Source organism: Argentina silus (assembly GCF_951799395.1).
Source record: "Argentina silus genome assembly, chromosome: 1".
NCBI classification, from domain to species: domain Eukaryota; kingdom Metazoa; phylum Chordata; class Actinopteri; order Argentiniformes; family Argentinidae; genus Argentina; species Argentina silus.
Genome location: NC_139655.1, coordinates 16,595,065 through 16,656,012, shown reverse-complemented (window position 1 = coordinate 16,656,012; position 60,948 = coordinate 16,595,065). Strand labels below are relative to the sequence as shown.

The following is a 60,948-nucleotide window of genomic DNA, read 5'->3' as shown; positions in this document are numbered from 1 at the left end:
CCTTTCCTGTCTTTAGGTGTGTTTTCCATCTAAATGTATCTGGCAGGCTTGTATTGTAAAAATGTGAGTGTTTGACTTGGTTTAATCTGCCAGGGAGTGGACCAAATTCAATTGAAATAGTTGATAATCCACAGCACGAAGGTGGTTTCATATGAATTAACAGTAAAGCAAATGAAACGATGAATCAATAAAGGTGAGAATTGTTGTGTAAACGTCACCGACACTCCTTTGAATGTGCACTATGCATTTGTTGTGCGGCGCAAGATGTTACGTCATTATTTCGAGTGGGAGTTGAGGCGCTCCAACCGTGGGTTCTCTGTTCTGTCTTAATTTGCTTGGTTTATTGGATTTTTGTTTGGATTTTAATGTGGCAGAATTATTAACAAATTGTTGACAGCTACTGAACCTAAAAATAGCATTCTGCGTTATCACTGTTGTGGAGAACATGAGTGTTGAGGCGTACGGGCCGAGCTCACAGACTCTCACGTTCCTGGACACCGAGGAAGCGGAGTTGCTTGGTGGAGCAGATACCCAGGGTTCGGAGTATGAGTTCACCGATTTTACCCTGCCGAGCCAGACTCAAACACAAGGCCAAACGCAGAGTCAGCTGGACAACCAGGTTCGTGTAATGACTCTTGGCTGGTTCGCTGGAGAACAACTATTAGCAGCTTGACAAAATATTAGCAAGCTAGCTAGCTGGGTTGGAGTATCTATCTAGCTAGTTGGTGGCTAAGGGTATCTGTCAAAAAGCCACGCATCTAGCTAGTTAGCTTAGCTAACATGTCTACAAATGAATACATAGCATCCTAGCACAAGCTCATCTGCATGCATATGCGTTCATAGAAGGTCACCAGGATTATTTGACATGTCTGGTTGGCTACTAATCATGAAGGTTAGCCGCACATGATAAGGTACATTCTAGACGTTCATTTTAAGCAAGAAAGTCACAACAGGTCGTGCTCGTAAACGTTTGCTTGCTATGTTACTATGTATGCCAACAGGCATGCTAGTTACCAGGTTATCTACTGACAGCTAACTAGTCCTATTATTTCCTGTAGAGCTATTGCTTGTGTCCATTCCGAGGATGCATATTATTTAGCTACTTGTCTCGTAACTCTTGTCTTTCTTAATTCAATTACGTTATTCACATAGTCAGCAACAACAACATGACAGCATGCCACAAATATATCACAAAATACATTTAAGCAAACAGCAATATCCTACTATAGCAACAGCATAAGTCAATGAGCATAAAAAAGTGCAGTGTGCGTGCCACATTGACTATCCATAGGGCTGCCCGCAACCCATCATCAGTGCCACTGCCAATGCAGCAGTGTGTGTTTTCCTTTTAGTCTGACACCTGGGGCAGCAGAAACGCTGTCCCAGAGGCAACAGTTCAAAAGAGGGGTGAAGTATGTGGGAGTGGTCCTTGATTATGGCGGTTTGCTGTTTGTGGAATGCTGTTAGGGATCATAGGGGAGACCAGTGATTTTGGAGCAGGTGGATTCTATGTCTTTCAGTCATTTACACATTAAGCATTTACATATTTTCTTTAGGTTAACGGGCCCAACGGAGTTTTGCAGAATGGGGATGATTCTGTCGTGAAAGCAAGTCAACTTCTTGCAGAGTTAAATTTTGAAGAAGATGAAGAGGACACCTATTATACCAAAGACCTCCCAGTCCATGCATGCAGGTAATGTAGGGTTTGCCAGATGTTACTGGCCCTGCGTTTACTTAAGGCAAATCACTGCAATTTCTGGGTGTACTGTACATCTATGAATATAATGTACGGTATATGTACATGGTTATAGTTATAGTAATGTTTCATGTCAAGTATGTTACAATGTAGTTTTGATGAGGAGGGACAGTCCTGCTCAGGAGGGTGTTCTGCTCAGTTATACTTTTGGAATGCCTCCAGCTTTAGCTTGTAAGTCATATTTTTGGCAGCAGGCACAGTTACACATTTCCTGCCCTGAGCAATGATACTTACATTCATGAATCTCATTCATTCTCTAGCTACTGTGGCATTCATGATCCGGCTTGTGTGGTGTATTGCAACACCAGTAAGAAGTGGTTTTGCAATGGACGTGGAAATACATCTGGCAGGTAAGCTTCTAAGACTAACCAACCCGCTGTTTGTGACCTTCCATCTACAGCGTTCTAAGCCATGTAGTCTGCCTCCAGGCAGGGGTTTATATGACGGGGAATTAATTAACATTTCTACTCCCTATTCACACACTTCCTTATCGTTTTCAATAATTAACATTTCACCTACTGTGATGCAAAGAATCTAAGACTATATCTTTTTTTATATCTATTTTTATATTATATCTATTTTTTGTCTTCTCTTTCAGCCACATTGTGAACCACCTGGTCAGAGCTAAGTCCAAGGAGGTGACCCTGCACAAGGATGGCCCACTGGGAGAGACGGTGCTGGAGTGTTACAACTGTGGCTGTCGCAATGTCTTCCTCCTGGGCTTCATCCCTGCTAAGGCTGATTCTGTGGTGGTGCTGCTCTGCAGGTAAGCTATTGGAGTAGAGAGAGCTTGTTGAGATATTTCATACAAATCTCGAAAAGGCTATTCAGGTGTGTTTGTGTAATTGTGATCAGGGATGGCATCTCTTAAAATATTCACAGAGCCAAACTCATTGTCAAACCCAGAGAACCTTGTAGCTCCATATTGTATAATAAGCACCAAACACATGTGGCAACATGGTACATTAATCATGTTTGGGTTTTTGCTTTTGGTAATACAGGCAGCCATGTGCCAGCCAGAGCAGCCTGAAGGACATCAACTGGGACAGCTCCCAGTGGCAGCCTCTGATCCAGGACCGCTGCTTCCTGTCCTGGCTGGTGAAGATCCCTTCTGAACAGGAGCAGCTGAGGGCCCGCCAGATAACCGCCCAGCAGATCAACAAGCTGGAGGAGCTCTGGAAGGTTCATAAATGCCACCTTTTTGTTTAATTAGAGTTACAGTCATTCTGCTCGATTTAGGTCTCTGACAGCCATAGAATTAGACAGGAGTCTAATTCTAGTTCGCAATATGATATAAAAGGGAATGGTCATTTGATTCGCCAGCAATGTACAGCTCACTTGCAGGAGCCTCTGAAGACAAACTAAACAGAAATTAAACGGTTTTTTTTTATGATTGATATTTTGCAATATCAAAAGTCTTTGGGTTCATACAGTGTTACAGCACATGAGCTTTTACAGCATATTGATTTAAAACTCTTGCCTGGCATTCTAAACCTCTAACAAAGCTTGTATACTCTTATTATTATTATTATTAATAATAATAATAATAATTTATATTTATAAATCACTTTTCATTATACAAGAATAATCTCAAAGTGCATAAAATAAAATAAAAAAAACAGAAAAATTGCTTAAAAAGAAACAACTACCAAAAGCAAAACAAATATTTATATAAATAATAATAATAACTATATATATAGCAGCAATCAATGTCTGGGAGGAAGAGTAGGCCAGCCGTTAAAGATCCATCTTAAAAGCCCCAACAGTCTGAACAGCCCTCAAAATGTCAGGAAGAGAGTTCCAAAGGCATGGTGTGTGGGAGGAAAAGGCAGGGTCACCCATTGTATGGAGCCTGGTTCTGCGTACATGAAGCAGTTTGACATGGCTTGACCGTAGGGTGCGCGGAGATTCATAGGAGGAGAGTAGATCCGACAGGTAGGCAGGTCCGATGCCATTTAGGGATTTGTAAACCCGGAGGATTTTAAAGTAAATTTGTTGAGGGACAAGTAGCCAATGGATATAACCCTGTATATCCATAGCCCTGTTTTGAGTGTATATGTCTGGGTCTCCTCAGGAAAACCCCACAGCCACCCTGGAGGACCTGGAGAAGCCTGGTGTGGACGAGGAGCCTCAGCACGTGCTGCTGCGCTACGAGGACGCCTACCAGTATCAGAACATCTTTGGTCCTCTGGTCAAACTGGAAGCCGACTATGATAAGAAGCTCAAAGAGTCCCAGGTACTGTAGGCCCCACCTGCTGAGCAGTTTCTTTTGGACCAGCTGCTCTCTGCTGTATTTGTGAGGCCAAGCCAGCTGTTTTCGGCTGTAGTTGTCAAGCTGGCCAGTTGTTGCTGTAGTTTTATGGCCAACTTGACTGGATGTAAAGGTTCCGCAAGTACATTTCTAAGTACTCTCTTTTTCTTTGTTCTCTGCAGACCCAAGACAATATAACAGTCAGGTGGGACTTGGGGCTGAATAAAAAGCGGATTGCTTATTTCAGCCTTCCCAAGACGGATTCAGGTGGTAATTCCTCTTTTTGTTCATCTTCACCATCATCGTGATCTGTCTTCGAGTGGTCCATGTCCATTCCATTCCAGCCACCACCTCCCTCGCATTCTCACAAAAGATTATGCTGGCCTTTCTTATGTCATAAGACATGATATTTGTTTGTGTGCGTGTGTGTTCATGCTCACATGCTCATGTGAGTGTGCACATTGTTTGTTATGTGTTTCTTTTGCAATCATTTGTATTGTCAAATCTATCTATGCTTACTGTGATTTGCATAAACTATGAAAGAGTCTTTTGTCTTGCATTCCTGTATTCCTGTAGACATGCGCCTGATGCAGGGGGACGAGATCTGCCTGAGGTACAAAGGAGACTTAGCCCCACTCTGGAAGGGCATTGGACATGTCATCAAAGTCCCAGATAGTATCCTTCTCATCGTTAAAGAACATCACTTTTTACTGTTCATTATCTTCTAGTTTAGAAGTATACAGTAGGCCTCTGAAATGAAGTTAGACATATTTTATGTGGTATACTCCTTAACTTTCTGCCTAATAGACTATGGCGATGAGATAGCCATAGAGCTGAGGAGCAGTGCTGGGGCTCCTGTGGAGGTACCACATAACTTCCAGGTTGACTTTGTGTGGAAGTCTACCTCTTTTGACAGGTATGAACGGTCTTATCCCAAACCAAAATCAGTAAAAGTTTTTTTTGTCAACTCAGCTTAGTTGACAGTTGCTTTGAATTTACTATGGAATTATGATATTCACTCAATGGTTTTGTTCCCTCCCCCAGGATGCAGAGTGCCCTGAAGACATTTGCAGTGGATGAGACCTCAGTGTCTGGGTACATATATCACAAGCTGCTGGGTCACGAGGTGGAGGATGTGGTCATCAAGTGTCAGCTTCCCAAACGCTTTACTGCCCAGGGCCTGCCTGACCTCAACCACTCACAGGTGGGTTATATTAGACACACTTATATGGCGTCATATCAGTGCCAAAAGTTGCGCACGATAAGATTTGATGTATTATACAGTACTATGTATGTTACTGTCCAGGTGTATGCTGTGAAGACTGTGCTGCAGCGCCCTCTCAGTCTCATCCAGGGACCCCCTGGCACAGGGAAGACTGTCACCTCTGCCACAATAGTCTACCACTTGGCCAGACAGGGCAACGGGTGAGATATGCTCTCACAGCTCACCAATTTAAGGGTATAAATAGGTCTGAAAAATAGTCACTTTTAACACTTAATAGGTGACATTGTGTAAAGCTCTTCTTAGTAGTTAACTTTCACTTGAAGATTATCCTTAGCATTTGGGGGCAATTGTGTATGAATTTACCAGCATTGAGCAATAACGCTACAAAGTTAATATATATAGTCTTTGCCTTTTTGCCAGGTTATCATTGCAAATGAGCTTTGTCTTTTGCTAAAAAATAGTCGGAAGAAATGGTAAATCACTGAGCCCAACCTTGTGTGCGTGTGCGTGTACATGTGCGTCCTTAGGCCTGTGCTGGTGTGTGCTCCCAGCAACATCGCGGTGGATCAGCTGACTGAGAAGATCCACCAGACAGGGCTGAAGGTAGTAAGACTCTGTGCCAAGAGCAGAGAGGCCATTGACTCGCCAGTGTCCTTCCTGGCCCTGCACAACCAGATCCGCAACATGGACAGGTAACATAGGACTGCTAATGGAGTACAATGAGGGTGCTTTCACACCTATCATTTGTTTGCTTACGTCAGAAATAGATCATTACTTTGTTGCATTTTTCATTTGGTTAGGTTTCACATTTCTAAATCTCTAGCGAACCACAACTTGTAAACAAAAGCCATGTGGTCGTGTAGCAAAACATTTGGTAAGTCCACACCAAACGAGGTAGGTGTGAAAGCACACAGAGTTGCTGTCCAAAGAAAGTTGACACGAAATTATCTCTAAAAATGTACCAAAGACAATGAGATTTGCCTTATTTTGAAACTTCACTGGTGCATTTTTTTTCTGCTCCAAAGCCCTCAATAGAGCAGTGTTTTCACTTTTTGTTTTTCACATTTCTACATGACAGACAAAGTACTGGTCACTCACTCTGTGGTTTTGTTGGTTCTATTCTATGTGCAGTATGCCAGAGCTTCAGAAGCTGCAGCAACTCAAGGATGAAACTGGGGAGCTGTCCTCCTCAGATGAAAAGCGCTACAGGGCCCTGAAACGCACTGCCGAGAGGGAGCTACTCATGGTAACGTGTAGACTACCAACTTAGGGATCTACTACAGTTTTGCAATGCGGCAAACCCAATTAGCAGCAGGAAAAGGCGCTATACTATACTGGCGCAAAAGTATTTTATGTGCATGATGACAGAAAAACCTGGACTGCAGATTTTTTTGGCGTCTATTACATATGCATTTGTGGGAGTTTCAATGTGTTCAATGCATTTTCAATGCATTTGTGGGAGCCCTACATTTGTGGAGGAGACTATGCTAATAGTTGCAAAAACACACAATACCCCATAATGACAAAGCGAAAATAAATGTTTTTAGAAATGTTTGCAAATGTATTCGAATTGAAATACAGAAATACCTAATGTACATAAGTATTCAGACCCTTTGCTCAAACAAATCACTTTAAGTTGAATTGAGTCCATCTTAATGCAAGGATAATAGTTCATAAAATGTTTTGCTGAGTTGGTAGTGACATCTGAGTAATCTATACAGTGTTATTGATTCCTATGCAAACCAGAGACTATAAAAACAAAGGATATTCATTCCGAAATCACATGAACTATTATCCTTGCACTCAGATGGACTCAATTTAACTTGAGTGACTTGTTGAAGACATTTTTGAATTTGAGCTAATTTTGAAAGTGTCATAGCAACAGGTCTGAATACTTAGGTATTTATGTATTTACATTTTAATAAATTTGCATACATTTCTAAAAACGTGTTTTCGCTTTGTCATTATGGAGTATTGTGTGTAGATTGAATTTAATAAATGTTTAATTGAGTCTATAACATAACAAAATGTGGAAAAAGTGAAGTGGTCTAAATACTTTCCGAAGGCACTGTACATCGCCAAGATACAGTTGCTATTAGAGATGTATCTTTCAAATGTCAAAAGAAAACATCATAGAAACATAGGGAAGGCTGAGTCATGTCTTTCCAGATAGATTACATTAAATAAAGGATGAGGGAATTACGCACTGATCGCATGGATAGGCTATAAAAAACAAAAACACAAAACATCCAGTCGTTTTTATAAAATTCTGCATTTCATGACCTTGTGGTGCATTCTTATACTAACCTATACGCCTACGGCATTAACGTTTTCCTTCTCTTTTTAAAACACTCTGTTGGATCTAGGTCTGTATTCTTGATTGTGTTTAAAACCATGAAAACAAAAAAAAATCTATATATTTTGGTGATCAACAGAAATGTGCCAATTTTCATTTTCTCTTAGTAGATCACCTGCTAAATTGGGAAATTGCATGTTTGCAAACGTATTCAACATGCATGTTAAATTGCGCCTTTCTTAGTAGATCAGGCCCGTAGTCTCCAAAGTTGCCCATGTTGACACATGTATAGAGATGTGCAAAGCAATGTTTACATGTGAGAGTTGTGATGGGGGGGGGGGGGGGGTGGGTAGGCGGGACACAGTCCCTTTGAGATTGAGCTCATGGATGGGTTTAAAGGCTTTACAAGGGATTAATTCCCAACACCCTCTAGGCATGCACGTCTGATTCCTCCAAGTTAATTGTCACCAGTGTCTGACTTCATGTCCCCTCTCTTTGCCTCAGAATGCCGATGTGATCTGCTGTACCTGTGTGGGGGCAGGAGACCCCCGCCTGGCCAAGATGCAGTTCCGCTCCATCCTCATCGACGAGAGCACCCAGGCTACTGAGCCAGAGTGCATGGTGCCTGTCGTACTGGGGGCCAAGCAGGTATTTCTTATTGCATGAAACATCTTAATGATTGAATTTGAAGGAGATACACACTTTTTTCTTCTTTTTTTTTTTTTTTTTTACTGTACTACAGCAAAGAAAAATCTACATTTAAATTTGTGTTTAAAAGTAATAGCTCCCCACCAATGTTTCGATTGGTTATGGTATTATCTTATTGATATCTCCTTGCTGGTGCGGCCACTCAAATCGTAGCTCAGGCAAATTAAAACTATCCGTAGTGTCTAAAGCAAACATTTATCATTACCTGTTCACTTGACATGTCAGGGTCTTATCTCACTGGGCCGGATAGCCAATTTTGCCATGGAAGCTGGCTAGTACCAATGGCTAGTGTAAACAAACAGCTCATTGTAATTGCAATTTTAACTCTTGGTCACAGGGGAGCCAAATTTCATGTGTAGCTCCTTTAAGGGTGAAGTAACTTTGAGGTGATTTAGGCACAGAAACAGGGCTATACCTAATAAACAGCAAAGTACTGGACATGGCATGGTACTTCACCCAAATCCCACACACCACAGAGCATTGATATGAATTGGACTGCCTATTCTACGCATATACTAATTATGATTTTCTTTTGTCTAGCTTATCCTAGTGGGAGACCACTGCCAGCTGGGCCCAGTGGTGATGTGTAAGAAGGCAGCTAAGGCAGGCCTGTCCCAGTCTCTGTTTGAGCGTCTGGTGGTACTGGGCATCAGACCCATCCGCCTGCAGGTGCAGTACCGTATGCACCCAGCCCTTAGCGCCTTCCCCTCCAACATCTTCTACGAGGGGTCCCTTCAGAATGGAGTCACTGCCGGTGAGTTTGTGAGAGTTTGTGTACTGTACTGTGAACAACATTAAAACAAAGTTAAACTCTGATTATCTTCATGACACAGGAGAAAATGTTTTGAAAAGGGGACGACACTACCTGTTTGTCCAAGAATAGGAAACCAGATTTTTGTTTTCTGTTGCAAAATGACCTGTAACTGAGTGCTCACTGAGCAAGACCCATAAAACTGCAGTATACTGTATTTACCATTAATGATTTAAAGGAGCTACACATGAAATCTGGCTCCCCTGTGACCAACTCGAAATTGCTATTATAATGAGCTGTTTGTTACACTAGCCATTAGTACTAGCTACCTTCCTTCATAAAATCAGCTATCAAGACCATTGAGGTAAGATCCCAACATGTCAAGTGAATAGGTAATAACAAATATTTATTTTGGACACTACGGATAGGTTTGATTTGCCTACTTTCTGTACCAAGCTACGATTTTACAACAGAGTGGCCATACAGGTCAGGAGAAATCAACAATAGCCATTGGTGGGGAGCTATTACTTTAAACACTATCGTTCCACAAGATTTTTCAATGCCCTTATATGCTGTAGTACAGTGAAAATGTGTCGTGTAACTCCTTTACTTCATCTACTTTCATGTCTCATAACCTTTGTGTTACCTTAAAAACACTCAGGGTTCCCATGCATCTTGGAAAACCTGGAAAATTAAAGACTAGTATTCCGGGGGTGTTCAGTGGCGTAGCACACTAAGGCGCATACCATATCATCGCAAGGTCCCTGGTTCGATTCTGGCCATCGACATATCCTGCATGTCATCCCTCCTCTCTCTCCCATCCTTCCTGTGAGGAATGAGGAAAACAAAAAAATAACAGTTGAGGACAGAAACTGTGATGTCGTGAGAAGTTAGGCAATATTGCTGTTTGAAAATGGGTTAATTGATTATGTTTACAGACAGGTTTAAAGGGAGGTTTATAGGGACATGGAAGGAGCCATGTAGGCAAGCGCCAGGGATTTCAATATGATGCAACTGTTTACTGAAGGCCAATGGAGAGTGCAGAGGAGAGGTGTGACATGACATGTTGTACACATGAGATACACTTATCTGAGGCTGTGTGGCAGCCTATCATTGATAGCAATTACTAACCCTAACACTTCCTTGCTCCTTTTCTCTCTTCTTTTATACAGCTGACCGCATCAAGAAAGGCTTTGACTTCCAGTGGCCCCAACCAGACAAGCCCATGTTCTTCTATGTGACTCAAGGCCAGGAGGAAATTGCTAGCTCAGGAACTTCCTATCTCAACAGGTAGCCTATTTAATTACGTTTTTTTGTATTTCCTCATGCCTTACGTGTTAAAATAACAGTTGAAGACGTCTTGAATTCATGTTTTTCCATTTTACAGAATTGAACGACCATTATCCCTGTACAACGTAGAGTGCTTTTGAGACCTAATCAAAAGTACTTACTCAGAAGTACTTACTTACTCAAATCAGTTTTTAAATATATTTCTCATCAGCCCACCATTGACGCGATGATCCGAAATATAATTATTTTGCACAACAGAGTTTCATGGATATCCTTAGATTTACTTCCTGGAATAGTCTCAGGTGATCTGTTTTGACTCATAACACTAAGTACCATGGTATCACTATTGGTATATTATTGGTATGCTCTCTCCTTGTGTACAGAACGGAGGCTGCCAATGTGGAGAAGATCACCACCAGGTTGCTGAAGGCTGGGGCCAAGCCTGACCAGATCGGCATCATCACCCCCTATGAGGGCCAGAGGTCCTACCTGGTGCAGTACATGCAGTTCAGTGGCTCCCTTCACACTAAGCTTTACCAGGTACAACAGAACGCTCACAGGGTCCAATGTTTTTCAATTGGTGTACCAGGATCCACTGTCCTTTTAGATCACAGTTGAAAACGGGGCCCTTTTGGAGAGAATCATGATGGTTTTGTGAACTTTGTTTGTCCAACACAATTTCTAAATGCTTGTATGGGTGAATGGCAAATCAATTGGGATCTATTATGTTGGAGGAATACGTTTTTTTAGATGATGCATGATTAACTAAACAGTAGAGCCTCTCGCCGTATTGATGACAAAGTTGTGGAAGTGTCTAATGTCTGACACTCACAAAGAAGCTAGCTTTTACCAAAATGACCACCGTGTCTTATATTTTCCTCTCTGTCTACTCAAAACTAGGAAGTAGAGATAGCCAGTGTAGATGCCTTCCAGGGTCGAGAGAAGGACTTCATCATCCTGTCCTGTGTCAGAGCCAACGAGCACCAGGGCATTGGTTTCCTCAACGACCCACGCCGTCTCAACGTGGCTCTCACCAGGGCCAGGTAAACAATCCCTGTACCATATAAACTGAACAGAAAAATCTGAAAGATTTTCATTATTCTCAGTGACATTTCTAATCCAGCATGACTATCTTTTAAATGCATCAATACAGTACAGAAAGAGGGAAGATGTTGTCTTCTTTTAGCTCTATACTCCAACAGTTTGAAATCAAACAATTTGAGGTTAAAGTATAGACATAGCCAAAGCCTTAGACTTACCAAAATCAACAGTTTGCAACATCATTAAAAAAGAAAGAAAGCACTTGTGAGCTCGTCAGTCGCAAACGGGCAGATAGACCAAGGAAGACTTCTACAGCGGATGACCGAATAATGCTCACCATAATTAAGAAAAAACACAAAATACTGTGTCCCACAGATTAGGAACACTCTTCAGTAGGTAAGCGTGAATGTGTCAGAGACTAGTATCCGCAGAATATGCCACCAGCCGAACTACAGAGGCTATACTGCAAGGTGCAAACCACTAGTGGACAGATAAGAAATATGATCATGTTCCAGAGTGATTGCAAGGAGAAAGTTTGGAGGAAATAGGATCTGCCCAAGATTTACAGCATACCACCTCATCTGTGAAACATGGTGGAGAGGGTGCTACGGTTTGGGCATGTATAGCTGCCACAAGGACTGACTAAACTGTCTTAATTGATGATGTTACTGCTGACAGCAGCAGCAGCAGAATGTATTCTGAAGTGTACAGAAACATCTTGTCTGCTCGAGTACAAGCAAATGCCTCAGTTCATTGGATGGTGCTTCATCATACAGTTAGACAATATCCAAAAACATACTGCTATAGCAACTAGGGAGTTCTTCATGGCCAAAAAGCGGAAAGTTACTGGCCAAGTCAATTTTCAGATTTAAATCCAATTAAACGTGCATTTCATTTCCTGATGATAAGATTTTAGTCGAAAAGACAAAATCAAAACAAAACAAACAACTGAAGATGGCTGCAGTACAGGCCTGGCAGAGCATCACCAAAGAATATACCCAGTGTTTGGTGGGGCCAATGGGTCACAGACTTCAGGCAGTTATTGCATGCAACGGATTGTCGACCAAATACTAAACATGGGTACTTTATTTGGTCCATAATGTAATTTTTTCCCCAATATTTTTGGAGCCCTAAAATAGGTGGAGGATATTTTAAAAATGTTGTACATTCTAAATGGTGAACCCAATAAAAAATAATAAAAAAATAATAATAATAATACTGAGTATAGAGCTAAATGAAGACAAATGCGTCCTCTTTCCAATACTTAAGGAGGGCACTGTATACCAACTTTTTGCTGTGAGGATTTAGTTTGATATTGATGTTCAATAGTGTGTTATCTAGCAAAGTCTGTCAAATAGTACCAAGAGAAATGGTCTGAGAAAAGTGTCTATATGTAGGTATGGTGTGATCATTGTGGGCAACCCCAAGGCCCTGTCCAAGCAGCCCCTGTGGAACCACCTGCTCAACTACTACAAGGAGCAGAAGGTACTGGTGGAGGGCCCCCTCAACAACCTGAGAGAGAGCCTCATGCAGTTCAGCAAGCCGCGCAAGCTGGTCAACACCATCAATCCTGTGAGTCTCGCCCTCTTACACACATCATAAGGACTGTGTTTGGTGTTTGTTTATGTGCATATGTTTGTGTATGTGTGTGAGAGCTAGTGTGTGTGTGAGCGTGCAAACTTGCAAATGAGTGTTTACTACTGTACCTAAAGGAACATAGTAAAAGTTTTGGGAGATATTGGATTAAGTTTGGCCATAGACACTCTAAAAACTAAAAGGATCAGTAGTTAGTATTCTGTGTGTCACAGCTTATTGGCCTTTACTTGAACTGACTCTTGAAAATGTGCACATACAATCATATTCATTTACCACAGAGTTGAATTGTGTGTGTGCGCTTGCAGGGCGGTCGTTTCATGAGCACGGCCATGTATGATGCCAGAGAGGCTCTTATTCCTGGATCTGTATATGACCGCAGCAGCTCTGGTAAGAGAGGCTTCAGATCTTCCTTTTCACTCATCTACATTTTTATCATCCAGAGAAACGTATCATCAGTCCCATAAACTACTGCAGTTTCAGATTGTTCTCTATATAGATATCAGTGTGTCAGTTAATTTTTTTCTCCCTCCAGGACGCACATCCAACATGTACTTCCAAACCCATGACCAGATTGGCATGATTGGCACGGGCCCGGGACCAATGGCCTCCATGAACATCCCCATCCCCTTCAACCTGGTCATGCCCCCCATGCCCCCGCCAGGGTACTTAGGCCAAGTCAACGGCCCTGCAGCAGGTGAGACAGATTCACCCCTCATGTACCTAACGTCTTATCAGGTGGGCTATTTATTTCACAGGACTGGCCAATGTTCATGTATCGAAATGTTATGTCTCTTCTTTTTCCTGACAGGCCGTAGTGGAGGTCTGAAGGGCAAGGCAGGCAGTAGTGGCGGTGGCATGGCACGAGGTGGGCGTCAGAGGAGCCGTGGTATGGGGAACCACGGCGGGGGCAACGGGCAGCAGCATGGTCACATGAGCGGCAGCCAGGCCAGCCAGGACCTAGGCTCCCAGACCTTCTCCCAGGGCCCCCTCACCCAGGGCTACATTACCATGAGCCAGCCCTCCCAGATGAGCCAGCCGGGCCTCTCCCAACCTGAGCTCTCCCAGGTCAGCTAAGACTGTTTCAGAGTATACTAGACAAGGCAGTAGAAATGTGTCAAGAGCCTATACGGTCAAAGGTGTTCCTAGTAACCACAAGTCAGCGATATTTGAGAGAATTCCTTATCAAGAGACAATTTAGGGTATATTCCATAGTTGGACGTTTCTCTCACATTTGTGTGGTTTCTGTTATTTACCCCATACAGGACAGCTATCTTGGCGATGAGTTCAAGTCCCAGATTGACGTGGCTCTCTCCCAAGACTCCACCTACCAGGGAGAAAGAGCCTATCAACACGGTGGTGTAACTGGACTGTCCCAGTACTAGAGTGTAAGAGACTCTATGGAGGCCTAATACCATTCTCTAATCCATGTTAATTTCACCTTTTTATTATGCTATTTTAGCCTGGTGGTATTATGTCAGTTAGTGGGTGGGATGCCAAAACGCAATTTAGATATTGTTGATTTTCTATATTCTGTAACCAAGGTTGTAATGGCTTCCTTTATCAGTTTATTAAAAGTAACAAATGTTTTGTTTTGACTCCTAGGTTGTGAGAAACGGAGCTAGGCCTGTGCTGAGCTTAGTTCGTCAGCATTTTAATCTGGGTAATAACATAAAAAGAACAAACATGGATACCCGTTTTCCACTGCTACAACTGAAGCACCACTGTGTGAAAGCTACAGGAGAGAGACCGAGAGAAACCAACCAATCACAAGAGTGAGAGCAAAATGGGGGTAGAGCTGGACAGGAAGAAAGATGGAGAGAGAGAGAAAGAGGGAGGAAGAGAGAGAAGGTACTGCTCGCACACGGAGACTTGGCTAAAGGAGAAAAGAGACGCAGCAATCGTCAGGGTAGCGCTGTCGGAGAGTCAAGACCTTCGATGGACGGAGGGGTGAAAGGTCACGGTCCTCCTTGGGGACTCAGGAGTCACACCCCTGCCACCTCTTCCTCCCCCCCTCATCGGGGACCACCAGGTAGTTTGGCTGAGGACCTTGCTCTTGGAGCAGAGAAAGACGGAGAAGAGGTTGTTCTCACATAACCCTCCAAGCTCACTCCACAAAAAAAAAGTTTCCCGGTAGTAAGAGAGAAACAAAAAGGGGACGAAACTCTTGAAGCAGTCAGGCGATTTGGTGAGAATTTTTAACCTCAAAGTTGATTTGTGCTCATGCTCTGCATTTGAACATGTTTGAGAGGGAGAGAGGGTTCAGGTAGACTGAGAGCGGTCAGTCGTGGCTCAACCGATCAAATGATGCAGTAGTTGGGCGAAGAATTCTGATTGTTCACCTATTTCAACTTTGAGTTGGAAAGTTTTCTACATGAGGCCTGTCGTAGAGGTTCTGAGATGGGAAGCTGGTGAATTTCGCCGGCTTGTGACCGGGTTTTTCTCAAGGTGGTCAACTAAGGACAAGTGGTGGAATGGCTCTTGAAAAATATTAAAGGAAAACATTTTTGTCTCGAGATCTGAAGTGGTGGACTTGAAAGATCTGTCGTTTGCGAGACAGTTTCAGTTTTTTTCCTTCCAGTTGTATCTTTCAGTAGTGCAAAAAAGGAGAGTAAAATGAATTGCTTAACCATCTTATTATAACTGAATGAAGCAGTAATTACACTGATTTTCTTCTGGCCTCCAAATGAGTAGTTTAAAAAGCATCAGAACGCCGTGCCACATAGTAAAACACTTTTTGAACACACACTCTTTGGCATGGCCACATGACTAATGCATTACCTTTATATTAAGCAGTGGTTTGGCCCAAGTCCTTAGTTTAAACGTACATTAAATCATGTTTACCATTCTCATGTGTAGCTACAGTAATAGATTAGAGTAGGCATAGCATTGGAGTATGACTATGTTCAAAGAGATGTAAGACATCTCAGTAGATGTTGTGGAGTTATGTCTTTCTGGTGTGGCCTCTGAACACCTGCTAAATGTTGGTATTCAATTCTTTCATTGGTCCATGTAAAAATAATAAGACGGCTATACTAATTCTGGTCATACCCTGACAAGTTTCGTGATAGATGGGAGGCATTTCTGTAAGTACCAGTATGTGCCATTAAATAAGAATGCTAATTATTGTTTCCCACTGTGTATATTGTAGTTAAAGGCACAGTAGGTAGTTTAGATTTAGAGTGCCAATGAAATGATGTGGTGGAGATTAATGTAGCCCCAACCACATCTTACACCGTAAAACATTCTATGGTCAAAGGGACCTCTCTTCCTGTCAAAATATATTATTTAACCCCTTGATATCCTTAAGGTTTAATTAATCCCCTATACACACAAATAATGTGAAAATTGCTAATGTCACATACAGTGTAGTCTACCCTGTAATACAGTGAAATGGTGTTCAAATTGTGGTAACATTTTACTTTTTGTGTTGGATTTTGTGGAAGTACTACTAGTGATTGTCATTTCCATGCCTTGTATAAGCATTAGAGAATCAGCTCGTAGATGTGTTCATTTAAAATTTACAATCACTCATTTTTCATTTTGGTATCCTCCCTTCCATGCTTGTGATCATTTTGATGTCATTTGACAATCATTTTCATTTTTGCTGATGTGTGAGAGGCTAAGGTGGCATCGTCTTAGGTCAGTGAATGCTATTGTCTGTTACACCTGTGGAAAGATGTTTCTATATGCTGCACAATAAGCTTTGACTGAATATTTGTACTGTCTCATGTTGCTATCCATACCCTCTGTTTTAATTTATTTCCTTAGACAAATTATGAAAATGTGGTTTTGGTGACTGGTCCCTATCCGAAAACCTTTATATGCACAAATCAATTGGCAAGTTTCATCACTAAATTATATGCACACGTGTATAGCCCATGCCCTTTATGAAATGACAACCAGTGACACTTCTTCATTTGGTGTTATATCACTTATTACGAAGAAGTAACTACTGAAATGAAATGATTGAAGCAAGACAACTGTGGCGTACTGTATGTATTTATTCAAGGTAGATGAAATATCAGTGCACATGTTATTGCACTGTTCAAATAGCAAACGATAACTCTGGTCTTTAGAACTGTATTTGGCTGAAGAACAGCAAAACACCAAGTGAAACATCCATTTTAGGTGTCTTGTACAGAGAAATAGGAACCTCAAAGTAGGACAAGACATGTTTTTCATCTTTCTCTCCATTTCCTGTGTGATTGTAGAATTGTCTCTAATCATTATTTGCCTCTGTGGGGGTTCTTGCTTTGAAGTGAGTTAAGTACTTTTTTTTCATCGAAATTGCTTCAGTGTTATCTAGTTTGTCATCTGTAACACTCACTCAACTCTTGTCCTTATAAGATCTTTGAAAAATAAAGGTTGCCTATTTTCAATGATTTTAAGTGACTGATAATGTACTTTTTTATAATGAATTATTACCAGTTTGATCAATGATACAGTCCTGGGATATGATGTGGAGATCTCAATCCGGAGAGTAGGAACATAAGGTAGAAATTCCACACTAATTAGTGTGCTTGCTTTGCTTTCTTCCAACTTTATACAATGCTACTCCTACAACTTTTAAGATAGTCACACCAATCCAACTTTACAACATGCAGCGATGTTTAACTTGAGTTGCTTGTATTCAACTTTTTCAAACTCATACTTTATGTTTGGATCAACCCTGATACACCAATACAACTGTAAAATGTGCCAACTCCAAATTATCAACTTTGATAAAAGCTTTCTGATACAAAACTTTTTAGCTTTTTTTTTTTTTTCATAACGTTGATTTAGGCCAACATTCTGAGAGCCCCATTGTTGTAATGCAACTGCCATGGACCTTTCAGAACACTTAAATAAAAACAGAAGGAGACCTGCAGAACACATTATTAGAATATCTATCTATTTCCACTACCAAGACTTTGCAAACCCACAAAGTTTCTCCTGAACTTATTTTTCTAGTCGAACTTGAGTTGCTTCTATTCAACTTTTTTTTAAAACATATTATACTTTCTAAACTATACAAACATGAAAGTGCCAATAACATTGAGGTCTCTGGAAACCAAAACCTATTTCATCTAATTTTTCATCTTTTAAGCTTGACACCTCAATTCAACTTTAAAATGTGTAGACTTACTCCACTTAAATAACTTTTTATTCTGATGTTTGATACTGTTTAGACTTTTAAAACTGTTAAGCATTTTAGGTTGCATTAATTAACATGGGTTTCTACGAGGACCTTTGGTTTCCTATGATACACTTTAAAATACATCTCCTATTTCATCTTTTAAGCTTGACACCACAATCGAACTTTAAAATGTGTAGACTGACCCCACCTTAAAGTTGCATACATTTAAATAAATTCGAATAAAAAAGCACACTGTTGCTCTGGTCATACTCAAAACGCTACTCCTGTTTCATTTTTTAAGCTTGACAGTCCAATTCAACGTTTAAAACTTTGCAAGCCCACAACGTTTCTTCAAGAACTTCCTTTTCTAATCATACCAATCCAACTTTAAAACGTGGAGAGACATTTGACTTAAGTTGCTTGTATTATACTTTGTGAGCTATTTAAACTTGAAAGTGCACATTTGAACATGGAGGTCTATGGAAACCAAAATAAACAAAACTGCCATTTGGAAGATAGCTTATATCATTAGTGCTAGTGAAAAAATAGCTAGCTAGCAAGTAAGTTACTTATGCTAGCTAGCTCTTTTACAAAAAGACTAACTAGGATGCCATCTTTCAATCTCATCTAGAATAGCTAGCTAAGTAACTAGCAAGTCAACTATACTTATCCGTCATATTTATTGGTGGTTAGTGGTTATAGTTAGTGGGCTTGCTTCAGCTTGCTTGCATCGTATCTATCGATCGATCTATCTGGCTATCCTACCCTTTAACCATCTTTTATCCATCTGTCCACCTATTGTCTCACTTTCTTACCTAGCCATCATTTCTTCCTATCACCAGTCACTACTGCTTTACTCAGTATCTATCTATCTATCTATCTATCTATCTATCTATCTATCTATCTATCTATCTATCTATATGCTACCATCTGACCATCTTTTATACATTGGTCCATCCTACTATTTTACTTTCTTTAAACTACCCAGAAAATCTATCCATCGTCCAAACCATCTTTAAACTACGTATTTCCACAACCAAAATAAGACTGTGCAAGCCCACGAAGTTTCTTCTGGAACTTCTTTTTCTAATTCTAATTGATGATCATGATTTTAAAAACTCTGATAGCGTTTTCTGATATATATATATATATATATTTTTTTTTTTTTTTTTTTTTTTTTTTTAAAACATTATTCTAGAGAAAAATCAGCTCTTTAACCATAGTCACAATTGCTTTAGTGAAGTAGCTTGGCCTTATAGAAATGAATAGGCTATATTTAATAAATGTAATGCTATATTACTCAACAGTGGAGCAATGTGTCTGGTTATCAATAGCCATAAGTAATCTGATCCTCAATTGTAACCAGCAGGTGGTGGTAGACCGTTAGCAATAAGCAAATAGTATCCATGAAGTGCTGCATCGCACGCGGCTCCTGTCGTCAGTGTATATAAAATGTAACCAATAAAAAGTAGCTTTCGTCAAGCGGCACTTTGTAACCAGCGGTGCACTGCGCTACAAGGTTAGTGAAGTGCAACCAAAGAGAAGAAAAACTGAGAAATCCGCATGACGACCCGGACTGTGGCCACTATTGTCAACCAGTAACACTGCTCCAGTTTCTTAACCTACCAACGATGTCCGTCGAGGAAAATCGCTCCAAGTGAACTAACGGGGGCATCTTTAATTTTATTCACTGTGAATGTCCGTTTGCACAGTGTATTTTTAGACAAGTTGCCCTTGCAGATAAATTCCGGTGGAAAATTGGGAAGCATCCGTATCCGGACAACGAGACGGGGAAGGATTATAAAGTAGCCCCTATAGCAGACTCGACAAGGAGCCTACACTATTACACCTGGATCAACAAATACGATCTCATTAATCTTTTACAACGAAATGGGGTGAGTAGCCTATATAGTGTAACTCACAACTCAATCCCATTACAACCCAGTTGTATTGGGCATTCAAGGAATAATTGCTGTTGCTATGAGAGAAAAGTTTACTGCAGTGTGCAGTCAGGTAAGACTCACTCATGCTTAATAACATATTGACAGCCACCTTAGAACAAGTGAGAGTAGGCCTACGCTTGCACAGTTTGGTCTATCACTGATGTGTTTTTCCCTGTTCAGATGCCTAAACATGGGCTAATTTGAAAATGGCACCAAATTTAGTGCATGCAAATCTTCTCTCCTTCTTCCATAGAAAAGAAGCCTCTCCTGCTTTATAAGATGTTTCCTCACCATCGAGAAAGGTAAGTTGTCATTATTTCACCCTGTAATTTGTGAAATAGCCTACTCATGCTATAGCGTGTAGAGAATACTGTCAATACATTGTCCATCTGCGACACATCTGCACATTTGACAGTTGCCAATAAAAAGTGTTGGCTTTATGACCTTGGAATGCTATCTACACACTTGAAATGCTCTTGCTGGATCTTTGCTTCTGCAGGACCTCTCTACAAGAGAGACTCCTACTAAAAGAGTCTCTTGCATCTTATGCATGAACGATCAATCCATGCTCACAAAGCAAATGGCTAGGAATATGGCTCTGAACTCACCTGTCCGATCTCTGAGTTATGGAGTGAGTGATGCTCTGGCTGCCTGTCATGGATACAACAGATAACCTGGAGTTGCATTGTTTATTAATGATTTTGATCATAAATAGTGTTTCATGTTGTAAACCTTGATTTATTCATTGAATTAAACTAGTTTGTGTTAGCGCTCCATCTGTTTGTTTTTTTCAAGTTTTCAAGTTATTTGAGCATTACTTCTCTGTAGTAGCCATATTGTGGCAACCCTATTGCTGTTTTAACTCAGATAGGAGAACTACTGTGAAGACAGCACAGGAAGGAAGTAATATTCCCCAGACTGTCTTTCAGAGAGAAATTGAGGAAAATCATTCTGTTTACAGTGTGTAGAATAATCAATGATGTGTAGACAACCAGATTTAATTGCTGGACATAGTGGAAGTGAACACTTTACAATAATGTTGCGTCACTGAATATGAATAATGCTATTGTTAACAGGAGTAAAGTGTTAGCTCAGCCCTTCTAGTGACAACTGTTCCACTCCCTATCTTTCCCATTCAAGTGAGTAAAATGTGCAATTCCTATAGCAATGGCAGCAGAGGGCACTCCTCAGTAAGGACAGTTAACATTGATGTAATGCAGTTAAAAAGCAAAAAATCTGTCTCTAAAATGAATATAAAAACTGTGTGGCTTACCTGATCTTTAATTTTCCTAAATTATCTGGACACTGATAATAAAATATGAAGACAATGTCATACTTACAGACTGGAAAATCTCCATTGGAGCCCATGTATTTTCCCTTAATCTCTTTAGCACCCTTGCTGGTACAAAATATGTTTTGCGGGAGTTCTCCTGTATATACATTCTCTGGTATAAGCTAATTTCTTTATATGTTATTGTATTGATGAAGTAGTGTGGCATGATATGATATAACAAGATATGGCTTGTTTGAGAGATATTTTGTAGGTTGTGGAATTGTCCCAAGAATTTAGTGGATTTTTTCATGATTATTCCAACTCTACATTGTCTCACATTCTGCTGTGGTAGAACTCAGTTGCTTACCCATTTACAGTAACCTCCTGGAGCATATCTAAGGAAACCGATCACTATTGTCAAGCCAGTCTGTGCTTGGAAACACCCAAATATGCCTAGCATTGTATCCTCTGCTTTCAATGAAGTAGGATGAGTAGCATATTCTGGAAAAAGAGCTGTTATCCAGTTAGTACTAGCAGAATAAAGAGACAATCCTCTAACAGTCAAACATCTGGATCGTGCTTTGCTTGTAGCCCTACAGGTCCCTCATGTCTCTGTGGTAGTGTAGTGCTACACCTTCTTGACACTCTGGCAATGTGTGGGCAGCTAAAATAAGAGCAGATCAAAGGGCTCCCTGGCGTCTCTCTGGCTCTGCAAGGTGATCCCACTGGATTAGTGGAGGCTGGTGGTGGTAGAAATCAGAGGACAGGCTCATTCTAATGCATGGAATGGAATGAGGAAAGGTATCAAACGTGTGGGGGGGCCTGCATAGAATTCAACTCACCAATGACCAATCGGAAGGGTAGTAGATGCAGCTCCGTCCCATAGAGGTGAAAGTGAAGGTGAGGGCTGTTGGTGGGGCTTAAGTCCTTCTACTGGATACATTCCCATACTCTTCATATTGGTATCAAGCATTCCATGCTTTTAATAAGTCTCACCTAACATGCCAACTACAACATTACTAGAACATATTTGTCTGACACCTTTGGTGCCAACAAATCTTAAAATAAGTTGACCAAACTGTAAAATATCAATGGCTCTGCCACATTGCACTGGCCTCATCCCCTGCTTGGCCAACCCTCTGATCAGTGTCTATGCCTGGGGTGGCTGCTTTATAAAAGCTGGTTAAGCATGAGATCAGCTGACAAGAGAAAGGATTACTGTGTGATGAGAAGGAGAATTACAGCTCAGGGTTTATCAGACAGTGGGCCAGCCAGCCAACCACCATCCACAAGCTCATCAAAGGCCTGTGTGCAGTTGCAGCTTTTTATGCAGCGTTTTTTGAAAGGTAGTGGCATGTTATTGTCTTGATTAAACAGGTTGTTTATGGTAGAGAAGATCTATGTAATGATGTGCATTTCTTTTATATACATGTATGTAGTATTCATTAAATACATTTTATAATGAAAGCTAAACTTAAAATCCCCTGAGAGTGTTCAGATGTCTTCGTAACAGGGCATGGATTCAATAACTCAAATCCGTACTACAACTATACTGCATGATCCTGTCTATGCCCAATACTGGATTTGTGTGTAACTAAAGAGGTCAGACAAAAACCCACAGCAGAGTTAAAATACAGTCAATTTGCAAACAGTGTAATGCAGCAATGCAGCAGGGTCCTGGTACTAATCTCTGCTGGCTGTCAGAGTGATCTTGGTGATAAATTCAACCATAGTCATCACCTATGTATGGTGTAGTAATAATTCACTACTCACATGAATCATTACACACTCAAATCCATGTCGCACACATCAGTACTTGATCTGTATCCTTAGCCATGGTTTTTAACTACCGTGGGTTGCATGTCCTGCATTGCTTAGATTGTATCGCAATGTATTGCCATATGTATTGTATTGCAATAGTATTGTATTGTGACCCATGTATCGTGTGATACGTGTTGCATCGTGAGGTCCTTGCCAGTACCCAGCCCAATTGAATATGGTGATGGGGAAATGCAAACTAGTAATCTGTCACTATGCACAAATGCATAATCTGTCTGACTTTACAATGTAATCTAATGGGTTTTGACTTAACTTTTCTTGTTGCTCAGAGTTCTGTTGTTTTGCAACTGACTGCTCTCCTGTTCATGTATGACTACTGTGTACAGCAACTGGACTTTCTCTCTCAGTGTTGTCATTCAGAAATGTTCCATGCTGCAGTTGCCCAACCATGCTCACAACCAATGGCATTGTTGCTTTGAAATATTGACCTCGTATCTAGGATACATAAGATGGTAACACTGGTAAGAGAGGGGAGCGCAAAGGTACTTAGGAAAGGGTTCAAAGCTTTTTAGCCAGTACCAAAACAACAACTTATACTAGCCAGTCACTGTCCTGCATGACTGGAGAATGAGCCTTGATGAGAGAGAGCTGCCAAAGGTGACAACAACATCTGTGGCATAATGGCAGGCAGTCACTACTTAGCTAATATTATGTTTACATAAAGAGTGGGCCTTAGGAGTCTGGCTCAGAAAACATGTGTGTGTGTGTATATATACAGTATGTGTATATATATATATATATATATATATATATATATATATATATATATATACATACAGTGGGGGAAATTATTTGATCCCCTGCTGATTTTGTTAGTTTGCCCAATTACAAAGAAATTAGTGGTCTATAATTTTTATGGTACTTTTATTTTAACAAATAGAGACAGAATATCAACAAAGAAGTCCAGAAAAAACACATTATATAAAGTTATAAATTCATTTGCATTTGATAAATGAAATAAGTATTTGATCCCCAAGCAAAACATGACTTAGTACTTGGTGGAGAAACCCTTGCTGGCAAGCACAGAAGTCAGATGTTTCTTATAGTTGGTCACCAGGTTTGCACACATCTCAGGAGGGATTTTGGTCCACTCCTCTTTACAGATCCTCTCCAAATCCTGAAGGTTTCAAGGCTTTTGCTTGGCAATTCGAAGCTTCAGCTCCCTTCACAAATTTTCGATAGGATTAAGGTCTGGAGACTAGCTAGGCCACTCCATGACCTTAGTGTGCTTCTTCTTGAGCCACTCCTTTGTTGCCTTGGCTGTATGTTTTGGGTCATTGTCATGCTGGAAGACCCATCCACGACCCATCCTCAGTGCTCTGGCTGAGGGAAGGAGGTTCTCGTCCAAGATCTTATGGTACATGGCCCCGTCCATTGGCCCCTCAATGCAGTGAAGTCGTCCTGTACCCTTAGCAGAGAAACAACCCCAAAGCATTATGTTTCCACCTCCGTGTTTGACGGTGGGGATGGTGTTCTTGGGATTGTAGCATTCAGCATTTCTCTCCCTCCAAACACGAAGAGTCGAATTTATGCCAAAGAGTTCAATTTTGGTCTCATCTGACCACATCACCTTCTCCCAAGCCTTCTCTGAATCATTTAGGTGTTCATTAGCAAACTTCAGATGGGCCTGTACATGTGCCTTCTTGAGCAGGGGGACCTTGCGGGCACTGCAGGATTTCAATCCGTTACGGTGTAGTGTGTTACCAATGGTTTTCTTGGTGACTGTGGTCCCAGCTGCCTTGAGATCATTACCAAGCTCCTCCTGTGTAGTTCTGGGCTGATCCCTCACCCTTCTCATGATCATCCTTACCCCACGAGGCAAGATCTTGCATGGAGCTCCAGGCCGAGGGCGATTGATGGTTATTTTGTATTTCTTCCATTTTCTAATAATTGCACCAACAGTTGTTCTCTCCTTCTCACCAAGCTTCTTGCTGATGGTCTTGTAGCCCATTCCAGCCTTGTGCAGGTCTACAACTCTTACCCTGATGTCCTTTGAATGTTCTTTGGTCTTGCCCATGGTGGTGGAGAGGTTGGAATGGAAGAGATTGATTCTATTGACAGGTGTCTTTTATACCCATAACAAGCAGAGATTAGGAGTACTTTTCCTAAAGTGACAGGACTAATCTGTGTGCCTCATGGGCATATAACCGGTCTGTATGAGCCAGAATTCTTGCTGGTTTTGTAGGGGATCAAATACTTATTTCCTTCGATCAAATGCAAATTAATTTATAACTTTATATAATGTGTTTTTTCTGGACTTCTTTGTTGATATTCTGTCTCTATTTGTTAAAATAAAAGTACCATAAAAATTATAGACCGCTCATTTCTTTGTAATCGGGTGAACTAACAAAATCAGCAGGGGATCAAATAATTATTTCCCCCACTGTATATATATATCACTCACCGAGCAGGAGGTGGTATAATGGTGTGAGGAATGTTTTCTTGGCACACTTGGGCCCGTTAATACTAATCAATCATCGCTTGAATGCCACAGCCTATTTGAGTATTGTTGCTGACCATGTGCATCCCTTCATGGCCACAATTTACCCATCTTCTAATGGCTACTTCCAGCATGATAATGCACCATGTCACAAAGCAAAAGTCATCTCAAACTGGTTTCATGAACATGACAATGAGTTCAGTGTTCTTCAGTCGCCTTCCCAGTCACCGGATCTGAATCCTATAGAACACCTTTGGGATGTGGTAGAACGGGAGATTCACAGCTTGAAAGTGCACCTGAAAAATCTGCAGGAATTGCGAGATGCAATCATGTCATCATGGACCAGAATCTCAAAGGAATGTTTCCAACATCTTGTGGATCAATGCCACGAATTGAGGCTGTTTTGAGAGCAAAGAGAGGCCCTACCCAGTATTAATATAGTGTTCTTAATAAAGTGCTCAGCGAGTGTATATACTTAGATTTGTTCAGTCTTCTGTGTTTGATTAGTGTCTAACCTTATAATGCAGTGATAACCAACACCATCAATCAAGTGTGTTAATGTGCTGGATTATAAAAAAGCTGCACATCTTGTAGATCTTTGGACTAGGGCTAGTAAACACTGTGGTAAAAAATAGATGCAGAAAGTTAGTCTTAGTAAAACACAAAAACACTGTCAGGTTTGTGTGTGTTTGTCGTCACATGCTTAGCTACATCTGGGGTTGTTCTATTGGTTACTGCCACTGTCTGCTTGGGATTAAATCCCAGTCCCATCACTCTTCTGACACACATCTAACCTCTCCCCCGTCTGTATGTCACTGTTTATCTGACCAAATGCTAAGCTGCATCTTCCCTCACCCTTCCAGGGAGCAGCCAATCTTCAGCGCCAGGGCCCATGTGTTCCAGATCGACCCGACCACCAAGAGGAACTGGATCCCCGCCAGCAAGCATGCTGTCACCGTCTCCTTCTTCTATGATGCCAACAGGAACGTCTACCGCATCATCAGTGTGGGCGGTACCAAGGTGAACCCGACCGCTGTTTTGTGTTCGACTCACGGGAAGGCAAATACAGGCCACAGTTACCTTATGTGGCCTTGTTGAAAGCTGTATGGTATTGTTTAAAGCTGTGATTAAAGGGATGTTTTCTCTTAAAGGGATTTAGGATTATGTGGTCGGCCAATAATGTGGCCTCATTCACAATCATTTGGCATTACTAGCCAATAAAACACTTTACAGTTTGGCAAAGAGTGCAGCTAAAAATTACTACATGTATAGTCCTGCTTTGGCGTGGTGTTTGACATTGTAGAGTCTCTTATGACTGCTCACTCTCTTATTGCTGTGAACGATTAAATCTATTCCTGTATTACTGAAGGCCTTGGTTGCGCAGCATACTAGACCTAAAAAGCAGTTGTAAATTTAATTAATTTGAAACCAAGTGTGCTGCTCTTAAGTCAATGAAACAAGAAAAGTGGAATGTGAACAGAAACTTGATGACACTGAACAAAGATCAAGGCGCATTTTCCACATAAGCTTCAGATTTAGATAGATGCCTCCCAGTAATCTATCTTATCTCATCTTAACACCTCTGGTTTGACCCACATTCCAAATTCAGACCATGTGGACAGCAGCTCAATTCTCCCTCACTTGTGTCTGGCACTGTGGTACCCATGTCATGTGAAAACAACATGTTTTCTCAGACTACCATAATCATTTGTTGAAAAAGCTCCCCTTAAGCTGCTGTTCTCGTTCTGGGTTTTGAAGTCAGTTCTATTATAGTAATTCTGCAGCTGACATAAAAGGTTATAAATAGGTCTGCAGTGTCTCACGTGACATGAGAAAATGAGTTGTTTTAGCCATTTGTCTGGGCTGCAATGTGAAATTGTATTTGCTAAGCTGTTGAACGGATAGGTCAGTCACAGAAATGCCATTGGTCAATCACAGAAACGTTATGGCCTGAAAAATAATTTGGATTTTCAAATGCACTCTCAAAATCCTGAAAAGACTTCCCTTAACAAGTCAAGAAATGTGCTAGGACTAGAGATTAGGCACTTGTAATCATGTTTGTATTAATATTTGTATTTTTTAATATGAGAAGAACTAGTCTTTATATTTACACACATATGAATAATCATATGATATGCAAGGTTATATTCATCAGGCAAGGTAGAACTACAGTATTTGATTGTGTCTTCTTCCCTCCACAGGCCATTATTAACTGCACCATTACACCCAGCATGACATTCACTAGAACCTCACAGAAGTTTGGCCAGTGGGCGGACAGCAGGGCTAACACAGTGTATGGCCTGGGCTTTGCCACCGAGCAGCAGCTACATCAGGTGAAGATCTCGAATTTCCTTTTAGATGATGGTCCGTTGTCAATAAATAACAGTGCTTTTTGATTATGGGCAACAACACATTGTATATTCAAAGACTTTGGATGATGTGAATTGAATTGTCCAACGTTAATGCATTTATCTCTCACCTCCTTCAGTTTTCTGAGCGGTTTAAGGAGGTGAAAGAGGCTGCTCGTTTAGCACGTGAAAAGTCCCAGGACAAGATGGAGTTGGCCAACACCGCCCTTACCATCGCTGCCCCACAGGTGAGCACCGACAGTGTTGTAAAAATCCGAAAAGCAACGGATGAACCTTCTCGGCACACCCAGATCCTAGGAACATTTGAGAATCCTAGCCGGAGTGATTGGTCAGGAACTTAAGTAGCGGTACATAGAGGTACTGCTGTCTCACAGCCTCTCTTGAGGTTGGGTAGGAGAGGAGGGATGGGAAGGAAAGGTGTAAGAAGAATGAGCTGGGTCATTTGTCTCTAAGGAAAGTGAGAGGAGAACTAGGCCGATGGTAAAATTATTCCATGCAGCGCACTGCCTTGCCTGGCTCTGTCTGCTAACTGCAGAGGACGTTGAAATTATGCAAGTAATCTGCTCAGGCCAATTCATCAATACAGAACAATTATCCATTAGATATCTACCTGGTCATGAAAAACTTGTCTATTTCTCTTCAATGTTGTGGCTGAGTGCTTTTCAAGTGTCTCTCATTCCAATTAATGGCACATTGGGAAAATCAACCCCTTGGAAAATTGCTAATAAATGATAAGTTTTTGCTAAATACTGCTATTCTGCATCACTAATAAGTCCATTGAATTTGATTGATCAGTAGGCTTTTATGCAGTTGACATTGGTGTTTTTTATCCTCTTGCTATCTGATGACTTGGGGTTTCTCCTCCAGTTCTCCCAGGTGGGTCTCATGTTTGCTTGGTTTCCAACCTTCATCATTCACATTGAGTTTGAGTTTCCCTGAGTGCTTGCCTCTGAAATTGATGTCACTCAATTATCCTTTCTGGTGACATCAAACTATCTGACACTCCTCTTGTGACAGGATGCTATTGTCTGGAATGGTGTCCTGTGTTTCTCTTAGGAAAAATAGTTGTTACTTTATCACACCAGAGCAGGCACCATTCTCATCCTGAGAGAGTTGATGTAATTCACTCCCTGTGGTGAACCGATCAGGGACTGATATGGCAGGGATGTAGCTGTAAAAGTGTGACGAATACACCATAGCATGTAGGGATGACAGGACACACATGAATACAGTAGGAGATAACACTAAAGCAAACATTTATTTAATATTGTTGCATTTCATCAGAGTGAGGAAAGAAATTCCAGTCATTGTGGGTGCAACTTTAGCTGGTCTTTCTTTTTTTGTATGTACCTGTAAGTAGGGTTGCACAATTCCTGTACGTTTCAGAAACTTTCCCAAACCATGGTAGCTTACTGGTAATTTTGGGAATCTATGGGAACTTCAGACATTTTCTGAAATGTTCCTAAAATACTACTCTGCAAATGTAAAATGTATTTTCTATATTGCGTTTCTATGTGCCCATCATGTGCGTGAGTTACACAATGGTATAACATTATTTTATGGAGAAATATGCAGTTTAAATCAGATTGCTTGCTAACTAGCTAACTTAGCCAAATCACCCCTGATACAGACATGGGCATGTCATATGTTTTGAAACATGATGTGTCCACCCTATGTTTCCCCCATTCATGTTTTAACAACAACAAAAACGTGTTGTCAACCTTATTTACAGCATTCTTTTGTGTTTTAAATCGCAATGTTGCTGGTTTAAAAAAAATATTGATCTAGAGACAATACTAGCAGGTGGACACATAACAATCTAGAGTTCATGACAAGCTCTTTAAAGTGTTCATTTATTGAAGCATAAAGTGATAAATATCAAGTGATAAGCCTCAAAGTAGTATATTTGCTGGATAAATGTATTGGTGTAGTAGTATGTCAAAAATCAACCAAACTTCATTCTAAAACCATGATTGATTGTGATGAAGATCCCATCAAATGTTCTTCTTTTACAGTGCCTTGAACAGTATTCACCCTGATGCACAATGTTAGCAATTTAAAATACATTTACCAGGAACATTCCCTCTTTGCAACCCTACCTGTAAGTTAATTTGACCTTGGAAACCAGGTGAGTGGCCTGGTATTCCTAGTTACTTCAGTTACTCTTTGTAGAAAGAAAAAAGGCAGAGCAGCAATCACTGCACCCCCAAGGACTTTAGTACAGTTACTGTTGAGGTTACATTTCTGTTATGTTGTGTGTTAGGACCTCTGTGACGAGCTCCAGTCGCCGCCGGTGATGTGTGTGAACGGTCCTGGAGAGGACAAACTGTTCCGTAGCCAAAGTGCAGACATCACACTGTCTTCTGAGAAGGAGCGCATTAAAAAGATGCTCTCCGAAGGGTAACCCACTTACACACACACTCTTGTCTTGTCAGGGTCTGATCCATTGTCTGCAGAACAAAAAACATTTTGGGGGAAAAATTGTTTTCTTTATCAAATGTTCATTTTTATAAAGTAAGTATGCACTCAATAAAAGCTCAGGCTGAAAAACTGTTGAGGCAAGGATGGTTTTCTCTCAAACTAGCCTGAACTAACACTCCCTGATACTGCTTTTTACCATGAAACATAAAAGAGGAGTGCTACTTCAAGTTTATCTCTGTAAATCAAATCTCTTCACTTGTATTAATGTTGTGTCCTCAATATATATATACAGTATTACATTCGATTTAACAAGGAGTTTGATATTCATACATCAAATGGACTCTATTGATCCCCCACCAGACATTATCATCCCCACTTTTTATTTAGCCTAGACTGATTAGGCTTTTTCATCATTGAATATAGCTGATATTGGGGCATGATGTGGAGACAGACATTAGCCATACCTAATGTACTGACTCACACAGACAGGGAGAAGGTTACCCACATGCATATCAACCTACCATTCAGTCCATACTACCCACTCTGCTTTTATCCCTGTTGCCCATTATTACAACACAAGGCTACTTTTTAAAATGTGGTCGCTATGGAGAGTCATTGCGATCAGATCATCATCCCAAGCTTTCTAACAACAGAATGGCACAGTGCTGTAAGGGCAAAGGATCACAGAGCGAGAAGATTTTATGGGCAGATTGTATTAACTACAAGTGAGGACACATTTGGTTATTGAGCTATACGAATGGCTCAACAGAATGCCTGTTTTCTCTATTATGCTATCTTTCCTAATTGTTGAGTACCTACAGTATAATAAATACATAGCCTACATGTAGGATGGAGAAGTGTGTCTCCTCTCAATACATTCCATTTCTGGAATAAGTGATTGTCAGAAAATGTAAAAAAGGTTCTTGTTGGGTATCTTCCAGGTCTATTTGCGAGATGAACCTTGAGGCGGAGCTCTTCACCCTGCAGGACAGTAACTCAAAGCTGGTGGCGGCACTACATGAAGCTAATTCTAACGTGGAGCAGTGGAAGAAACAGCTGGCTGCCTACCAGGAGGAGACTGAGAGGCTACGAGACCAGGTGAGAGCGGAGGTGAAACCAAATGAGAGGGTCATGAGACAGTCAGAGCCTCCCTAGTCTCACCAAGTCAAGATGGACTGAATTTTAGAAAGCGTTACCGATTCAATCGACAAATTCAGGGAAGTTGAGTTGGTGGATTTCTTTTTAAACAGGGAACTTAATGTATGTTGCTCATGCTCACCTGTGAAATGAGGGCATGAAAAACATATTAAGATAATTCCATATTTTCATTTTTTGCAAGTCGTGTTGTAAACATCATAGTCTTTGGCAAGGGTGGAACGGAAGGGGCATCGGCAGCAAAAATGGAGGTTGCATCATGTCACAATGTATTTCTTTTAGCATATAACCAGGTTCTATTAGTTTTAACAAAGGCTGAGTGAATTAAATGTCAGAAAATAGAAGAGAAATAGCTTAGAGGTGAAGATATGAGCATGTCTTTTGTTGAACTATTACGTAGCCACATCACATAATGAAGAGGAGAATTTTTTAATTTTTTTTATCAGCTTCATGAAACAGTGCTCGCCTCACATAATCCTCCTTCCATACTTATCTTAATGTTGTGACCTGTAGGCCAGACGTTAATAGTGAAGGTCAAATCAAATTATTAATGACAGTGCTGTGAAACACTGCTCTGTCAGTGCAAACAGAAGACAGGACACTGTAGGAGCAAAACCCTGTTCAAACATGAACGGGTGATGAGTCATTGCCTTGCTCTGATAATGACAGCATTTAAAGTCTCCAGCGTGCCCTTTTTCCACGGAGGGAGGTCATGCCGGTTTTGATTGGGTCATCTTTTTCAGACAATGCGTTTCCTAAATAAAAGGACACATTGGTTGGTAGCTCACTTTATCATCCTTTGACAGGACTACTCCTGAGAAGCTGCCTTTTCCTAGAGACCTTAATAAAGTTATGGGTGGGTTTGGATTTGTGGGCACCCAATCAAATATGTTTAATATGTACATTGCATGTTATACCAACATTTATTTTATTTCTTTTAGTCTGAATGTAGAGAATTTCCTATTTAGAATTGTATCCATCTGTGAATAGGATTACACACCTGGAATCATGTTTGTCTCTCACCTGTGAGGTGTACAGTGTGTCTTTTGTCAGACAAAATGTTCTATATATGATGAGAAATGTGCATTTAGTAAAAAATATTGTTAAGGATTTTTCTTCCGGTTCTTTGTCAATATCAATAGGTCTTGTTACGGTCGCAGGCTGCTTAGTACTGAGTCTTTAGGGAATTCAGTAGCCTCAAGCCATTGATTAAAACCTTTAGATTCAACATTGATCCTCTCTACTATTCTACCATTTTGTGGTTTTAGTGTACTCTCTATGGCATGGGAGGCTGGTGGAGGCAGAAATCGGAGGACAGGCTCATTGTAATGCATGGAATGGAAATGAGGAATGGTATCAAACATGTGTGTTTGATACCATTGATACCAAGCCCGTCTTCCAATTTTAACCTCCACAAGGTGGTCTATGGACATCAGTTCCAGCAGTCCCAACAGATTAACACCGTCCATACTGCGTTATTAATATCATTAATGTTCCTCCTCGAATACAAATAGGCAAGCCAGCCATTGCTGGTGAACCAAGAACCCCCCCCCCACACACACACACACACACACACATTTCTCTTTATCTGAAGTTGGCGACCAGGTGGCTGAAAATGGTTCACGTCTCCAGAGGGTGAAAGAGAGAGGGGTTTGTAGGACAGCGATATCCTACTTTCAATGCCCTAGTTAGGAGAAATGAAAAATCACCAGAGGGAGCTGGCAGCTACTCGTTTAGTTTTTCTCCTCCCCCCTACCATACACGGTTAAAAATAATCTAGCCTCTCTCAAGGCTCTCAGAGAGGCAGAGACCTTTTAGAGGTGTCCTTCTACTTTTGTGCTGCTTTATGGTCTGAGCTGACACTGCAGTGAGGTTTAAATTCCCAGTTACCTGATAATGGTGGTGTCTCTGTCCCTGCCTAGCATGAGGCAGCAGCCTTAGCCCTGGGTCAGGGGGTGGGATCACAAATACGATGTTTAATATAGAGATGTATAGGAACAGGAGACATTGTGTCGATGTTAGAGTATGTTTTGGTCTCCGACTTCACCATCCAATGAGATGCATCTCCAAATACTATATCATTCACTACTTATGTGCATTCCATTCAGTTTTATCTACCATGTGATTTGTCTATGCACTCTAGTGTTGTAACTTTGCAGGTTTTGCATTTGAGGTTTTGTGTATTTGTTAAGCGTATGGCTTTTTGTTTGGTTGGAAAGATACTGTAGTTTTGCATGTCTATGAACTGTATTCTCAGAGGCACTACTGTTACTTTTTGGAATGTGATTAGGGTGTTGGGGGCAATAGGCAATACCATCCATAGCTATGTAAAACAGACATTATCATTTTGTGATTAATGTTGCACCAGCATTCACAACTAGTAAAGAACATGCCCATTGCAATGCTAGGCTTTTATGAATGGCCCTGTAAAGATTCAGAAGTATATGAAAGATTTAAAAAAAAAAAAAAAAAAAAGAGAATAAAGGATACAAGAAAGAATACATTGTTAATGGCAGGGGCAAGTGGATATACTATACATATTGAGGAATAATTCTTCTATGACTCACACCTGGCCCATACTATTCAGAAGACTTGAGCAAGAAGCAAATAAGACACTGGGGTCTGACAGGGGCTGCTAACATTTCATAGACATGTCATCACAGATCTGTTTGTGCTATATAGCCAACTCCTATTACTATCGGCTACAGAAGAGTCAGCTGAAGCCTGTACAGATCTGGTACCTAGCTTAAATTATTGTGGTTTCACTTCTATGTTGATTTTCCCAAGGTATCTGTGCTTAACCCCGTCTCTTTATTGTCTGTTGGTAGGTGGCTGATCTGGAAGCCCATGGGGGCCAAGGTCCCAGTGACCTGCTGAAGGATGAGCTGACTCAGTCTCTAGAGGAGCTGGAGGCCCTGCTCAAGGCTAAGGATGAGGTCAGGAGAGATTGTTCATTATTATGGCTTCAGCAACTGGTCCAAGGCTGGTGTTCTTGCTTAGCTCATGGTGGCTGAGGTTGTTTGTTTGGTGGGGGGGGTTGTTGGGTTTCACTGGAAAGGTCATTGTGGAAACCTTTAAGGCTGTTGTTCTGTTTCGTGTTCCATGGCTTTCATGGTATAGTAAATGTCTAGGGGTCAATGAGAGAATAATCATATTTGTGTTTCAGGAAATACATATTCTACAAAGTAAGAAGGCAGAATACCATGAGATGGAGCAAGAAAGAGAAGAGGCCATCCATAGATTACAAGTAAACCTGCACAATGAAGAGACAAGTTTTTGTGTTTTAAATATTCAAGCATTCATTCAGTGTTGTTTTGGTGTAATGTTTTGTTTTGGTGTAAGTGAAAAGGTATTCTTCAAAAAAGTTCTAAAAGTAGAGCAGAATGAATGTACAGTGTAAGTAAGTTACACATACAATAGAATAGTTTTATAAATATTGTGAGAACAATCTTTTTTCCTTTAATTTTTCAACTGAGGTGCCATCCTGTGGTTCAGTGATGATAACACATCACAATATCTCCAACATGCCTTTTCGCCTGTGGTTTCTCAGGAGATGGAGATGCGTAATGTGGAGCTGGAGCGGCGGGTCCAGAATGCCGAACAGAACCTGTCCTCCTCCCTGGAGGAGCGGGACCGCACAGAGAATGAGGTGCAGAGGGCCATTGAGATCCTGGATGTCAAGATCTTTGACCTGAATGACCTAAGGCAGAGCCTGGTCAAGCTCATCGACAAATAGACAAAAAGAGGATGGGATTGTTTGTGATGCCCAGTGCAGAGAAATGGAAAAGGAGAGGGAGAAGAAAACATAAGGAGTGTGTCCTCGTTCTCTCCTGCTTAAAGCACAACACTGCTACTACTGTTGGAAAAGATGGCTGCAGCTCTGGGTCCTTGCAGCAGCAATACTGTACTGTTGTTTTCAGCTTGTTAAGCATAGGTTGTGATGTTACCTACTGTAGGCAGCATTTCTGGTACTGTTTGTCCAATGGTATGCTATATTTCACGTTGCTTTCTTAAGTAACATTCAAGGCAATAATCTAAGTGCTAAGCAGTTTATCTGATATTATGAATATTGTCACGGATGAGACCAGAGATCATTATAGGTGCTTGTAGATGTAGTTTTCATACTTTTGAGATAAACAGATTTTATAACTTGGAGATCTAATGTTTTAGGAGTGCTGTGGATTATGTGTTCATTTTCCAGTTAGGGGATAGACATATTCTAAACAAATCTTATGCATGCTTGGAAATAAGCAGTGCACCACAATGTGAAAGGATTATATATTAAATAAAATAAAAACTCTGCATAGCTTGTTTTCAAATTGTTGGCGATCACCACTAAATTGCCTAAACAACTTACAATAACAGAATGGTAAATATTTAGTTAATATTTAGTTAATATTTAGTTAATTTAGTTAACTTTAATTAATTAATGTTAAATTATGCACTCTTTTTTTCTAATGTTCATCTGAGCAGTTACATTGAATGTGTTGTCAGAGATCCAAAGAAATCCCTTTGCAATAGTCTTGAAATAGCACAATTAGTAACATAGAATGTAATTGACTATTATATCACATCCATCCATCAAAGTGTTTCCAGATTGAAAAAGTATACACATTAAGAGCTCTGGTTCAACGAATGATAGCAATATAAACAATATTTAAAGAAAAATGACTTGCTGTACGTATTGAATTGAGATTATGACCACATACTGTACACATTAACATTGAACAATAGTTGTACAACACATTCGCCAGATATTATAACAGTTTCAAGGTGCATACACACTTGCATACAACATGCATTGTGCAATGTACACATACACCCACTTCGAATGTGATCGACAGCTATTTACATAATGTGCCGGCAGGCAACTATGCACATTTTCTTTTCCACGCTTATTTATAATGTTCAACTGGGATTATAAGCAAACAAAAACAGCTAATCATTCACATCCAAGGCGCAAAACATTACAACCATTTTACACCACCTGAAGGATGTGAAGTGTTTAGTCGACCATTGAAAAATATTTGATGTACAACTGTTGTTTGTGTGTACAGTATGTAGCCTAAGGAATTATGTTCTTTATCAGATTTGTGTTGATGAAAACCACAGTTAAATCAGAAATCAGATGTGTCTGGGTGTGATTTGTAAATTATAACTTTGTTATCTATGGTTCTATGTTGTGAATGAGAGTGTGATACAAGAGGTATGAGGCATGGGAAAGGAACTTTGGTACAAACGTGATTGTGAATATATTACGAATTTCAACCATTTAAGACCTTAAGACACCAAAGACCACCAAATGTTTTTGGAGAGTTTTCAAAAGCTTGACTCGTGTAGCATATTTTCATTTTGTTCACAATTAATGTTGAACTTTACGATAAATAAGTTAATTGATAAATAGATACCTGTAGGTGACCAAGATAGATGATAAGATTTAGGACATAAATACTTGCTCTTGCAATAAATCAATGTAATAAGGAGGTCTCAAAATCGTGTAACTGTTGTTATTAACTTCTCGAGCCTGACTGCTCAATAATTTACATCACTTCAATCTTATTGTCTTCGTTTTGAGGCTTGATGAGTGATTGTTTCCATCATTGATATTTTTTTAAATAATTGTTCAGCACCTAGTTGCTTTCATAGCTTATTAGAGGATCTTTATGTTCAGCTGGAAACAATACGGGCCTCTTGCAACGTACACAAAAAAAAATTGCTCGCCAGTTTACACCATGCAGTGTGTTCTGGAAAGTGTACATTTAAATGCAATTGCAGCGTCAAATTACCGGCGTCTAAACCGGCTTAAATTGGATGCACCTGCTCAGCAGCGTTTAGGGTTTAATCTCACCTGTTGCGTACCATGAGCACATGTTCCGAACACACATTAGACCTACAAATTCAAGGTTTTACATAGAGTACAGTCTACAAGAGTGCTACATTGTTTTTCCCAGGAAATCAAAGCCCACACGTTGTATTTCTTGACATCAATAATGGCTATTCAATATTTCCACATCCTTGCCAGTATTGGGCAACAGGTTTTGCTATTTAATTGATGTGATATTTTCATTCTTATTGACTTATTATTAAATGTGTAACTGAATATATCATGGCATTGTTTTTACACGCAATAAATGTTGGTTCATTGTGCTGATGGGACTCCGACAGTTTATTTTCTTCTTCAGCACCATATCAGTGTCTACATATGAAAATTGCGATGTTCTGTGTTCTGTAGTGAAAAAGATAAGTAGAAAAAGTCCTCTAAAAATTACCCCCTATGATGTCATAGATTTTTTTAAAGTTATTTTTTAATAGTTATTCCCAAAAACTACACTGAGTTTGCAGCTGGTGGGGGTTGCAGCTGAGATTTTGAAAAACACAAAATCTTCTGAGGACTTCTTACTTACTATCTTGACTACAGAACGTAGGATATCGCTGTTTTCACATCAAGACATTGGTATGGTGATGGTGATAATGAATATTAGGTTAAAAAGTGGTGGTGATGTCCCTTTAAAGTAGCCAACTCATCATAGACTGTATGTTATAAGCCCAAATCGCTCAGGCAGCTACTGTATATGGCTTGGCATAATTTCGAGTGCAAAACAAACGGGCCACATTAAAAGCTTTGTTTGTTGTACAACACAAACATGGAAAAATGTTGAGTAGATTTCTGCAATGGGCTGTTCTTGAGGGACAGAGACTGATATTGGTTACTGTGTCTTACTGTACCCAGATAGCAACCGTACTTTAGTTTCTTCCATGTGTGACTGTTGAACGTAATCTTTGAAGATATGAGAGAAACTATTAGTAAGTAACGACTTAGTCCAGCCAAGTTAACAATAGACGTTGAGGGATGATTCACAGAAACTAAAATGACTGTTTCCTTACGCTTAAAGCAGTCTATGGACAAGGAGAAAGTGCAATCCACGCTTTGGGTTTGTTTACCTAGCCATTTACACCACAAGGTTACTGAAGTATTTTCTAACCAATAAAACTGTTAATGTACCCTAAATTAGTATGTTTGAAATGACATGCTTGAATCATCCCAAATTCTCAATAACTTCATTTGAATGTTAGATAATTCAGGAATCAAATTCCTAACATACTTTAGGGTACATTGACTTCCATAGTTGTTTTGTTCGAAAATGCCAATATTAGCAGACTTTAACAGTGCCTACAAAAGCAAATCCAAAAAGTGGATTGGACTCTATCCTTGTCTGTAGGCTGCTGACGAGCTGTAATTTTGTAATTTGAGTGAACTCTCCCTTTATTCCATTCTGTTACATTACCTACTGGATAAGAAAGTTCCAATGAGACAGATTGACTGTGAACTACTCCCATATAACAATGTTTGGGTCTGTATGGTGGAAAGTGTGCTCACAATAACATGATGGAAACCATACCAAGGTTTTTACAACAGTTTAATTTGAAAATATTTTATTGAAAATATGGACATGATTACAGTTTACTTCAGCTTCTTTTTGGGGCGCAGGTTGTTGGTATGTCCACACTTCTTTTTGCGGCAGTTGACTGCACGGGGGTGAAGGCGTGCATAGCATCTTAAATGAAGGAAACAGCAACGTCACTGAGAGCTCACCTTGCCCACACACACACAAACACGGTTATCATTTGGTGCATCATTAGTAACAAGCTCAACACTGAAATATTGTCTATTGCACCAAGTACTGTATATGCTTTACTTCACGGTCAGTAAATCTGTATAACAAGTCTAAGCAACCCTGTGTGCAGACTGCAACATGTATCCAAAGAGTGAAGGCAAACATACTTACACATCTTGTCGCAGTTATATTTCTGTACCAGTTGTCTCAGGGAGGGCTCGATGATACCTCCTCTTAAACGCAGGACAAGATGGAGAGTAGACTCTGGGTATTAAAGCAAAGTTGTACAGTATGGGTTTACAGGTCAACACATCATTTTACTTTTAAGAGACGGAAATCTGCACCTGCACATTATTATCCAAGAGCAGGCTAACAACAAATGTTGGGACATTAAAGGCGAACAGCAAAACATGCTGATATTGTTCCTTAAAACTCTAGGTAAACTCTCTCCCCTTCATTGAGGGCTGAGCAAGAGCCTAAAAAAATCGTAACATGGTTAGTGATTATTACTGTGACTGGAAGTAATCACACTTTACCATTCTTGAACACGTTCACTGGAGAAACACGAAGTTGGTAATTATTTGGCTGCCCTCCCCCAGGTCACCCAGCATCACCATAGGCAAAGTGAATTTCATATTACAGACAGAGAGGGTCTACTGGTTTCCATAACTATAGAGGTGATACAAGCTTTAATACTATAATGGTAGATTATGTTTACCACTACTGAATTCGTTTTTCTGTGACACTGGCTGAGGCAACATAGTGTCTACACCCTTGCATTTGTGAGGTACCTTTCTGTATGTTGTAGTCGGACAATGTCCGACCGTCCTCCAACTGTTTGCCAGCAAAGATAAGACGCTGTTGGTCAGGGGGTATACCTGAAAAAGACAACATGAAATATTGTTTGGCAATCACTGTCACGCATCAGACTAACATTACATTTCCCCAGAGTGGCACATGGCACTCCGGATTGCAATTGCTTTTCTGCTTCTTCGTTTACAATTATGGCGTTTAGCCAATCACTCTCTGGTTTACCTGCACACTATGCGGAGTGCCATGTTTGGAGTTTTCCACCGTGGCGCCGGGTATAAAGTTATATATTAAAGCAGCCCTTTGGATATTTCGTGATGCCAGAGAAAATCTCCGATGGAGTGTACGCGGATATTTTCAAAGGTAGGATAATTGATGCCGAAACAGGTAAGGGCACTCATGTTTAATTAAGTCGCGTCGGAGCTACCTAAACCCATGACATGCAAGAAAGCTTATTTAGATCTTTACCTTCTTTGTCTTGAATTTTGGCTTTGACATTCTCGATGGTGTCACTGGGTTCCACCTCAAGGGTGATTGTTTTACCCGTCAAGGTTTTCACAAAGATCTGCATCTTTTAAGACTGAAAATTGACAACACAATGTGATTTGACATGTGAGTGATATGATTGAGATCTTATTCTGTCATTCAGCGTACGTGACAAATGTACAAACAATAATATAGTTGTTCTTTTACCATATATAATTGATTAGGAACGGACTGGAATAAACTAGTTTACTGGCTAGTGTGTAGCCAAGTGATCTCTCACATGGTACGTACACAGCACAGGCAACACGCAATCAATCCTCATATTCATAATAAGCAAGATGAAAGCATTTCACTGAATGTCAGTCAGTGCTACGATAGGTATGGAGAATGTATAGCTAGCCAAATAATTAATATACAAAAGAATCACCACTGACTTCTTTATGAACACATGGATTTATATTCCGTGGCGTCCGCATGAAACGTCCACATATCTTAATTTCCGCCATCTACTGAGCTGGAGGATTACTAACAGCTGTCATAATATACTTTTAGAGCCGGTTTCACAGACGAGGCTTAAACCTAGTCCTGGACTAATTCACACTTTCAATGGCAAATTGCCACTGAGGATGCTTTTTAGTCTAGGACTAGGCTTAAACCTTGTCTGTGAAACCGGCCCTTAGTGTTTATGTACTGACTATTATACTTAGCATGTGGATGGCAAAACATTGAAAAGACATTGCCTCAGTCATTAACAAAATTGTAGGGAGACAAATCCTCGAACATTGTTTTACGATAGATATCTCACTGCCAATACATGATCAAGGCTTTTAAGCACCGCTCCGGCGAAGTTATATCCACAGACAAGATATAAGATAGGAGGAGCTAATTCACCCATATACTTTTACTCGCTTTCACCACCTATGTACTCTCTTTAGTTTCAACGAGATTATCAGAGGGATCAAGCTCCACAATCACCAAGAGGCCCCTCCAACACAGGATGGATTAAATAAAATAAAAACGGTATCGTCCCTGGGTGGGCTTGAACCACAAATCTTTCGGTTAACAGCCGAACACGAACCAATTGCGCCCAAACTGGGGAACAATAGTCTGTTAAGGGGGGGAAGAAGGTGAGAAAAGGGGGGAAAGAAAAGGAAGATAAAGAAATTGAGGCTTCTTTTCCATTATCAACATGTTTAATTGTCATTGTGTATTCTAAACAATTAAAGAACAATAAAAAAATGTTGCCTTTGCCTTTTTTCAATAGGGGAGAAGAATGGATCCGAAGGTCACCGGTTCGAATCCCACCAGTGCCAGAAATAAAAAAGGCAAAGTCTCCAAAAGTGTTGTTTTGTGTAAATTCAAGATAGTGGCGCCATACTGTCATGCCAGATAATTCATTCCTGAAAGCTCTGCCTGTGCCCATAGCTTAGGCATAGTTGTTAATGTTAGAATACTGTATGACTATATCAATAATTAATTACACGTAGATGCTGAGAGACTCTAGAACGCAGTAAATATGTTTTGGGTACGGTTTATCTCGGCCAGCGGTAATCTCTGGTCCTGGGAATGTTTCAAATGTGGTGCAATGTCTCCCCCTTGCGGTTCATTAGTACTTATTTAAGTGCTTTAATAATGAAAACCGCAGGGGGAGGCATTGCATCACATTTCATAGAGTAGCTGTGTATCTAGAAGATTAAAACCCTAAAACTACCAACAGGGGTCTGGCCAGACCTCAGGTGGTACTTAAAGGGTGTTAAACATTTTATTTATTTTTAATTTGCTATTCAGAAAATTACAAATGTTATGGGTGAGCAAAAAAAGGCACAATTCAATCTTGATTAACATTACATTTTGGCATATACAACTTGTCATGGCACTGCCTGTGTCATTAAAATCGTTTCAAGTGATTTTACAGATTTGATGCATGTGACATCTTGGGCCCTATTTTGGGCCTGTTTCCCTCCATTGGTGTTATCTTAGAAACTATTAACGTGTGTGAAAAACTTTTTTTGAGGCAAAACAAATCATTTTCTGTTGTCACAAGTGATTATGAAAGGAAAATATTACTTGCCTTTTTTTATGTTTTCATTTTGGGGTCTGGCAAGGCCCTTGTTGGTAAACAACGTATGCAAAATATGTTGGTAGCTTGAGGGCGGCTAAAGTGATAACAACTTATCATTAAAAACATAATAATAGGTTGCAAAGAGGAGAGCACACCTCAGACCGCACCTTTTGGCCAAGTGACTGTTTTCAAATTATATGTCAAACGAATCAAACAAGCACTTCAAGCTCTGGTAACTTTTCAGCCTAGCTCAAATTCGTGGACTACTCTCCCTGGAAATAAACAAGAAGCTGTAAGAAGCAAGACTGACAATGAATAGAATAAGCAGTACTAATTGTCACCAATTCACACAAGGCAGGGTGCAATTCGTGGGGGGTGTAATTTGTGGGGGACAACATGTTTACTGTACACTTGTTAGAATTATATCTGTGTAAAGGCTTGCCCTAGCTGTCTAGCCTTCCACATTCTTCAACTCTCTCACAATAATGATGGTAAAGAATATGGCTACTATGTTTCCTAAATGTAACAGGGGTTATAGCCTAATAAATACGATAAAAAATTTGGTCAAATTTATAGACCTTTTTTTTAAGTTGATGGCATTCTACGACTGATCAAGTTTGTCGGTTTACCTAGGCCTAATAAATGACTGAATTTGCTGTATGATTTATTTCACTCTTGGTAGGCTACGACAAGTCAAGTCAGAGTGTCAGATTAGATTGTCATGCATAAACAAACACTGATGCATCTCATGGATGGTCAGTCTTTGCATCCATAGCTCTGTCTCTGAATTTGAGAGTGGTAAACATTTCTCCAAGCCCCATCCCTCAGCTGTTAACCAAAAAAAGTGATGGGCCGGGGAGACCGCTTTCTTATAGTTTGAATCCCAGATTGCCCCTTTATTGGGAGAGCAAAGATATAAATGCAATTTCACCAACAAGCAGCAACAAACTGTTAACCGCTGGTCTCAAACTCAGTTCCTACACATGTGTATATGCATGTTTTTGCTCCAACCCAACAATAAAGGCCCACTAAAGTGAAAATCATAATTTCAAGTATATTTGGTTTCACCAGATCAAATTCCCATCACCCAAATAAGAAAAATAGGTTTCTGTCGTTTTGAAGTACTCTTTATGTAAAAATCAGATCCTTGGTCTACTCTCCCTCAATTGCTCTGTTTTAGATTGGTGTGATTTACAATGTGTTCTTCACCAGACCTGCTCATGTTATGTTGATGCTCTGGGCAGTACAACTCAATCAAATAAACCATTATATGATATGTTTTACCTCCCTCCCTCCATCACTAGCAGTATACACATTGTCAGCAGGTACCAACAACAGCTGAGACTAGATGGAATTGGAAATTTAGAATGTTGTGGTAAAATGAAGCAAGGCTATTCAGAATACAAAGGTAAGAAAAACAACCTGTTCACTAACTTAGTTAGTAAAGTTGCTAACAATTTTATAAAGCTAACTTTTACAAAGTAACTGACCAAAAATGTAATAGCATCCAATGATGTAATACTAACTACTGACTGACTGTAACTGACTGTGCATATTAACAATGGCATAGTAATACTAGTAATAGCTTAATACTATTGTGTGCGTGTGGGTATGGGTGTGTGCGTTTGTTATACATATGAATATATCTGTGTGCTTGTGCATGTTGTAACCAACCAAGTTAGGCTATTCATTACCCCAGAGAAAGCTCAGGGGGATCATTTGACACTGTCATCTCTGGTTACTGTGGGAAACAGCTGCTCTAGCAACAGAACACACCCTCTACAGCAATGAAGTCTTGGTGGGCGGCGACCTCTCGGTGATTTGGGCCAAGCTAAAAGTATTACCATTTTCCTGCAAAAACTGTTAAACTGACATGAGTGTCCTGACTGACCTGACGATGATAATTCTGTTGAGATAAGAAGCCAGACTGTCTCCAGATGCAATCACTATTTTTATGCAGATTAAACATTCCCTTTACTCATGCACGTGTGAAAGGACATCACATCTGATCTGATCTAACACTGAAAGTCCATGACAGTCTGGCATGATGATTCAGGTTGATGAGAACATATAGTAGATTAAAAGTAAAAAAACATCTCAGATCGAATGTTCTGTAGCGACGGGGCTACAGTGTTAAATGTTAAGTAAGTCTTTGTCTCTCAGCTTGCTAGTCAATAAAGAGACTGTGAAAGCTAATTTACATCATACTTCACTGATTGCCACATTGGTATCATGAGTGGGATCATTGCCACATCCTACAGACAAAGATGGTGACATTGGGAAGCAGATACGAAGAGGAGCTCTGTGAGATTAAAGACTTTGGGTGTCTTCAGGCAGATCTTCACTGGGAGAAAACTGACCGTGGCCAGGAGGAGCTGCTGGACCATGAAGAGCTGCTGACAGTTCCAGCGCTCCCTGCTGCCATCGAGGGTGTTTGGCAGCCGTGGAAGCCAGCACAGCCGGCTGGCTCAATGAGTGCTGAAGCAGGTGCTGCCGAGAGGTCGCCGCCCACCGAGAGGTCGCCGCCCACCAAGACTTCATTGCTGGCCACCACCAATCCGCCGCTGCCATTTCATTGCCAGCTGCCACCGCTGCCATTCCACCGCCGGCCGCTGCCATTACATTGGCCACCGCCATCGGCCACCGCCATTGGCCACCACCATCCCGTCATTGTCCATCGCCACTACAACACCAGCGCCCCAAGCGACCACCTTTTAGCTCCCACGGTATGCTGACATCACGGCCCTAGAGCCATACCATACGATGTACAACCATTGGAGCACCCAAGACACTGCTGCCCACGTTGTCCTGGCGCTTGAAGGGAACGAGCTTCAGGTGTTGCTCGACCTAACGGCAACCAAACAACAAGACTAACAGACACTGGCCGCTGCGTTAGAACGGCGCTTTGGTTGACAAGTCTCCACTGACAGCATGCGAGACCAGCTGACCCGCCGGCGCCACCAAGAGGGCAAAACGCTGGGAACCTATGCAGCAGATGTGCGCTTCTATACACATCATGGCTACCCCATCGTTAATCCAACAGTTAGTGAAGAGTTCACCCTAAGTGCCTTCATCCAGGGGCTCACACCAGAGAGGCTGAAAGAGCACCTCCACATCACAGCACCGACAACCTTCAGTACAACCATCAGTACCCCACACAAACAACTCAGCCCTCGGGTGCGTCAGGCCAACGTCAGCGAAGACGAGGGAGACGTTGAAGGAAGGGTTGTCTGCCAGGCTTGCCCGTCACCAGCTCGACCAGGCCGACAGCGACCGCCCTTCGGGCCCCAGATGCACCAGTTCAACGAGCCATGCTACTGCTGCGGAGAAGCGCCACAACACCATAGTGCTCCACACCCCGGAAACTAGAGTGGGGTGGCACCGTGGGGAGACTGCCACCCAGCCAACCGACCATATCGCCATTGAGAACTTTCACCAGATTGGCAGAGTGGGCCGCGCATACGGCCTCTACCTCCTCTGCTCTATCAAGGGACGCCCCTGCTGGGCCCTCGTGCACACGGAGTCCACCATCTCCATTGTGCATCTAGGGGTGCTGCCCTGAGACAGGGTGGATGCCCACCACCTGTAAAATTAGAACTGTGAAAGGGGAACTAGAGCCGGCATGCTGGGGAAACGACTACTGCCGGTGGAGGCAAGGAACACCGCAACCACCCTTGAGTTTTGGTTGGCTGACATCCAAGTCCCCTGCATCATTGGGCTGGACCTGCTGACTCGCTGGGGGGCCCTTGTCGATGTATATAGGTGTCATTACAAAAGGCAAATGATCTTCACAGAGCCTCATTTGCTTGCAGAACTCTCACATTAGTCTTGGTTATAAATGAGAATGTTGCTATTGGTCTGTAAGGATGCCCAAATATGAACAGTAAGTAATGGGACAGTGAAGCATTTTTTCATAAAAAGTGTTGTTATTTTGAAATGGTAAAACCAATATGTAATACCATCAAATATTGGTATTACTTGTATATTATACTTTTATAAAGTTTATACAAACTTTTGTAGTATAGAGCCAAAAGAAGAAAACATTTCCCAGTCACTGTCCTATTATGCAGGGCGCTATAGTTCCAAATAGGAAAAAGATAGGGGCCCATGGTAATTGGCCAGAACTGAAACCAAATAACTGGATAATGCTTTAGAAATGTAACTAATAAAATGATAATGTGCAGAAGTGGGGCCACACAGTCAAAAAGCACATATTTACATCAACAATAGATTGATAGCATGTTTCTGTGTGTGTGCATGCGTTTGTATCCTTTTCTCTTCTCTATATGACGTAATGTTTACTAAAGGATAAAAAAAACAGGTTAAAGCTGTATTTCATTTGAAAAGTGTATCTTTATTTCAGAGATAACAGTAGGAAAATATCTGCTCTTGAAACAAGCCTGAGAAATGGTTGAGCACAAAATTCTGAGTATAAGTGACCACTGCATAACTGATTAAGAGGACAATAACATAGGAAGATATAGGAAAATAATAAAAGAACAACGCTTTTCTAAAGTTTTTAAAGACACTGTTGATCACTTGTTTACAAGTCGGCTTGGCGAAAGGCAAAGAGGGAGATGGAGATTACATAGATAAAAATTACTTTACATACACATACTATGTGATTCCATGTAAATGCAACCCAGCATTCTTAAAGGGACAGCAACAATCAATACTATCAATTTAGCAATCTAACTATCTATCTAACCTTCTCCCACCTATCTAACCTTCTATCTATCTATCTATCTATCTATCTATCTATCTATCTGTCCATCCTACTATCTCACTTGCTTTCCGCTACCTAGCCATCATCCTTTCTTCCTTTCACCAGTCACTACTGCTTCACTTAGTATAACCCATTCTGATTAACCTCTTAATTGTATTGATCTATCTTTACCTCCCCTCTCTCATCTATCCATCCTCTCTTTCATCTATTCATCCATCCATTCGACCAACCAACCAACCTTTCTTCCATCTAACCAACCAACCAAAACATCTTTAAACTTTATCCGCTACCATAATCTGCTAACATCTCACTTTCTTTCAACTACCCAGAAAATCTATCTATCTATCATCCAAACCATCTTTAAACTGTTTCCACTACCAAAATAAGACTTTGCAGGCCCACAAATTTCTTCTGGAACTTATATTTCTAGTTTCCTCATGTTTTGGTACAGCGTGGTACAGCTCAGATGTAGTAAATAAGGATGGTTATGATCTGATGCAAATACAAGACAGTGCATTATGTCTCTCACCATGTGGTAAAACGTACTGTTATATTGCCTTATTGGTTTGTAATAAGTGTTGACCATGAATCTCTATCTCCGTCTCTCCTGTTTATATCTAATGGCTAATCTTTTAATTAAATGTCATTCAATCAGGATATTCCTCTCTAAAAGGGATCCAGTCAAACATTAAAGCATTACCAAATCACATAACATGAATCAAAGCATGGACAGATTGCCTCAGGACAAATCCGTCAAAGTGTCTCTCCTTTCTTTCTCTGTCTATCATCTCGGTCTTTTCCCACCTGACCTGCTGCTTTACAATCATGAAAGTCCCCACACCCCTCCCTCTCTCTACAGCAGTGCTTAACAAAGCTGGTCTTAAGTACAAGCAGAGAAATATAAGCTTATTTATTAGATAATTAGGTCTTCCTGATACCATGGTCTCTCTGACCTGTAACAAGTGTCCACCATGGCTCTGTGCCTTTGAATTGTATAATCCTCTTTTTACCTAGATAGCTAACCCACCACAAACCAATCTTTCCCCCTGCTCCTTCCAAAAAACTCCCCAGTCTTCATGGCACAGAGGTGAAGTTGCAACAAGCCACAGATCTTTGATCAGCTTATACCCTCCCCAAATCCTAACCTCATCCATTAGTAGGGAAAAATGCAAACTGACCCAAGACTAGCATCTATTGTCAACATCACTTGTCTTCATGTCCCTGTTCTTCTTTTCCCAAACCTCCCCTACACCAGTGCAAAGTCAAACGGGCCTTTTTCTAGCCCATCCTTGTGGTCGTTCCAGGAAGAGGCAGGCATGCTGCTGTAGGGGTCCAGCAGGATTCGGATGCAGCGCACCAGGAGGAATAGCAAGAGGAGCAGCAGGAGGCCCATAAAGCACAGGGTTGTGCTCTGCTCCGTGTGAGCCACCACTGCCATGGGGAGCAGCACTGTGGGGGCTATGGGGGGACTGCCATCAGGGCCCAGGGACGAGAGCTCATAGTCCAGCCAGGAGGCATCACTCATTGCTTACTGTGGTGGCAAAAACAGGATGCAGTCCTTGGCAGTTACTTGGATAGGTTTCATTGGTTTAGTTTTCAAGTGAAGATGGCATGTCCAAAGGGGCCTTTGTCTTTGTGTGGATGTGGGTGTGTGTGAATGTGCTGGTGATCTACACTGCTTATCATGAAACATGATAAGCAGTGTAGATTTCCGAACGCTCTACTAAACCAACAGACAAGTTGGGACATGCTCATCAAAGTTGAATTACTGTGTGGAGACTCATGTTCAGGTGCCCTCCAGCCATGTGGGATGATCCCTGCAAAGCATACACAAGCTAAAAGCACGGCTGGGACACCTCTTTAAAGCACACACAAGCTCTATATGTCCTTGTATCAAAGTCTCTGCCACTCCTTCACCAGCAGTTGAAGACTGCTAGTGTGTAATACCTAGTGTGTAATACCTGCCTCTTCAAGAACAGTCCAAAAGTGGCTGGAAGTGAGGGTCATGGGTCATTCAAAAGTGTGATTGGTGAACTGTCTCCTAACATTGTACTACAGTCTAATTTACCCATATATCATCTACTGTAACATTGTCTGGGCTAGTACATATGCATCGTATCAACATAACGTACACATTTTACAAAATCTCCTTCTATAGCCATACTAAACCATCTGTCTGTCCATATTCAACATTCATATATATTTCAAATATGCACTTTCATCTACAATGTATCTTCCTGATACTTCCTTTCACCCCACCTGCACACTTTTTAAACTGTGTCTTTTATTCTAACTGTGCAAATAAATACAACTAAAACTAATTGCCACACTTATGGTTGTTGATGATTGATGAATGATTGACAGATGGCTTTCGACTTGGACAGAATCTGAGAATTGCTTCACAATTGGGATGTAGTCCTCTGTGTTGGAGGTATCATGGCCATCATGATCAGCTTTCACCATAATCCCTTGTTTCATAAGGAGCCTTCATCAGACAATCTGAAAAAATAAAATAAAAATAAGACTTGATACAATTACTGAGGCTATGCCTGCAGCTTAAACTGAGTGTAGTTGAGGAATACTGAATCCACTTGCTTTCACATATCATGGGTATAAGTCTTAACCTGATTGTATATATGTGTATGTGTGTGTGTGTGTGTGTGTGTGTGTATGTGTGTGTGTGAGAGAGAGAGAGAGAGAGAGAGAGAGAGAGTAACCTCTTGCACAGATACACTCTCCATTCAGATTCAACGGGCAAGTAGAGCCCAGTGGTGCACTTTATTTTTTAAATGTATTTTATCTGTCCTTTATTTATTCAGCGAAGTCCCTTTGAGACCAAGGTCTCTTTTTCAAGGGTGCCCTGATTACAAAATATATACACATCACTATTATTTACATCAAGATTTTAAAAGGACACAATTTACACAGGCAATACAATTTTCTTTTTACAGACAACAATCAATTATAACAACAGCACTCCTCCACTGAGGAATCCTTAAGCATATTCCTAAAATGGCCCAATGATACTAAAGCACAATGACTAAAGGCAGTTTTACCCAAAACTAGACCTCAAGGACTAACAAATCTTGAGACCGTGTCTGATAAGTGCTAGTTCTCCAGGTGATACAGGATGTAAGATAGTATGGGAGTTTATGGAGAATTCCTTTATATACATACAAGAGTCAGTGTTGGGTCCTTCTAGTGGTTAGGGACGGCGGAGAGAGATTAATGGGATTGCTCCAAAGAACATGCTTTTCCTAACATCAACATTTTTAAAAGTGATGTTATAATAAGCTTTTATAAGACAAGAAAACCTTCATAAGACAAATTATATGTTTATGATTGGATAGAAAAGATTAGAGGAAAAACCTAAGTAGCATAACATGAGTTTGGGACAATAAAATTGCAATTTTCTTCTATCTTGAAAAGCAAACAAATACAGCTTGAGGAATAGAAAAAATAAATCATGTGGGTGCCTGACTGTCCAGATGTGCACTTGAACACATAAACTCTTAAAAAGCATCAGAGAACCATGGTCATTAATACAGATGAAATTACAAATTCACCAAACTGTGGATTAAACTACAGTAAGGATAATATGACTCGGCAAGTCAAATAAGGCCTACTAACTATATGTTACAGTAATTGTACTGCATTTAATTATATTTTTAGGCTAAGCCTTTTTGTAGCTAGTTTTCGTCAATGGGATGTAGGCTGTTTAGAACCCGATTGAGTTGTGAATATGTTGTACAACATGAATATTCAGGGAAACATGGGTAAGTTTACAGATATCAAAAAGTGTTTAAATTGTTTGCATTGACCGTGAATCACGGTAGCCGATTTAATTGAATCCGTTTATTGTAGGCCAACTGCGTGTCAAAAAACTATCCTATTTTGCCTCTAACCTCCATGAAGTATACAAAGTCTCTACAAATAATGAAAAACATTGAATACCAACATTCGTGTTTAAATGATCATTAATCGATTGGAACTTACTTTTTGTTAAGTCTCTTCATTGCAAACATCTGTCGGTTCACTCTACTGTGAAGTCTGTCTTTCAGCACCACGACCAGCGCTTTTTAGCTCTGCGCTCATCAAGGTGTTTGCTGGGGCACCCATATGTTCGCGCACGGTCTATCCTGGGGCCACCCGCTTTCTCCTTCCACCTAATCCACTTGTTCAAACGGTCTGCTCTTATTTCTGATTATCCTCGTGTTTTCAGTGAGCAGCAGTTCTATGTGAGACTTGGCAGGAAGAGAATATTTTCGTTTGAATGAATAAAGTGCCTCGGGCTTAACGGCCATCTCGTTCATTATGTTCAGCAGTGCCACTCTCTACGGCCAGGGGCACTTCTCGCACTAAAGCTCTTTCAATAATGCACGCAAATCATTTTAATAGATAGGGTACCTTACAAATCAGACAGGACTCATGTCAGAATAAGATCTGGTAGATCTAGCCAAAACAAATTATAACGGTCAGGGTCATGGTTTTTTACATGCATAGTTAATTGACATATCTGTCATAGTGCTCAAGTAATGACATTGCATGCGAGCAGCATTTCTAAAAACATGATTCGAAGCTATACATTATTTGTTTACAAAACCATGATAAATTGATTGATAAATCAAGGTGGTTACAATGTCTCCAATGACAACAAAAATATAAACATAGAATAATAGAGTGAAAGATCCTTCTTGTTTTGGTTAAGTAAATAGATAGAAATACAGAGGCACACCTCCCCACACCCATGTGCAAAAGTTTATTTTGTTTGTTAGCCTTAAAGGAAGAACTGTGTGGTCTAATGAGATATGATATAATGCGCAACGCGATAATGATACGAAATTATGTGTTGAGAACAGTGGGGGTCCTTGAGACCCCTGCCTGTGGGGTTTCCCTATTGGCTCAATTAATAGCCATTGGAATGTAACAGCACCATGAATAAACACATCACACACCAAGATCTCCCCCATGGTACCTGGTTAGGATAATAATGTATGTGACCCCCACAGCGTCCAAGAGAGTTAATATAATATGGCTGTTATCATTTTTGTAATTAATGATGTGCTAAGAGGTAAGACTGGGCTCGCAGTAAGCCATGTCAACCTACTATCAGTTCTGGATTACGTCAGTATTGTATTACTGTTAAAAGCATTGGCCTGACTACATAAAAAAAGGGCATCATGCGTCATCATATATTGGGGGTTTTCTGTTTAGGTGAGGCCTTTGGTACCATTCAGGACCACAGACAGTAGCTAATAAAGCAGAACCGTGGAAAGCAACAAGCCAATCTCAACCATGAATGGCACTCAACGAAACAGTACCAGAATGTCAACATTTCCAAAAGGATTCAAGATCAAAAATGAATTACAAACCAAATGCTGCTATGCTACATGAATAGTCTCAATATACAGTGCCTATAGAAAGTCATCATACCCTGTGAAATCTTTACCTTTTGTCACATTACACCCTGGAAATTAAAATAAATCAAATCTAACTTTTTTGAGCTGTATGTACACATTATAACCCTCATCATCAAAGTGAAAATAACAATTAAAAAAATTCTGGACAATTATTAAAAATGAATTAGTGAAATACCTGGTTTGGTTAAGTGATCAGCACCTTAGAGTATACCATTATAAACTTGCTCAGGTGCAACCAATCAACTTCCAGATCAAACACCAGGCTAATTGCCCCCCACCTGACATCAATTGTAGTGGTTTTGATTACTTCAGAATAAAACCAGCTGTTTCTTGAGGATTCCACTACTAGAAGTGTATGGTTCTGCAAAGAATTCACCATGGTTGGAAAAGTACTTTCAAAAGGCCTCCGGGATAAAGTTGTAGGAAGGCACAAGTTAGGTGAAGGCTACAAAAAGATTTCGAAGGCTTTAGCTATCCCTCTGAGTACCGTTCAGAGCATCATTAAGAAGTGGAAGGCGTATGGCACCACCAACACCTTGCCTAGATCAGGCCGTCCGTCCAAACTGGATGACCGAGCCAGGAGGACATTGATCAGAGAAGCTACCAAGAGGCCAAAGGCAACTTTGAAGGACTTACACGTCTTTATGGCTGGGACTGGTCTGTCTGTGCATGTGACAACAATCTCACAAGCTTTACACAAAGCTGGCCTGTATGGCAGGGTAGCAAGAAATAAGCCTTTTCTGAAAAAGTGCCAGTCAGTCTCGTTTGTGCTATGCAAAAACACACCTGGAAGATTCTGTTGCCATGTGGAAAAAGGTTTTATGGTCAGACGAAACTAAGATTGAACTTTTTGGACTGAACTCCAAGCGCTATGTTTGGCGAAAACCAAACACAGCACACCACCCAAAACACACCATACCTACTGTGAAGCATGGTGGTGGCAACATTATGTTGTGGGGATGTTTCTCTTCAGCGGGGACTGGGCAATTGGTCAGGATTGAAGGAAAAATTGATGCTGCCAAGTACACCCAAATTCTTGAGGACAACCTGCGTCCCTCTGCTAGACAGCTGAAGATGGGCAGGTCATTCACCTTCCAACACGACAACGATCCTAAACATACCGCCAAAAGAACAACGCAGTGGCTTAAGGATAGAAAGGTGAATGTCCTTGAGTGGCCAAGTCAGAGCCCTGACTTAAATCCAATATTATTCTTGTTGTTATTCTTGTTTTTCATTTTTTATACATTTTCAGAACTGTCACCTTTTTTTTCATTAGTTTGATGTTGTACGGCTAAATTTGTACATAAAGCTGGAAAAAGGTTTTTTTAATGGGTTTTGATTTCAGGCTGTACGACAAATATAGTAACTATTTCAAAGGGGTACGATGACTTTCTATAGGCACTGTATATTGAATGTGTAGACAGTGCCATAATATGTTGGTAAGACAACTTCCCTAAATTGCCTGGCCCTTTTCAAAACCTATTACATGTCGGCTACTGCACAGCACAGTATGTACTCTGTAGGGTAGTGTGCTTTTACTAATACATTGAGGGAACTCTCTTGTAGTGGGTGAAAACCAATGTTTAGCTCCAAGGCCTTTCCTTCTTGGCTTTTGTGTTGGTGCACTGAAAACCCTTTCAGCCACATAACAGTCTGGTTCAGTGTTCTTCTCCAAAGGCTAGACGTTGGCCTAAAAGGAACACAATCCAGATGCTCATAAAAGGGTCAAGGTGTTCTGTAATCAAGTAATCTGAAATTAAGCACACATGTAATTCAAGGCTGTAACTTCACACTCTGCTGATGAAGTATCAGTAAAAACCAGCCTCAACATAGCCATTTACCATCGACAGCATGTATCCATAACAGTGCCTTCAGAAAGTATTCACCCTCCTGGACTTTTTCCACATTTTCTTGTGTTACAAGCAGACTTTAAAATAGATTTAATTAAGATTTTTTTTGTCTTCAACAACTTACTCAATAAGTTTAATTGAGTCCATCAGAGTGCAAGGATAATAGTTAATGTGTTTTCGGAATGAATTTGTATAGGGTCTCTGATTTGCATAGGAAACTGGAAATGTCATAATTCTCTTTTGATTCTGAAAAGGGGCAATCTGGGATGGTATCTCAATTTTTGGGCTTGTACAAAGCTTGGAGATTTGTAAACAATGTACTTGTAAACAAACACTAAATAGCTTCAAAACATAGCGTTAAAACTATAATTTTGATCTCATGGATGCTCAGTCCTTCCATCCATTTGTTGTTGTTTGAATGCCCCTTTAAAGGTCCAGTATGTAGATTTGAGCTTTAAATTGTGCTAAATGGGCTGGCAAGATAAATCAGTAGGAATGAGATCACATCATAAAGAACGTTCAGTGAAGATTGCTGTTTTGCTCCAAACAAAGCACTTTCTAAAATCGATTTGAGGTTGAGCACTGGCCTTTATGTACCAATTCTATGTTTCTTTTGTTTACAAAGATATGCACACAATTGTCCCTATTAGAAAATGCAGCATATGTACATTTCCAAAATGTCAGTGCAGCCAGAGGGCCACAAAGAGCAAAACTTCATGCTTCACCTTTAATGACAGCCAGGCTGAAACCATAATGAAGACACAACTCAAGACACAGCTTCAGAATCATACAGTGCTCTTTACTAATAAAACTTTGCTTAAATACAACAACAAATGGGACAATACATTAACATTTCCTTTGGTCAACTCAAATGAGGTGGATGGATGTAAACATAGGTGATAATCTTTCAGTGAACTGGGTGACTTTCAGTCCTTTACCCTCTTCTTATTGAAACATTATATACAGTGTATATGTATAAGTAATGGGACAGTGCAGCATGTTTTCTTCTTATGGCTCTACATTCCAATAGTTTGGATTTGAAATAAAATAATTTACTATGAGGTTAAAGAACAGATTCTCAGGTTTATTTGATGGCATTTGTGTACATATTGGTTTTATCATTCAGAAATTACAAAACCTTTTATGCATAGTTCCCCTATTTTAGGGTACCCAAAAGTGATGGGACAGATTTATCAAATGTCCAATTTAAGCACTCATGTTTAGTATTTGGTCTCCAATCCTTTGCATGCAATAACTGCCTGAAGTGCCTCACCAGACCCATTGACCTCACCAGACACTGGGTCTTCTCAGGTGATGTTCTGCCAGGGATGTGCTGCAGATGTCTTCAGTTGTTGTTTGTTTTATCTCCTCTTCAGCAAAGTCTCCTCTTATGAAATGAAATGCATGTTCAATAGGATTTAAATCTGGAGACTGACTTGACCAGTCAACAACTTTCCAAATATTTGCCCAGAATAACTCCCTAGTTGCTATGGCAGTTCGTTTTGACTCATTGTCCTGCTATATGATGAGTTTGGAAGTATTTGCTTGTATGTGGGCTGATACACTTCAGAATTCATCCTGCTGCTGCCATCATCAGTTACATCATCAATGAAGACAAGTGAGCCAGTTCCAGTGGAAGCCATACATGGCCAAGCCGTAACACCCCCTCCACCATATTTCACAGATGAGATGGTATGCTGTGGATATTGGCAGTTCCTTTTTTTCTCCACACTTTACTCTTGCCATCACTCTGGTACATGTTAATCTTTGTCTCATCTGTCCACAAGACCTTTTGCCAGAACTATGCAGATTCCTTTAGGTACTTTTTTAGCAAACCGTAACCTGGCCATCCTGTTTTGTGTCTAACTAGTGGTTTGCACCTTGCAGTGTTGCCTCTGTAGTTCTGCTGGTGAAGTTCTCTGCAGATACTAGTCTCTGACACATTCACACCTACCTCCTGGAAAGTTCCTGATCTGTGGGACAGTTGTTTTGGGGTTTTTCTTAATCATGGTGAGCATTCTTCGGTCATCCACTGTACAAGTCTTCCTTGGCCTCACAGGCTGTTTGCGATTTCTGAGCTCACCAATGCTTTCTTTCCTTTTAATGATGTTCCAAACTGAATTTGGTAGGTTTAAGATTTTGGCTATGTTTTTGATATTTCTGCCTCATAATGGCTTCCCTGACTTTCATTGACGTCTCTTTGGTACTCATCTTGACAGACACCAATAGCATACTCCAAAGGCAAATGCAAAGCCTAGAATCAATACTAGACATTCAGAGCTCCCTTATGACTGCATAAATCATGTGATGGAACACATCTAACGAACCAGAAACACCTGTCAAGCCAATCACTTTCGGGTACCCTGAAATAGGGGGACTATTTATAAAACGTGTTGTAATTTCTGTATATTGTAGACACTGTTAAATGTGAAATTTCGACGGCAAATCACTTTCCATACAATGGAGGTAAATTGTCTTCATTTTTCAGGACTTTAAAGGACTGTTGGTCATGTGTCAGTCCACAATACACTACACCTGTAGAACAGGTCCATCTACAGTGCATCTTCAGATGACACACATTCAGAGTAAAAATAAGATCATGTTCTTTATCCACAGCACATTTCAATATAGTCTTTACAATAATGGTCCTTGTGTTGTGGAATAGGTAACCACCCCATCTAAACGGGGTCTGTAAGGTTCTGAAAGAAAAAAAACTGATAAAAATATAATATAAAAATATGATAATTATGAGATTTCAACATACATCTTGCCAGACCTCTTCACTTCACAATGATGGTCCTTATTTTGTAGAACAGTGAAATCATTGAAAGGGATAGCTCTCAAATTTCTGTGATTCACCAACACACTTTAAGTCATTATTCCTGTTATTCAGCAACTTTACACACAAACTGGACCCCATCTGCTTCCATTATATTGAAAAATGTGGAAGGGCGAGTTTCTAATTAACCAGGATAATGACTTAAAAATGTCTTGGTGTATTAACTGGAGAGATGACGTGGTTATTCACAGAAATGTTATTTAGAGTGCACAATCCCTTTAAGACTAACTATGAACAGTTTTGAGGTCAATTGCATCTAAGTGTTAAACACGTATTTAATAGATTACGTATGACTAAAACAGCTATGAATACAGGAGTGTACCTGTTGCAAGAAACTGTCCCTTGTGCAGTACCATAATAAACCTGGAAGTATTGAAAACATAGGTGCAGAAGGTGAAATGGCAATGACCCTCAACTGATGTAATGACCCTCAACTGCTTTATGGCAATACTGGCCATGGTCCCTCCCTAGCTTAATAAGAGCCGCATTTGACAGTATTTACATCTCTTATAGCTGAAGACACACAACAGCATGGATCTTTAACATACATGAATATAATATATATATATATATATATATGTATGTATCTCATATATATAAGATCATTGAGAACAACAGTTTTTGCCCTCATGTTAAAGGCGTACACGTGACAACTCAAAGAACCCTCTGCTCTGCTCGGTTGAGTATGGAATCGAACATCAGATGAAACAGAGGGTGGTAACAGCACAGGCGCTTAGTTTTTAGTCACTTCGTGAAAACAGTCCTTTCACACCAATGCCTCACCTGTGTCCATCTGTACACACTCCTACATGCTCCATTCTGTTCCTTCCTTCCACACAGAGACAGAGGGGGGGAGACACACACACAGCCTCTGGAGAATGACATGTGGGCCTGTCTTGGGTGTGTTTGTGTCTGTCCTGGGGTTTGTGTGGTTCTTGGATGCGTGTGTGGTTCTTGGATGGATGGATGAGGTGTGTGTGTGTGTGTCGGAGATGTTCCTCTGTCTGTCTCTGTGCCTCCTCTTCTCAAAGGACCTGTTCGGTGCTGGAGGCTGAGATGTCCAGGAGTCTCCAAGCAGCATTGGGGTTGAGCTCCTCCTGGTCCCTGCACAGTGCCCATACGTACATCATCCTTAACACCTTCTCCTGTGGGGCGGGAAGGAAAGGCAACAGGGTTAAGGCCAGGAGAAAGTGAAGTTACACATGACAGGGAGCATTAGGAGAGAGGGAAAGAGGGCGAGAAAACACCAGCATAGGTTTGGATAGAGTTTGCGAAAGACAGGGAGAGTTAGGGAGGAGGGAGAATAAATACCAGCAAGGGTAGGAGAGAGGGGACAACAGGGCACAATATGTCACCAAAAGGTAGAGATGAGATTATACAACTCTACACAGAGGATCTAAAAACTACCTATGGAGCAGTGGATGTAGAAATCGGAGGACGGCGGTCATTGTACTGCATGGAATGGAATGAGAAATCATATGAGAAATGGTATATTTGATATCTCAGATACCATTCCTCATTCCATGCATTACAATGAGGCCGTCCTCCGATTTCTGCCTCCACCAGCCTCCCCTGCTATGGAGTAACTTACTGGATCTCCCTCCACCAGGTCTCCCTTAGGACTGCGAATCACCATGACCACCTGGGCCTGGAAGGTGATGATCAACACTGGGCCTTGATCCATGATCTTCCCCATCGCCAACTGTGGGTGGGAGAGAATAAAATAAAGAATGTGAAAAAGAAGAAGGAATGAACAGTGATGGAGAAAGAAAGAGAAAGAAGAGCAGAGGAATTACAGAAAACAAATGATAGAAATTATAGAAAACATGGTGATAAACATGTTGCACAGGCAGAGTAACAGAGTGTATGAGGGAAATAGAGTGTATTATTAGAAATTGAGCTTGATGCATTAGCACACTCACATCTATGTTGTCTATATCTAAGATCTTGGACTGGAACAGAAGCCCCAAAGCCCTGGCCTGCTGGATGGGGTGTGCCAGCTGACTGTATGTCTGAGGACAGAGAAAGGTCAAAACTCATTCCAGCTCCATTGACCACATAGACCCAAAAGAAAGAATGTTTTGAGGAATGTGTCTGAATTGTTTAATAATTTGTGTCCTGATATTTTAGAAGCAAACCTAGTAAAAAGGATGGGAAAAGATGACTGCCATGCAGCCCCTTTTGCATAGATTATCAGAAGTACTACAGACCAGGGGAGACTGGTGGAGGTAGAAATCGGAGGACAGGCTCATTGTAATGCATGGAATGGAATGAGGAATGGTATCAAACATGTGTGAAGGGGCTTGCATATAATCCAACTCCATTCCATGTGTGGTAGATGTCTAGGATTTACCACTCCGTACTTCAGCTCTTCAGAGGTAAGAATCAAGAAGCAAGTCCTGAGTAGCCGCAATATCTGAGTCCGGTATTTATTGTTTGCAAACAAGAGACAAGAGCGTAATAGCAGCCCAGCGTAAATCCGGAGGTCTGTTCAGCGCAAGTCTGAAGAGGCGATTATCAGGGTTGTCTTTTATAAAGATTGAACATAATGGTAGCCGCCACCAAGGCTATCACCGACAAGCTTGTGCTTACGTGAGAGGGCGGGAGAGAATGAACAATGGGGAGACTTTCTTACTTCAACATTTCACAACTATCGGCAAGATACGTCTGTCCCCCCATTACTGCTCTCCCTCACCACTCCCTCCGAAACCACCGCTGTTCATATGGTAAATTATACAGTGCTTCTCAGAACAATGGCTATAGAACTTTAGAGGTGTGGCAAGAGAAAATGTAATCACAATATTTACACAAGTTGTATCAGTCATATGAAAGTGTATAACCTGAAAACAGTTCTGTCAATGTATTTTCCATAACACATGCATTACAATAAGCCTGTCAATTTCTACCTCCACCAGCCTCCCCTGCTGCAGACATAGGTAAAGGAGGGGTGGGTGCAGTCAACAACTTACAGCTTCATAACACCAGTCTTTCAGTACGTCCAACTCTCCACGGATCATTGCCTGCAGAGGAGAGACAAGAATTAAGGGTTCCAATACATTTTTTAGATGTATTCAACATCCATTCAGCTCCCTGACAGACATGCACACAAAATCTATTTAAATCTGGCAGTCCATAGATGTATTAAATGTACACAGAATTACCTGTTATATTATTCAGTGAAAACTTTCAATCATATGCCCAACTACAATGTTGCATACGTATGTGCCCTTACTTCCAGGATGTTGGGGATGATGTCCTTTTCACACTGCTTGAGGAAGGAGTCCTTGTCAAAGCCAGGGTCTGCCTTCACAATCTCTGTCAGCACCTGGGACATCTCTGTTTTAGAGAAGAGTCCACCTGTCCACCAAACAACAACCCTCTAATCAGTCATCATCATAATTTCCAAACCTTGCAAACCTGCAGTATAAATGCAATTCAATAGTGTAATCCTAGTGCAATTCCCTTGCTTTTTCCTTCATCCTCACTGATCTGAAAACATCGTGAAACAGGCAGTCGTGGATGCCAGAATTTCTTTCACCTGTTTAGTTCTTCATATCGGTCTAGATGTTGGAACATGAGACAAGGCTAAGAAGTCACTTAAGGTGAAGTCACCCAGTGAAGGCTTACAATGTTTACCTAGGAGATCGGTAACTTTGTCCGTCACAGCGC

General features: G+C 40.7%; 4 protein-coding genes across 4 annotated transcripts in view; 2 read left to right on the top strand and 2 right to left on the bottom strand.

Moving 5' to 3' along the window:
• Positions 1–294: 294 nt before the first annotated feature.
• On the top strand, positions 295–17,665 carry LOC310803878 (regulator of nonsense transcripts 1-like). Its single transcript, XM_083668829.1, has 24 exons — positions 295–619; positions 1,557–1,693; positions 2,017–2,106; positions 2,355–2,522; positions 2,758–2,938; positions 3,831–3,992; positions 4,190–4,277; positions 4,584–4,682; positions 4,815–4,923; positions 5,052–5,211; positions 5,314–5,432; positions 5,760–5,924; positions 6,364–6,478; positions 8,033–8,176; positions 8,777–8,990; positions 10,160–10,277; positions 10,661–10,817; positions 11,178–11,320; positions 12,716–12,890; positions 13,220–13,301; positions 13,447–13,608; positions 13,723–13,979; positions 14,177–14,299; positions 14,517–17,665. Exons 1-23 carry the CDS (start codon positions 446–448, stop codon positions 14,294–14,296), a joined length of 3,339 nt encoding a protein of 1,112 aa, XP_083524955.1. The 5' UTR covers positions 295–445; the 3' UTR covers positions 14,297–14,299; positions 14,517–17,665.
• A 1,819-nt stretch (positions 17,666–19,484) lies between these two features.
• Positions 19,485–37,591, top strand: LOC310801316 (homer protein homolog 3-like). Its single transcript, XM_083665311.1, has 10 exons — positions 19,485–19,925; positions 20,227–20,275; positions 26,389–26,545; positions 27,727–27,858; positions 28,014–28,121; positions 30,158–30,294; positions 31,257–31,413; positions 34,299–34,406; positions 34,637–34,717; positions 35,021–37,591. Exons 2-10 carry the CDS (start codon positions 20,253–20,255, stop codon positions 35,204–35,206), a joined length of 1,089 nt encoding a protein of 362 aa, XP_083521437.1. The 5' UTR covers positions 19,485–19,925; positions 20,227–20,252; the 3' UTR covers positions 35,207–37,591.
• Positions 37,592–38,916: 1,325 nt separating this feature from the next.
• Positions 38,917–40,856, bottom strand: LOC310804276 (ubiquitin-ribosomal protein eL40 fusion protein-like). Its single transcript, XM_083669436.1, has 5 exons — positions 40,817–40,856; positions 40,365–40,476; positions 39,878–39,964; positions 39,258–39,350; positions 38,917–39,026 (listed from the first exon to the last, which is right to left on the bottom strand). Exons 2-5 carry the CDS (start codon positions 40,465–40,467, stop codon positions 38,938–38,940), a joined length of 372 nt encoding a protein of 123 aa, XP_083525562.1. The 5' UTR covers positions 40,468–40,476; positions 40,817–40,856; the 3' UTR covers positions 38,917–38,937.
• Positions 40,857–55,231: 14,375 nt separating this feature from the next.
• The window catches only part of LOC310805442 (mitochondrial import inner membrane translocase subunit TIM44-like), a 9,342-nt gene continuing 3,625 nt past the window's right edge, over positions 55,232–60,948 (bottom strand). Inside the window, exons 8-13 of the mRNA XM_083671139.1 lie at positions 60,916–60,948; positions 60,512–60,636; positions 60,249–60,299; positions 59,202–59,291; positions 58,871–58,981; positions 55,232–58,424 (exon numbers count right to left, since the gene is read on the bottom strand). The exon at positions 60,916–60,948 is cut by the window's right edge and continues 60 nt beyond it. Of these exons, the coding sequence (XP_083527265.1) occupies positions 58,305–58,424; positions 58,871–58,981; positions 59,202–59,291; positions 60,249–60,299; positions 60,512–60,636; positions 60,916–60,948 (530 nt within the window). The 3' untranslated portion in view covers positions 55,232–58,304. The remainder of the gene's footprint in view (positions 58,425–58,870; positions 58,982–59,201; positions 59,292–60,248; positions 60,300–60,511; positions 60,637–60,915) is intronic.

Excerpts from the sequence above, each read along its gene's own strand:
- LOC310803878 (XM_083668829.1), top strand. The coding sequence starts at position 446 with ATGAGTGTTGAGGCGTACGGGCCGAGCTCACAGACTCTCACGTTCCTG. Across the intron at positions 620-1,556 it reads AGAGTCAGCTGGACAACCAG|GTTAACGGGCCCAACGGAGT; the intron begins GTTCGTGTAATG and ends TATTTTCTTTAG. Across the intron at positions 4,278-4,583 it reads TCCCAAGACGGATTCAGGTG|ACATGCGCCTGATGCAGGGG; the intron begins GTAATTCCTCTT and ends GTATTCCTGTAG.
- LOC310801316 (XM_083665311.1), top strand. The coding sequence starts at position 20,253 with ATGTTTCCTCACCATCGAGAAAG. Across the intron at positions 28,122-30,157 it reads TTACCATCGCTGCCCCACAG|GACCTCTGTGACGAGCTCCA; the intron begins GTGAGCACCGAC and ends GTTGTGTGTTAG. Across the intron at positions 34,718-35,020 it reads AGGCCATCCATAGATTACAA|GAGATGGAGATGCGTAATGT; the intron begins GTAAACCTGCAC and ends GTGGTTTCTCAG.
- LOC310804276 (XM_083669436.1), bottom strand. The coding sequence starts at position 40,467 with ATGCAGATCTTTGTGAAAACCTTGACGGGTAAAACAATCACCCTTGAG. Across the intron at positions 39,965-40,364 it reads CAAAATTCAAGACAAAGAAG|GTATACCCCCTGACCAACAG; the intron begins GTAAAGATCTAA and ends TGTCTTTTTCAG. Across the intron at positions 39,027-39,257 it reads ATATAACTGCGACAAGATGT|ATGCTATGCACGCCTTCACC; the intron begins GTAAGTATGTTT and ends CCTTCATTTAAG.